This window comes from Zosterops lateralis (genome assembly GCF_965231275.1).
Source record: "Zosterops lateralis genome assembly, chromosome: 16".
NCBI lineage: Eukaryota > Metazoa > Chordata > Aves > Passeriformes > Zosteropidae > Zosterops > Zosterops lateralis.
Genome location: NC_139776.1, coordinates 2,932,138 through 3,004,226, shown reverse-complemented (window position 1 = coordinate 3,004,226; position 72,089 = coordinate 2,932,138). Strand labels below are relative to the sequence as shown.

The window sequence follows — 72,089 nt, the reverse complement described above, 5'->3', positions numbered from 1 at the left end:
CTGTGGGCCGTATAAATGACGGGTGGGGCAGTTGATTAACATTCTACTTCATTTTTGGAAGTCTAGATTAAAATCAACCTTATGTCATCCTTTAAAATGCATTTGGTGATTTTAATTAAGCTACTAATGTAAATTGGTCCACACTACAAAAATGCCAGTGGCACTGTGTTGTAATTCTGGATAAATGGCAACCTTTGCTTTTGAGGGTCTTAAACCTCAGTAAAAAGTATATCAAATAAAAAAAAAATGTATAGCATGGATTTCTTATCTTGGTTTTACTTTGTTTCTTTTTTTTTTTTTTTTTTTTTTTTTTTTTTTTTTTTTTTTTTTTCCTGTTAGAGGAGAGAAAAACCATGATTCAAATATAAACATGAATAGAGCCTAAAACATGTCTTACCGAGCTGTTGCACAAGCAGTTCTGGATGCAGTGGTATTGCTGGTCAGCCTTCATTGAAGGCTCTGTGCTGCTTTTTCAGGATACAATTTCAGCCCATCTGAACCTTTTTCAAAGTCTTTCTGCACAGACCACTCTTTTGTCTGCTCTCAGAGCAAACTCAGCTGGATGTCACTGCTGTGACCATCCCCTGTACTTGGGCATGGAGGAAGGGGTGACATTTTGCCTTGTTTTGCTTTATCCCACTGTTGCTGGCCAGGACAGTGGTTTGGTTTGATGGATCTCCTTCCAGGCAGCTTCCTGCCTGCTGTTTTAGGGATCTAGAAGGTACTGGAACAGAAGAATCACCCCGATGTCCCACGGCCAAAGGTGTGTACAGCTAACAGCCACACAAAGGTGTTAATGAAATGTCTGTGTAATAAAACTCTGGAGTCTGTGCACATAAATACACACTCCTATAATATAAAATTCTCCCTGACTGATCTCATGTATTGTTCCCAAAGGGAGTTCAGTGCAGAATTTGGGCCTTAAAGAATTGAAGGGAATAAATTTATATTATTCTCTAAAGAGAAAAATCTTCTGGCAGAAACAGGAGTTTGGAGCTGTTGACTAAGGACTTTTTGACACTGGAAAGTGGACTGGAATTGCTATTGCAGGATCAGCTATTCTAGAATGACTTATTTGACCCATGACTTTTCCAGACTAGAATATCCACACAGGGAGCTGTTATGGATAGTTTATTCAGAAATAACTATTTTGGTCACTTTTCCCCACACAGAGAAATGCACAGTGACCATGCATAGCTGTAATAAGCTTGGTGCATTTTTTATAGACAAATACTTCTTTTCTGATACATAACATATGGCAAAATGGGAAAGTAGAAAGGGAATTTTGAAAAAGATCATGATGCAATTGATTAAGATCCTTTATTTAATTTACTAATATAAGATATATTATTATAATTTACTATGATTACTTACATACTAAGAACATCTTTACATCTGCAAGGTTGTGTCCGTTACAGGATGTTGCATCAGTTTAACCAAATCATTAAAAAACTCCTCATTTCTAATTAAGTCAGTGCAAAAATATTAACAAAATTACTTGCTGTAGTCTCTGCTGGATCTCACATCTCAATCATCAGCATTGTGGTAACATCATACACATTGTTAGAAAGAAATATACAACAGTTCTGCACTTCTGCAAAATCCAGGCTTTTTTGGTGTTAGCACATTCATTTTAATAAACAATAAAAGAACAAGAAATAGTCATTTGCTGCTGCTTATTTGCCAGGTTCAGAATTCCTGTTTGTGCCTTAGGAACAGATGAATGACAAGTGGGTCTAGCACTCATTAAGAGAATTCCTTTCTAAAAATCTGATGTAGTGTTAATTTATTACTGCAACATTTTTCTGCATGTCCCCTACTCTGTAATGTTACAAGGTCTCTCATGCATTGTACTGGAATGCGTCCATGTTTGGATCCACTCAGGAGGAGTTTTGAGTGCCAGGAATGCAAGATTGGGACTCTGACATGTCAAAAAGAATTTAAAAAGATATAGAAATGACATTGCTGAATATACCATCCGTTAGTCCTAAGAAAGGAATATCTGAAGCTTTCTTTATAAATTAAACTGAATTTTATCTTTCAGCCCTTTAGTGAGGTTTGATACCTCATCAGAGGGAAAATTAACATGCTCATCAACCAGTCCAGATTCTTAGGTGGTGTGGAGGGCTGGATGAGATCATATCCTCAGCAAAATTATGGAATGCTAGGAAGCAAATCAGGAGAGCCAATTCCTAACTCTCATTGTAACGATGGGGTGCCTCATGTTAGTCATGAAGTGTAAGCAAATAATAGGTGTTGCTGAACAGCTGCTCTTACACTATATTGGCTCTTCCCTCTGAAGGATTCAAGCAGGAGAGAACCATTCCTTTAAGTTTTAAATACATTGGTTTTCTACATATTTCAGCTGTTTTGTGATGGCCAATACATCAACATCTTAATTTCTGAATGTATTTTGAAGAGCAAGGGCATAGCCTTCAAATTCAGAGACTGGAGAAGGATGACTGACTGGATTTTTGTAACACTCTGCACCTTCATATTTCACCTACTCCCCTTGTGCAGAGAGGAAAACAACACAAAACAAACCAGACGTCACTGTCCTCCTATAAGGGGCATTAGTCACTGATAATTGTAGAACAAATTTTTTAAAATTATGCAAAAACCAATATTTATGGAGATTCAAACTGATTTCCATTCCTAGTGGAAAACATTTCTTTTCATAACCTCTATAGTGTCTGCTTTATGAGAAATATTCTTGCAGAATATCTAGTCATTATCCTCATTCATGTTAATTTTCTGCTTTATTGTTGGGTAACAACAAGTCTTGATTCTTTTTTCTGTGTTGCAGATGATTCAATTTTCTGTTTGAGAGCTAAACTGAAAGTGAACTTTTACTCTGAAATTACACACTTCAGTGTTGTATATGACACACTTGTAATAAACATATTAAATTATATACTGTGATGCTGAAACACTGTAATAAAAGTACTTGCTGCTGAGTGCTTGAGAAATAATGAAACAATTGTTTTCGAGTTTTCATAACTGTAAAATCCCCAAATGGACTTGATGTTTGGGAGACATTTCTGTGCAGCACAAATGCATAATTTTCAAAAGAAAAAACCTGTAAGTTTTGCCAACTGACCTCCTAGGTAGAGTCTTGCCCATAAATGTGGTGAGGCAGATTGGTGCTAACGATATGTAAAGTTCATCTTTGTACTCCATTCATTCTCACTTCATTACTGGCAAGATTAGTAATAGCCAATTTGCATTGATTTATACCAGCTATTTACAGTCCCCAGGGCACAGAAGTTATTCATCCATGGAAAAACCTGTCATACTCTCCTTTTTTCTATTCACGCTTCTATCTATGGGATAATAGAGGGATGGAGTTTCTGCCTCTGGTATGTCCTGCACAGAAGCCAAGGTCTCCAAAGCCAAGTAAAACAGAAAAATATGGCTTTGCTAATAGCTGGGATGGTGACCTAAAGATTACAATGAGAAACAGGCCGAAGTTCTCAAACCCTCTTTATACTGATCTGAACAGGCACAAGCAGCTCCCTGACCTCTTTGTACCAATCTGGCAAGGAAAAAGGCAGTGATGGGGCAGAGCAGGGACCTGGCAGCGAAGCTGGACAGACTCAGATAGGTGGGGCTGGTTATGCTGTGCCCAGTTTTGGCTCCCCCAGTCCAAGAGCAGTGCAGAGAATCCACAGGAGGTTCAGTGGAAGCTGCTGGGATACTCTGGGTCAAGAGCTCAGGATGGAAATGGAGGGGCTGAAGGTGCTGGGCTTCCTTGTCCTGGCAAACAGAGGCCAGGGACTGGTCTCTGCCTGCACAGCAGTTACAAAGATGACAGCCAAGTTCAGGGTAGGTAATGTCATAACACAGAACAAGGAGCAATGGCCATAAATCACAGCGTGGGAGGTTCAGATGAAAATTGGGAAAAAATGTTACTCATTTTTCAGGCATTCTTTGAAAAGCAAAAACAAAGCCCCCCGAAAAACTATGAAAACAACACCCAGTTGTGAGTACAGCTGAAAAACCCAATAGAAAACAAAAAATTGCCATCCTCTGGTTTCTTGTTGTTTCAGATACCTCCTACATTTAATATTACACAAATTACAGTATTACACACCTTTAATCATACAGGCATGTTACACACGTATGTTACCTGGTTTTGTTTAAAATTCTTTGTATGCAATTAGTAGTTGACAGAATGCCATTTTTTTGTTGAGGAATGAATTCTTTTTCTCCAAGGAAACCTTAATAGTGCTTAATTTGCACTGTAATATTGACTACCATCTCTGAATCAAAAATTAGTTCTCCACGATGAATTCTTTCAATTGTTTGAGCACTATTGCATCACAGTGTCCAATTGGATTAAAAAGAAAAGTTGGAAAAAAACTCAGCTGAAAGGAAACTGCAGAACTCCATTGGCCCAAAAACCATAAGCATGCTAATTAACTAGAAGCAGTTACTTGAATAATCAAGACAGGTTTTTTCTTGTATTTATTACCTGCACTTTCAGGTATTTGTTACATCAGCTGTGATATTTATCTAAGCATTGGTTTAGAACACCATACGTGTGTGAGAGTAAAGGGGTTAATTTTGATCCCTCAAACTGCAGATATTCCATTTAAGGCACTTTGTGACACCAGCAAGTTTCCACCTTTCCCTAAGGATTTTAAATCCACTAGCACTTTTCAGATGGCTTATAGCAATTTTAGTGCTTCCCAAACACAGTTCCAGCCATTCAGCTGTTCGGTACCCACTGAGAAAATTGGTTTCCTTTCCTTTGCAACTTTTCAGTTTCCACAGACCAGTGGTTAATATTTTCAATACAGACTCTCTATTCAAGAAACACAAAATGTTTACACATGGATGACATAATTATCTCTACAGTGTAGTGTAAAATCTAAGACATGGATTTGCCTACAGGCAAACTAAGGCTTTCTCCACAGAAAATTTGTAATGGTAAAGATAATATCTGGAGATATAGAAATATAGATTTATACTTTATTACGTTGACTAGCGTTTGAAACTTTTTAAAATCCATTCCTGAGAGTTTACCCCTGTTGTACTGAGTCCATCAGCTTGGATCTGATTTAACAATGTCTCTGTGCTCCAACATACTGCTGCAAGGACTCATGAGCCCTCACATAAATTTTCTTGATGAGAGAAGCTTTTGTATGAACTTCTTAAAACAGTTGGCAACAAAATGTAAGAAACATCTACCACACTTCGCTGGATTGGATTAAGGGATGAAAAAGTAAGAGGAGAGCAAACACCACAACACTTTGTAGTCCTGTTTGACAACTAAGGGATAAATTGCATCCTGCCTTCTATTCTTAATAAAAAGCATAAGACCTATTATACTTCTTAATCCAAAGTCCACCTAGTCTAATATTCTCCTTCTGACAGCAAGAAATTCTGGACATCATGAGAAGAGTACAAAACCAGTTTTTAGTGATGTATTCCCAACATATTTATGATTTAAAACTCCTGTAATAACTGGTGGGACTTTGTATTCAAGGACTTCTGGTGTTGTCTTTCTATTAACCAGGGTTTTGGGGTTTTTTTAATGGATTTCATGTATATTTTTAACATAGCACCTCATGTGACAGGGAGTTCCAACTACTCATTGTCAAAGATGTATGTTCTTGAACCTGCCATCTCCTAATTAGTTATGATGTTCCTTACTTATGATGTTGAACAAGACAATCAATAATCAGACTTTTTCTACCTTTGCCATGCCACTAGGTTGAGGTTTTGGTGGGTTTTTTTTCAGAATTTTAACATATTTCCACACTGCTTCCCCTGACTCCTATTGCCATGGACTAGGGAAGGAAGAAAAAAAAAAAAAAAAAAAAAAAAAAAAAAAAAAAAAAAAAAGAGTGTGAAAATGGGAAAAAAGACAGAACCACTTAGGAGCCTGAAGCAAGATGGAGGGAATGCAGCACTCAGGATGTTTGCATCTCTGTCTGGGGCAGAGAGTGAGAGCAGGAAAATAGGCTGGGCCCAAACACAGAGGAAGAAGAATGGAAATCCCCAAATGGCAGGAACAGGTGACAACTTCAGGCAAAACCCTTTGTCTTATTTTGATGATACAGGTATTGAGATTCAGATGGAATTTTGGCCATCAGAACTTGGCTGGAAGCGGCAAGTTGTCTCTATTCCCTTCTTTCTTCCATATTTGTCAGGTCTGCAATCAAAAGAAAAAAATCCAGTTTTAAATTCCTTGACATCTGGGTGTACACAGGCAGGTTTTACCTCCTTTATATCCCTGCAGTCCCGCTTATATTTCAGCCCATGAGAACCTGAGATCATACTTTGGCTTCAAGGAAATTCAATGTACTGAAGCACACTGAAGAGGTACACCATCTTCTCTCATCACTGGAGGGAACATTTTTGCCCCAGCTTGACAAAGAACTTGGGTGTCATTAAGATAAAATAGATTATGGTGAATTTGATATACGTGTAAATGCTTCCAGATATTGAATCAATGGGGAAGCAGTGGAACAGGTTTAGGCAGCCTACAGGTTGATGACCTGTTCTGATAAAACCTGGCTGGACTATTGAAGTCATTCAATATCCATCCCTGCTGCAGTTTCTCATGGCCAGATACTTACATGGAGCACAGATTCCTCATTTTATTACCTTTTAACTTGCCACCCTCATATAGGTTGTTGGAATAGGATGTAAGAAATTAATCTGAAAGCAACATTGAAGTTTTACCTATCCAAAAACACCCCCAAAAAACATCAGCAATAAACAACTCCCCCAAAAATGCTCAAACCCCCCCCAACAACATAACCAAACTATTATATGTATCCAGATTGGGATGGAGAGGAGGAAACTGTAAGAAATATTGGCTATGAGTCCTACTATATGCATAGACATGAAATCTTGGCTGCCCACTATATGAGCTAAAAGGTTGGATAGTAACAGTGCTCTAGAAAAGATTGAACCCTGGGGCTTACTGCGAGGCAGTGATGGATTTAATGAGCTGGGTGTGTCTAGAGGGAACGAAGGAGATTCTTCTCAGGACGTGCCTGCACTTGAAACTGTGTGCATCTGTGTTAAATGATTTGAAAAAACTATTGTGTGTGACCAATGACACACACATACCTCCTCACAACACTGCCCTGCACACATGATATTCTTATTTCTGTCATTACAATTCCTCCTGCAATCACAACAGGCTTCTTAGGAGCTTAGTTCAATTTCTCATCTTGTTTAAACTCCTTTAGTGTTTTGTGTTATTTACCACATGTTCAGCTGTGAACCATTTCAGCCCTTTCCTGTTACAAATAGAAACCTGGCAGATTAGCATGCAACTGAAACAAAAATGCCCAGTGAAAAGGCTAATGCTATGGTTTTGCCTCTGAGCAGCAGGCTGCATTAAAAAGCACATTTCCATTTACGCAATAGAAGATTTTGTTAGTCAATAAATCCCTGCAATCTCAGAGGAAAGAATTAATCTTACATAATTGGAGTTTTGTTTCAGGAAATGAATTTATACTAAGAGATTCAATCTCTTAATTAAAAAGATTTAGTGTGTTTGTGTTCCACTTAGCAGTTTTATTTGTTCTTTAATTTGCAGGAGTCCATACTGGGAAATAATTGAATGAAAACGCCAAGAGGAAAGGGATGTGCATACCAGGTCTGTGTGCAGACAAGAACCAGGATCTCTTGAGCTCTGCTACTAGTTTTGACTCTTAAAAACCTCAGAAAATCTCTGCACATGTCAGTTCTGTCTGTAAAATGAAATTCAGCAGTGGGTTATCTCACAGGGCTGCTGTTAGTGCTGGAATCCAAAGAAGGAGCAGCTGGTAAATGCACTACTGGTATTACCAATGTAACAAAATCAAAGAGAGCAGGATAAGATTTCATGGATGGGAAGCACTGCCTTAACAAGAGCCTTTTTCAAATGTCTTCCTCTCCTGACAAAAGATGAGGAAATTACATGTAAATGCATTAAAATGTATTATATGAAGAGAAAAAAAAACCCAAGCTGCCACCTTTAGATTCTGCCAGGAGGAGAAAACCAGCATCGAGCTGTACTAGGTACAAAACTGTTTGTATATTGAGAGTGATCCTGTGTCGAATTTGTGTCCCATTGTGGGAACTTTGGTTGCAAAAGAGCTGCTGGGATTGTTCAGCAAAGAACATCCAAGCCTCCGGACCCCCCTGCCCTTCCCAGGAACTCTGGCTGCTTGGCTTACTCTTTGTGGCTGGGAAGTCTGAAAAGAGTTCACAGAGGAGCAACAGGATCAGAATTCCCCTCTCACCTTTTGTTGCAGAAAAAGAAAAGGGTTTGATCCTCTAAAAACTGAACTGAACCATAAACGAACCCGTTACACTTACAAAATGTTGCCTTCCCAACTACCGGAACAAAAACTTTTAAACTCGCTGTCTTCATCCAAATATAGTCAAATATCTTTTAGACCTAATCAAAAACTACTCTGGAACTATCATTTGCTATGACTTAAGTAAGTATTCCATAGGTCTGACTTTGGCTTCCATTGAAAAATGATGTAAGAAACCCTCACCCACGGACAGAGGCACATATTTCATCCAACCCACCACTACCAGTTCCAGGTCATGCTGATTAATGCTTTTCACATAAACACACTTCTTATTTCAAATGTTAATGCCTTCTTAGTGCAAGGTGAAAGTCTATCCAACATAGAATCCCTTAAGAGTGTTAATTAAACAGGACAATAATAATCCACTGGTGATTTATAGTGAGGTGGATTACTAGAGCATAGTGGTTGGTCTGATAGGCATTTATTGCCTACTTAACCATTTAAGTATAACAAAAAAAAAATCATTGTGGGACAAAAGGTGATGAATGTTTCTGCTAAAACAGTCCATTAAGATGATTCATTAACATTACAAAGAGGTCTGCAGCCTGTGTGCCACTTGGAGCCTTTAAAAGTCTGGGAAAGTGAGAGGCATTACCATAGGAAATGCTTTATGCTAAATGTGCGCTGATAGAATCTAAAGTCCACTTTTCTGTAGATAACATCACTTTTTACATTTTGCACTACAAGGTCTGAGGATGCTTTGTACTTCTCAATTCCTCGAGAATGGAGAATGTATCTTCCTAACAGAGGAGAGGAGCAATAAAAGTCCCAATGCTCTGGCATATATTTGAGTCCCTCACAATTCTCTTTGAACTGATGGGCCTGGAATGCTGAATCGCTGGTTGCACCACTGCGGAATGACATGGGAGCCATGAGTTATAGTCACAACAGCTACAGCTTTATTAAATGCACACCAAATAAAGCTCCTATAATGATCTTTTCAGGTCAAATAACAGCAGATGCCTGCTGTGTAACAGCAAGGCGGTGTAGCAGCCCCGACTGCTGCAGGAATTGTAGGAGGGTTAAATCAGCGTGTAAGCGTATCCAAAACAGCAAAATAAAGTCTTTAGTATTTTCCTAACAAATTATTGCCTGAAAGTGGAGCTAATGAAGCTCGGTTCTTCATGGTTTCTTCTATGTTGCAGCCCTTGCATCTCCCTCTTGCAATAACCACAGTTATCCTCCACCATATCCCACTCATGTCTCCCCCGCAAGAACATTTGCAGGCTCCTTTATTCCCTGGGGAATATCATAGCATACCTTGGCATCTTCTCCCAGCCATTCCTTGACTTTTATTTTTGATTTGGTAACTGAGCGAAGCAGTGTTTTCACCAAGGAATATCAGAGCAATATGCAAATCAGTCGAGAGTCTTGCTGCTGTCAAACACAATGAACAATTGCTGAACTCTCCCTTTTCCCTCAGTGGGAGAATTAATAAGGATTCCTACCTCTCCTTAGATGCTAATTCCTGCAAAACTGGTAAGGACAACTGGTAAGTGTCTCCAAATCATCTACATAACCTGTGACAAATGTGTCAACATCTTGGAAACTGGGTCAGACAAATAATTAGATTGTGTAAGTGATTTCCCTAGGGAACCAGACTAAGAGGTGTGATAGGATCTGCACTGACCAGAAGTCAGTAGAATCTTGTTTATGGTGTGTGCAGCACCTGTCCAGACTATTTGCATGGTCTCAAAAACAAGCTGGACCAGGTTCTAGGAGCATAACAAGACACTTGCAACAGACCTAATAAATTCTGCTTCTCAGTAGATAATTACCCGGGTTTATTTCCCAGTCAGCAAATTAGCACAGCTACACCAAATCCTGGGCTGGAGATGACTGAGATAGATTTGTTGTCCCTGCATGACATGAATTTTCACTTCTAGATGCTTCAGTTAAAAGTGAAACTCTATAGATACTGAATCTGAACAAGGGAATGGAGTGGAGGGACACAGGTGACATCAAACACATCAAACACAGCTCTCCCCAGTACTGTTCAATATCTCCTAACTGCTTGGGGAGCTGGATGAGCAACATTTAATGTCTGGTGCCAAATATATTTCCCCTTGATTCTTCTAGGAAACAAGGCACTGACTGCACTCATCATCTGTGACCAGGCTTTATTACAAAGTGCCCTGAACTGCACCAACCTCAGCTACAGAAACGGGATAACTGTTTCCAAGCAGGGCCATCAACCCAGTAACCCAAAAATCAGTCTCAGATGTGGCAAACATCTTTCAGATGAGCTCTGCTGATAAATAGATGGAGAGTGCTGAGGGGTGGAGCTGTGTCTGGTGAAACACGGGCTCCCCACCTCTGCAAACGCCTTTAGACCCCCCTGGGACACTTGCAAGTCTCAGTTCTTAGTCAATAATGCCCAAGGGTGCCCAGCGCTGGGGAAGTGCCTTTGTGGGAGGATCAGGCCTGGGTGTCAGACAGACGCAGGAAGGAAGGAATACAAAATAGTGGGAGGCTGGCAGGAGCACAGGCTAAACCAGAAAGAGAAGCTGAACATGTGTGTCCAGCGGCTTGATGAGATTCAGAGTGGGAACAAGGATGAAAGGATTGGGTTGAAAGATCCCTGTTTGCAAAGCAAAGGGGAAGGGTTGAAATTTCAGCCTTTCAACACGTTTTCTGAATTTCCCCCCTCCACATACTGAATTTAACCTAATTTCAGTAATAGCTGAGAGACAATCGTCAACATCTTTTTGTATTTTACTCTTGACATTCCTTACCAAGTTCCCACAAGTTTACCCACCAGATTTTGTCATCCCACCCCACATTTCACTTATGGTCTCTTCTTCAACCTACAAAAATAGTGAGGGTAAATACCTCACATTAGTAGAACACAGAGATAGATTTCGCCTCAGAAAACTGGTTGAGAATTTTTGGACAAAGTGCTTTTTTCCATCAGAAAATGCTGACTTGCAAAAGAAAAAAATAATTAAAATATGCTGATTGCCATGGAAATACAATTAGGTAGGTTCAGGTATTTCTATAGAAAAAATTGTTCTGAATGAGAATGGAGTAGAAACATGGAGTAGAAATAACTTTATTAGACTCCCAAAGTCAAAATCCCCAAATAGATGCTAGAACCCAAACAAACACAACTGAATAACTGTCTATTCTCCATGCAGCTGTTTTATTTTATTTTTTAAAAAGTAAAATAAAATTCTCCAGGCTGAAGAGAAACTGCCTGATGAAACGGCTGGTGACTAAGTCTCACCTATGAAGCGCAGAACTCCAAGGGAGCTCTTTTTCAACCCACTACAGAGCCCAAATTTCAGCCTGACAAAAATAATGTTGAAAACATTATGTCAAATGTCTGCTCCAAATCCCATAAAGCACTCCTTGGAAAAGGCCCAAGTAAATACCCTAGCCACTGGATGTTGGCTATTCTGAGATGTCTCATTCTTTCTATTCATGTTTTGTTTTTTAAATCATTCTGTGACAAATCTAAAACAAATGTCAAAACCGTTAATTTTTTTTATACACTAAATTTTTTTTCTGTTTCTGGACAACTCTAATTCTCAGTGCACCACCCTTAACTCTTTAATTCATTTCTTCTTTTAGAATATGGTCCAACTTTCTGGCTTTTAGAAGAGTGAGAGACACTTAGCTCCTGCACAGGGAAAATTAATTTGATTTGTGCACTTTGTATTGTCCTATATAATTGATTTTTAAATTTACTTCACAGGCCTTTGGGGCCCTTGAGCTGCTTTTACAGGGATCCAAAAAGGTAAATAAAACACATTGCTTTGGCATGACATAAAGAATTGGCTGCCACCAAAGGCTGCAAATTAGAAAACATTAAAAATCACTGCTTTATACAGTGTCCTACTGCTGTTAGTATAGGTTGAAAGCTTGCAATAAGCTTTTATTTGCACTGGGACAAAAAAACTATTAGCATTATTAAAACCTAAGTGAATCACAGCATTTTTTGGAAGAGAGTAAGGAGAATATTTTGGCTCAGGAGATGAATGTATAACAGATCCATCACTTTCAAGAGAAAGCAATTTTACAACAGTCAAAGTTAATATAAAGTTCACATTGTTACTTTTTTCTCAGGTAGCCATATGAAAACTGGAGAAAATTATCATTTAACACACTTGTTTTTCATGATTAAAAGTTACCACATCTCTAATGTGATCCCTAAGCATGAGAGTGGCTATTGAAAACACTTAATAAAATCTGGCTGCTTTACATGGCATTAAAAATTAAAAATCGATTTAATTTTTTTAATTCATTAATTAATTCCCATAAACTTATTTAGATAGATTAAAAAAACATGTTTTTTTCTTTTGTCTGTCCACTTTGACTCCTGTGAGGCAGCAAATTTTAGCCAGATACAATTAATATCTTATTCCTAGAAATTTTCAGTAAAAACTGTCTTCAAATGAGCATTTTTGACAAAATGAATACTGTACCTTCATGCTGTCACATTGCAGTTACCATATTTAATCTTGAAAATTAAACTAGAGCTACCACACTCTGGATCATACCTTCATGCCTATAAATAAGAAAAATAAAATCAGATTCATGGAAACACGGCCGGGCCGGTGCTCAAGGGTCTCGGCCGTGCTGCTGTGGAAAGAGAATTTTTACAAAAGGCAGAGTCAGATCTCAGCTGTCCTTTAACAGGAGCAGTTTCTCTACCCCCAGCACAACAATGCAGTGCAGAGACAATGAGGCTCTGCACTTTATGAGCTCCCTGGATGGCCAAAGTGTCCTTCCATACCTACCAAATATAGTGAACAGTCAATGCTCAGCTTCTTGTCCTCGCCTCAAGGCTTAGAAACAACTTGCAAATCCTCTCAATTCGCTTTGCGTCCCCATTCCTTCCATTAGACTTGCTAACAGTATCTTTCACAAAGATTCTTTTGTTTCTACTGAAAATCTCTTAGAGATTTCTTTGACATTTCTCTTTCTCTCAGTATCCTGTGACGGGGAGCTGGACCTTCATCCTGGGACTTACCCAAATCCTTCCTTTTTCCAAGACGCACTGAAACCTTCCATCCCACTCTTTAACAAAGGAAGAGTGTAGGCACAATCCCTAACCATGAAACAAAACCTTCGAGCTATGAAGTGCTGAACTCCTCCCAAAAACGGACCCCCATCACATGGTGGAATTTTTAAGATGTTCGGAATATTGGTACTTCTCTCCATGATTCAGCCTTTACTCAATTTGTGCTTCCTGTCTTAATGGATATTCTTCTCTCTCCTCCTTCCTCAATCTCTCCCTCTTTCCAAAAAAAAGCAGTAGCCTATGCTTTAATTTAGAAATACCCTTATTAAATCCGATATTAGAACACAAACCCCCGCTACTTTCAAAAATAAACCGGCATTTCTACTTGCAAATGTAGCCAATATAATTCCCAAATCGCCCAAATTAGGGACTTTTGCTGTCTGACTTGTCATCATTTCCCAGTTACAGACAGTAAGATGCTCCGTAAACAGGTTTTTGTTGAAGTGGAAGGTCTCCTGTGCTGCTCTCTTTGTGTATTCGGGACATGGAAATAGGGACAGGAATAATAAGGAAGTGATTCAAAATCTCCATAGTCCTCATCTGTGTGAGGACACACTCCCTGTGCTGCACGTACCCTGCAGTTACCCAGCTGGAAGAGCAGGAGTTTGGTCCTGTGTGGTTTCAGTTTATCATCATAACTTCAATTTCTGTAGACATTAAACAACTGAAACCATTCCTCTGTTCATGTTATTCACGAAGATGGTTTTACCCCTGCCCCAAAAAAATGTGAGTATCTTTCTGGAATATAAAAATCTTAACTTCTCTGGATTTTCATGAGCTTAACAGACAGCAATTTATCCCAAGGAAATAAGTTAAATCTTTATATGGAGCTCTAAATAGTCTATTTTATAGCTCCTTGATTTAAACAAACAAACAAACAAACATACAAACTGCTTCCTTCTGCTCTTTTGCCGACAATCCAAATATTTAGTACTCTTTATAGGATGCTAACTGTGGAAATCCATGCTTTTGAATTATGCTTTTTGGGTGCCTCGAACAACGAAAACAACAGATTCTCTCTTGCGGTCAGACCACCAGAGCGGAGTAAAGTGCAATAACTCTGAGAGTTTCTGCCCCATGTTCTGCTCTGCTTGTCCTTTTGAAAGGGGGCTCAATGAAGAGCCTTGTTGAGACCTCCGCTGGTGCCACTGTTTATAGAGGGGGTCATTAGGAACAGTTTAGTCAGAACAAAAGGGGTTTTGTTTCTATTGTCCCGCTTGCAGTTTGACGATGTCTTAACTGAAAAATTATCTTAATAGTCTAACAGTATATATTCGCCTATGGGGCTCAGACAACTGCAGAAAGGGCTTTGGATGAATGCTGAAAAGATGCACTTGACAAAGCCAACTCAGTGCACGCTGAGCACCATTTAGGAAGCCCATTTTTTTTTTCCCCCGACTGAAAACTTAGAAGTGCCAGTCTCGGAAAGATAAACTCCTCCAGCCCTGCATTTACAGCTAAAGCCCCTTCCACAAAAGGGGCAGCAGTGACACCGAGCACTCCTCACTCAGCCACAGGGAGCTCCTGGGTGAGTGCACCCACACACACACACCAGCTCTTCAGATTCTTTCAAAATCCTCCAGATTCACTATTTTGTGCTGGGAGATTGTTTCACTCAGCGACTTGTAATGTGCAAACCTCCTCCCTGGACCAGGAGCTGGAAGCTTCCCCCAGCCCCGGAGAACTGGGGCCAAGCCCTGCTCCGCTTGGGATGGGATTTTTGTGGCCAGGGCTTTAGACAGTCAAATGAATCTCCAGCTCCCATCTTCCTTCAGAAACGCTGCTATAAATCAAAGATATAAAAAAAAAGTTATTTTAGAGGCAGAAGCAGAGACAAAAAAAAAATAAATAAATAAAAATGCACATTGTGTCTCTGCAGCCCCACGCAGCTTGGAATTGGCAGCTCAAACCTTCCAATTGGAGCGGCTCTGATGTGTATTCAAAATAAACTGTGAAAATAATTGTTCCTATGGAAATGAAATATAAATAAAATTAGGGGCTGAGACCATATAAGATAATGTTGGACCAAATTCTGTTTCCTGCTTATTGAAATGCACAAGATAAGCCTCAACAGGAGAGAAGCTGCGGGGTGCAGCTGTTGTATATAATCCTGCTTCCTACAGACCTGTAAAACCAGCAGTCTCCAAAGATCTCTCTGCTCCAGCAACACGAGTTTTATGATTCAGGGGCATGGTACATATGGTTTAGCATACACACCCCAATTTTCCATGCAACCTCCCCTGTTAGGATTACTAATACTTGTGGCATGAGTAGTTTGTACAGCAGCTGTGCAAGGGTTATGCAAGCATTTATGTACACATTGGAATAAAGGCACAAAATAATGGTTCTTTTGAGGTATTACTCTGCACCTGCCTGGAGAGAAAAAGAAAAGCCATCCAAATTCATCCCATTGCAGTTACAGGGCAGGATCAGTTGTTTTGTTCCCTTAGAAAAAAAAAAAAAAAAAAATGTTTTATATGCTTTTTGTTCAGTGTAAAAATAACAAACATCTCTGCCTTTGGTGAATGCAAACAGCAGAGAACTGAAAAAGTCATAAATATATGTTAATAAGAAAGATCCTGAATGTATTTATTGTAAGAAAATGTGACAACTAAGCAGATTTTCAGAGGCACATTTCCAAGGTGCTGCAGCACAACTCAAATCCGCTCCCACCAGTGACGTCCGAGCTCGTGCCCAGCAGAGCTTTTCACAAATATAAGCCTGAGATCTCAGATGTTCAGATTACAACCTTACCAACGAAGGAAATACCTGGGCTTGTGCCAAAAAGCGTCAACCAAATCAAATGTGCACACAATAATTTCATACTATAAAATTAAATTCAGTTTTCTTTGAGCTGCTTTGGCAATATTGGAGTCCAGGTTAAGCAATACTCCCATGCCTGTATCTATGCTGCAGAAATATATTAGTTACATAAAGTTTGAAGAGATTATTGAAGTACACTGGTGTATGTATGCATGCCCATAACAATATAGAAACTTATATAGAAAATACAGCATGGGCCCATATTCCAGTTGTATAGAAATGTACTATAAATGTAACACTGCAAAAGTTGCAGTGACATGAACTCATTTCTAATGTTCTCTGAAGTCAACAGCAATAAAAGGATCCCTGTGGCAATCCAGTTTTATGAAGTGAAGGACTGAACCCTGAAGGACTGAACCCTGTTCACCTTCCTCAGCTGACGAACATTAAATTCAGTGCCATAGCCCCATTTCATAAATCCTAAAATTCTATTTTAGCTTTCGCTGGCATCCTCAGAAGTAATAATGCCTTTTTCACACATCAAAACACAGATTTAATTTCTGACTCTCCTCTGAAGAGTAGGACTGAGAATCAACACTTAATTTTTATAACATGGTCAGTATTGTCCAACAGAGCACAGCTCAACCCAGATCTGTTCAAATTCCTGGATTAGAGCTAATATAAGGGCTTCATCCATAATGTGATTAACTTCATGTTGCTGAATATGTTCTCAGTAATAATGCTGGAGAAATCTTTGATAAGAATGATCCAATACAGTATAAAAAAATACGTGAGCTAATTATCCATTCTTACACAAATAATAATGTTATTATTTTTGCTGTATAAATGTTTTTTAATGCAAAGGGCATAGACAAACTGTTCAAAATCCTCCCAAAAAATGCTTTTCAGTGGCACTATTTGGAAGGAGAAAAAAGTTTGCTATTACTTAGGACTTGCACTTTGTTCTAGACAAATGAGAGAAGATGCAAAACAGAATGGAAAAGAACCATGGTTAAAGTTAAAAAGAGGACATCAAAGTAGGAAGACAAGGAGCTTGAAACTGAATCAGCAGAAAAGAGGACAAAATGCTTTGTGTCTAATTTTTGAAAAGTCATTAAATGAGTTTCTGAGCAGAACTCACACTTTTTACTCCCCATTTGGTAAAACTGAATGCAAATGGCCAAATTCTGCCCCTGGCATATGCCTCAGATGGATCCATGAGGATGACAAATTCACCAAGCACAAACCTGCGCATTTTTGTGTATTTCATGTTTTTAATTCAGCCCCTTTATTTACCTCCTAAATACATAATTCCAAATACACTGACTTCCACACAAACAAAAAACCCCCAGTAGTAGTTGGTACTAAATTTGGGTAAGAACATACACACAAAGCTCACAGAGATCAAAATGTTACCCAGTTGATAATGTGGCTTGTGCAGAACCCCTGAAACCTTGGGAGTTTGTTTTTATAGAAATTATCTGAAGCAGCAAACAGGGATTACTTCATCACAAGCATTTGGTTTTCCTTCTCAAGAAGAGGAGGACACACAAAAGAAGTAGAGAAGACTAAGAGGAAAAACTGGTTTCTTAATTGATCCAGGAAGGAGGAGGAAAAAGACAGTGACATGAAGGTGCCAATATTTCAGCAGCCTGTGTGGAACTGATCCTACAGGAAGCGGGATAGAGTTTACACAGCAGGCAGGAAAGGAGGGAAGAGAAAGACATTGTCCATGAGAAAAGGTACAAACTGGATTGCCTTTCTGTTTGAAAGGTATTTGAAATTCAAGCCCAGATCTGAGGGCTGTACCACTGCAGTTTGAGCTACATCATCCTTTATTATATCAGCAGAATAAATGCTGCCCTTTGTCGTGTCCCAAAGCAACATGAAGGCAAGAGCTGAGGATTTCACATCAAAAAATTATTCTTTAAAAAATTCACTTTCTCATCCCATGCTGCTGGCGTGGTTTGTTATGCTGGTTTTAATACCCCCTTGCAAACTATTGTGCATTTATTAAAAGGTGTACAAGTGCAGCAGGATCATAGAAAATATTGTATAGAAGAAAAAACTTTCCCAACTGTTCCTATAAAAGCACAGGATCCACTTGCAGCGTTGCTCCTCTTTTAAGAGTTTATCCTGCATTAAATCAGAATGTAGCTAAATGTGGCCTAACCCAGACCACTTAGACAAAACAAGGAAGAAATAATTTCAAGCATCACTTTTTCAAGAAATTTGTCAAATCAAGGGTTTCAAGGCTTAGCTTTTGTCCTCTGCTCTTTCTCCAGTGACACCTACAGCCCCAAGAGCAGTTACCTAAGGTGTAAATGAGTGAGCAGAGAAACCTCCCACACTTTTTCTTTTCTTTCTCTCGGAGCGGGTGTCCATTCCAGAACAGAACACTGACCTGAAATTTAGTCAGTTTTTTAAAGGAGACCCACAAGCAATTCAAGTACAAGTAATTTAGGCAGCAGAGACACCTGCTCTCCAGCCCACTGCTCCATCCTTGCAGACTTTTTAATCTCATATCCATGCCAAAGGCAAGGCTCCTTCTCCTACTGCTGCTTAATGAAACGCCAACACTCACAACTCTGGAAAAACAGTCTACAAGGGACAAAAAAAGAAGAGAAATCAAGTTGTCTGCAGCTGAAAGGGAGAGCAGAGAGATCCCAAATCATCTGTCTGCCCTCCCTACAGCAGCCCAGCCCAGACACCCTGTCCTTGCCCCCAGCTGTGCATTCCTGTGGCCTCCCTGTTCCACCACAACAGGGAGTTGGTCAGAACAAGGAGCTGATCCAGCAGAAAATTATTTCAGCAAAAACGAATACATGAATGGTTTAAAAAAAAAAAAAAATTAAAACCAGAATCAGCTTCCTGACCTGTGTGTAAGTGTTGGTACCGGCACTGGAAAGGGGTGGGGTCGCACAGATGAAGGTCCAGGCTGGAGCAGGATGAGAAAACAAAGATGTTTCTCAGGGGGAGTCTGGCTTTAAATCAGCTTAAATTGATCTAGAAACCACACCCTCGGCAAGGAAGAAATTTAGGCAAATATATGTGTGGTGAGGAGCAGGTTAGTGCTGCTCCTCAGGAAGAACAAAAGATGCTGAAGAGTTTGATCTTAACTGGGCAGCCAAAATTCAGCTGCCCTGGTGTTTCCATCAATGGGGAGCACTGGGAAAGCAGCTAAAGGGGGGATTTTTGAGCAGCCCCATTAACCCCAGTGAGTGCAGCAAGTGCTCTCATGTTACCTATGGTGGATGCAGCTCCACAGCTTCTCTGCCCACTCCATCCTTCCCGAGTCTGAGCCATTCCTAAACATGTGTTAGGTCTGAGCTGAGGGTTTAATGCAGGTTCCAGCACTATTTCAGTAGTGCTGTGAGTCATTTCTATGTGATGCCTCAGTTTCCCTGTTATTAAGAGGTGCACATACATGCACACAAACACATTGAATCATTCATCACGGTTCCCATGCAGTTTTTTGACTGGCTACCTGCTGTTCACGCCAAGATTTGAAACATAAAAACTAAAAGCAGTGCTAAATATTAGTTTCCAAAAGAGTTGCGGGATCTGGTGGCAGATACTATCTGATCCTTCTAGTCAGAAAATGTTAGATGAACAATCTATCAAAAAACACCCCCCAAAAATGCTGACCTCCTTTATCCTCCACCCTCTTCTTCCCTCTTTGCCCAAGGAATGAATCTTAACGTCAGCACAAACTTAATGTACGTATGTATGTATGGTTCCTGAGGTTACCTCAGGCTTGGTTCAGTGACCCAAACAGACCATCCTTCTTTCCATGTAAGATTTGGGAATCGTTAGTTTACATTTGTTGTCTGATATTATTATTATTATTATTACTGATGTAGCAGACATCTACCCAGGCTAATTGGGACTCCATTACTGTAGGTATTGCACCACTGAGTTAAAAAAGTTGACAAGCAATTTCAAGGCAATACCCCAAAAGTGGCATGTACCAGGAGCAGGAGGAGATGGGAAGGGTCCAGGGTAATGGAATGGCATTAACCACCCGTGTGCACAGGTTGATGGTTTCATTCCAAGTAAACGTTCCTGGTTTTACCATTTTCAGAGAATATCTTCCCCTTCGGATTTCTAACGCTTCTCCATTAACTCTCCCCACTGCCAGCTGGAAAAAGTGACCCGGGGCTCTGTGCACAGAGATATATACACTCGTCTACCAACGTGAATATATAATCATCATGTTTTAAATTATTTAATAGTGTTGGTTTTGTCACGGACAGTCTCTTCTAATCTGTACTTAACAAAAAAAAAAAAAAAAAAAAAAAAAAAAAAAAAAAAAAAGTGTAGGCAAGGGGGAAAAAGCGTGTACGGTGCTTGTGCAGACAGCCCAAGTCTGTGGGAGTTTGGGCCCCTTCCTTACCCACAAACCGCCCTCCCTCCCGGGGTGTCTTCTCCTTAATGACGTTCTCGGTAATTGAGGCGCTGGGGACCGGCTCAGCCTCTCGCCGAGCCCGCAGCCTCCACAAACATCCTGAAAAGCAACCTGAGCAGCCGTCCCTCCTCGAGGCAGTCCCGGGGATTTTTTCCTCTCCCGAGCGCTTTGGAGCGGGGCGAGCCGAGAGAGAGAGAGAGAGAGAGAGAGAGAGAGAGGGAGAGAGCGCTTGGGTTTTTTCGCTGCCTGCTCCTCCCACCGGAGAGACACCCTCCCGCCGCTCCCCGCCGCTCACACGGCTCCTCCGCGGCGTGCGGGACGCGGGCGCAGCGCTCCGCTCCCGCTGCCGCCACCACCACCGCACGGGGCAACTCCTCGGGCCGCCGCCGTCCCGTCCATGGGCTGGTCCCGCTGATCATCCATCCCCCGCCGCCGCCTCCTCGGGCCATGAGCGGGCTGCGGCGCCTCCGCGGGGGCTGAGCGCGGGGCCGCGCCGTCCGTTCCGCGCCCCCCCGCGCATGCCGGTGGCGGGGCGCGTCCCGCGGCGGGGCAGCCCCGCGCCCCCCGCGCCGCCCCGCAGCCCCCGCCGCCGCTGCCGCTCCGCGATGCCGGTGGCGGGGCGCGGGCAGCCCGCCTCCTGGCTGCTGGTGCTGGGCGCCGCCGCGCCCGCCCTCTGGCTGCGCTGCGTGCTGGCCGACTTCACGGTGGACAACGAGGTGCACTCCAGCTTCATCCACCGGCGGCTGCGCGGCCCCGAGCGCCGAGAGATGCAGCGGGAGATCCTCTCCATCCTCGGCCTGCCGCACCGCCCGCGGCCGCACCTCCACGGCAAGCACAACTCGGCCCCCATGTTCATGCTGGACCTTTACAATGCCATGTCCGTGGAGGAGGGGGCGGCGGGGGCGGCCGCCGAGGACGGCGAGGGTTTCTCTTACCCCTACAAGCCCATCTTCAGCACGCAGGGGCCGCCCCTGGCCAGCCTGCAGGACAGCAACTTCCTCACCGAGGCTGACATGGTCATGAGCTTCGTCAACTTGGGTGAGTGCCGGGCTCGTTCCTGCGGGGCAGGGAACAGAACCGGGGGAGGCTGGAGCGGGGACCTGCCGCCGACGGCAGGACGGGGGTTGGTGGCGCAGGTGGCCCCGGCTGGGAGCTGTCCCCAGCGGGTCAGGTAGGTGACAGCCCACCTGGGCAAGGAAGGGCACCTGGGGAGGGTGGCTGCTTTGCCAGGCGGTAACTGAGCGGCATCCACGGGGAGAGGGCTCTGACTTTGCCATCGCAGCGTTTGGACGGCCACGAGCTCTCCCCACTCTCCCCGCTGAGCTCTTTGCCGCCTTCTTTCTCCCTTTGATAGTCGCTGCACGTCAGAAATGGGATTTGCAGGTAGGAGTTAAACGGGACCATTAGCCGGTCTGCTCCGCATCCTGCACGAAGGAAACCACCAAACCCGGGCTGGGGCACGGCACAGAGCCCGCACAGCTCCCGGTGCCCGTGCGGGATGCGGAGCTGCGGGGATGGATGGCTGGGATGGTTCCCTGCGGCATCAGAGCTGCTCGCACATGTTTTCCCAATGTCTCGGGACGGATCGCACAGTAAATCCTTATTTACTCCTGCAGCTTTTCCTGTTGACCCCGGTTTATGCCGCTGACTCGCCTCTTTTCACAAGCACATGTGGATGGGTTTATGCAAACGATACGAGAGTTGGCACGCTTTGTGTGCGCCTCTCTAGGCCTCTCTAATTGGATGCCACGGCCCAATCTCATTTCTATTTGCTCGCTGTAGATTGCACACCCGTGTGGACTGACTGACTTGGCCGGATTTGAGTAAAACATTGTCAGGGTGCGTATTCTATTTTGAATGGATAATTACAGACCTGCCTGGCTCTGTCCGTTTTTAGACCTCATCATGTGCGGCTCTGAAACCACACACGTACAGATTGGGTGCTGCAAGTTCAGGGCAGAAGCTGAATTGTGTTTCCAAAACAAGATCAGCTCAGACTTTGTCCCAAACAAAGGGAAACGTGAAGTGCAAGAGGAGCACACCTCTGGCACATAACCTGCCAGGAATCACAGACCCCTCCATCTCCAATAAATCCATTAACACCTTTATGGATGTCACTGTTCTGGACACTTCCACTGTCTGGAACTTCAGAGGCAGCAAAGATTAAAATCACCACCTAAACCACCACCTCTCTAATCCCAGCCCTTTAACCAACTTGAAAAGATCAGCAGCTGTTAAAGGCTCTGTGACACACACGTTAATAATTATTAGACACAGTAGCCATGCCGGGCACAATTCTTGCATGATAAGGAGCCACAGGACGCTGTGGGAGAGCTCCAGTTTGCATGAGCTGCGCCTCCTTATTAACTGCCATAAGCTTCACAGTGGGAAACTCGGAATTCCATCTGTGCTCTATCAGGGCTGGTGCTTTCCATTTGGAATTACACTGTTTGTCTAGTCACTGCTGGATGCTTAAGCCGATGAGCAATGATACATTTTAAAATCAAATATTTGAGCAGTCAAAAGTAGCAATGGCAGTCAAATATTTGACTTTAAAGATAAGGGTGACCTCGCTAACATTGTTCTCTGTGGTTTTTGGGTCCTTACACCGAGTGCAAGGAGAGCCCTGAGCAGAAGACAAAAGATGTTGAAATAACAATAGCGAAATTTGTGCTTTGCTTTCCATTTCAGTGGAGAGAATCTTATGAAACATGTAAGTACAAAATGGGAGGGAGTTTAGCTCTGCTCCTCAGGTGTAGTAATTTACTGAATCATCAGTGAAACTGCACTGCTCCTGTCCCACATTTCCGATGTAAGGAACTCTCCCTGTCAGCTCATGTAAGAGTTATAAGAATTAATGTTCAGGCCATCGACTATTTTGAATACAAGGGAGTGGGATCGATCCATAAATGTGAAATAAAAGTTACATTTTGGATATGTCTGTGTCTGTGTAAGAACTTTGTATGGAGCAGTTTCACCTGTATGAGCCATAACCCCGATAATCAACATCCCGATGCAGTTTGATGACTGCAGTAAATATATTCATCCACTCCAACCTGCCAGGGTTTGTTGTCAGCTTAGAAATCCTACAGCGTTCTTTATGCAAAATCCTAAATGATTATTTTATTTAATTGCTGTCAGCATGGTCAGGGAGTAGTAAGAGCACAAGCTGTAAAACCCAATAGTTTTAAGGACAGGTGGAATTACTACGAGCAAGGCACATTTTGGAGGTTTATCTGTGCTGTTTTGTTCCCTTGTCAACAGTGCATGCCAGGACGAGTTTAAAAAGGACACAGATCTATAAGAGCTTTCTTCATCACCGTGCACACCTTTCATCCCATTATAGTCATTGCTCTTTCATCTCTATAGGACAAAGGCAGGCTTGTTTATGGAGGTTTTAATGAATTAGAGCAGCCACTCACTCCGTATATAATCAAACACAACACCTGCTTTGAGACATACAGTTTTCTATGACATTCAGGGAAAATTAGAAGATCTATTGTAGAACTGAATTTTTTGGAAGAGTTTTTACAATGATCCCTTTTAAAGCAGAGCTGAATTCCTAAATGCAGACTGTAGTAAACTGTGTCCTACTTTTGTAAGAGATACCCTGCGAGCATTGCATTTCACAGGTAGGCTTTTATTACTATACCAGAACCATCACAATGAGGAAGTGTCACACCATAATAAAGTTTCATTTTAGCATGGAGGAAGTAAAAGCGAGTAAAGAAATAATACTTCAAAATTTCAGTCAATAAAAAACATTAATTACAGGCTAATGCTAATCTACAAAAGCACTTTTTTTTTGCCTTACTCGTATTCTTCATCCATCTAGGTGTACAGCTTTAGAGGGAATGATATTTTTTAAAAAACTACATTGCAGGATTTACTGGGCTATATAGTAAAACCCCCAACAACAAACCCCACGCACATTGATTTCTATGGAGATACTGTGTATGTGTAATCCAGAGAATTTATGCTGGGTATTGGTAGGGAGGAACGAGAATACAGGTGCTCTGTTTTGGGGAGCTTTGTACCAAGCAAAGTTTTACTTACTGTAAAATCCTGACAACTAATTAGATTTAGATTTATAACCAGTTAATTCACTGGCTACATTTTGTCTTAGCCTACACCTGTGCTAAGATGAATGGGGGATGGAGTTGTGTCAAGAATGAAGTTATATGTAAATTAAAAGAGAATTTAGCCACAGTGGTCTGACTAAGTTAGCCAGTTAATTACTGGCTAATTTTCTAAAATTTATTACTGTTATTTTAGCATTTGGAATTTAATTTCAGTTCCTGTCCAATGCAGTTTACAAACTGATCCATTTTAGGAACTGAAAAAACGCAAAGCATTTTCTACACAAGTTTAACTCCAAGTTTATAAACAGCAGCTAAGGAGTAAACATCCTCTAGATGACTCGGACCTTCTCTTCTAAAAATAATTGAGTTGTCCTTATGCCGGTAAACTTGCCTTGGTAAACAGACTTGCTTAAAATATTTTTAAAAGAGTCAGCACAAGTGATACGCAATTTGTTAATTTGTCTCGTGGTTGATTATAAAATGAACAACATTGTTTAATCCTGGCAAAAAAGAAGGGGGGGGGTGAATTAGTCATTCTTGGAAGGAGCACTTGAAAGTGGCTTTTGTTAATATAAATCAAGAAGCTGAAGAGCCCCCAAGTTTCCTTTTATTTCATACCATCTGGCTATCCTTTTTGTTGACAAGTGTTTGGCGTAGAGAACCATCTCTTTGCCCTTTAATAACAGGCTTTAACACTGTAGGGTATTAGAAAAAGATTCTATAACAGTTAAAAAATTTCCTTCGGGGAATACTTTATAAAGTGAGCACGGGCTGCAGGCATTTGCAGCTGTAACCTGGCTTGTGTTAAAATTTGGAAGGGGCTGCCTTGCATTCCAGCTCACTACAGGCCTTCATTGGTGTACAGCCAAAGGTTAATATAGATGTCACACAGTTTTTCTTTGGAGAGCCTCAGATATAAGAGTGCGCGTACAGCTGTGTTTTTAGTAACCCTTTCATAATCACTTCTTTTAAACCTCATTTTCCTGCTTATATAAATCAAAGATTTTTCAAGGATATTTGACCTGGATTTGAACTTATTTGATCTTCGCATATTTCCCACTTGAAACAAAGCAGATTAAAAGTTAGCCCTGGATGCCTGGTCCCCATCACATGGTTTGTCCATACATTAGGCCGAGCCCTCGGAATTTTTTTTTTCCTTCTCTTTCACCTAAGGCTGTTAAAAGCTCTCAAGCCTGAACAGGTACATCCCATAATTGTTTTGGGCAGTGTGGATATGTGCAGCATTTAGTGGTGTAACACTGGCTAAAGCAGAAAGCTCCCAGCCAAGTAAAGGTATGAAGGACACTGACTGTGCAGCAAGTGACAAACAGGTATTCTTTGAATGTACAGACCCATCCCAGAGAGAATTCAATTAATTTTCTAATTTCCAGGTGTAAAATGACGGAGCAGGACAGGAGCTATTTACCTCTGCCATGTGGGTGTGCTGGTAGCAGAGAAAGGAGTAGCCAAGGACAGATGTCCTTACGCAAGGAGAGAGGACCTGGAAATTGTCCCCATCCTCTGGCACACAGCAGATTTATCCCAGAGCAGGGGCTTTCCTCTGTTCCCACACAGGCTGTCCTGGGGAGGGGTGAATCCCCCTCTGTGAGCTGCAGTTTAGAAGCCAAAACACAACAGCTCTTAAAGGGCTTTGAAGGAGACAAGCCTTGATGGCCACGTCTTGTGATGCCGGTAACAGGAGCTGGGCACCAGTGAAGCGTGCAGGACCCACTCCCAGTGCCCCCAGCTGTGCCATGCCTGTGTCCCTGTGTCCCTGTGTGTGTGTGTGTCCCAGCACTCCCCCTGCAAAGGAGCTTTAATGGCCCCTGGACAGGCAGCACAAAACCAGGCACTACATTCCCTGGAAATAAGCCTGAAACACATTTTCGGGTCGGCGGGGAGAGAGACGTGTGAGAGGAGGTTACACAAGTGGTTGGAAACATTAATTAAAAAAAAGATTATAACTATTAAAGCCCAGTCAGAGCCGTTGACAGGCTCCTTTTAAATGGGACACTGTGATGTTTTAGTTTAATACATTCTGGCAGTGTCACCGGGGTTAAGGCTAATACTGGGATGTGTGGATCCTGTCATGTTATTGTCAGGAGGAATGCAGGGATTAGGCTGGAGAGTGGCGGTGGGTGAGTGCTGCAGCTGTGTACACTTATTATAAAAGATTTAAGTCCCACTGGTAAAATCAATATATTAAATTGCAACAGCCCCTGTTTTTAATTAGTTTAAATCAAATATACGATTAGTGCCATTAGGGCTGCTATCTTTGAACCAAGTGAGGAAATGCTAATATTTATATGGAAACTGTTAATTTGTGGTTAAAATGATAACACATTCAGTTTTGTGCTTCTAAATTCATCCTAACTGGATGAATAGCAGTGAGAAGTTGCAATGATGGATGAAGTCATCTGAGCAAGAGCACAAGTAAGCAAATTTTGATAGCATGCCAGATAAAGAGACTACCTGTTGATATACAGCATTAAGAGACCATGATATTTTAAACCCTTTCCAGTCCTCCTCTCTGGGGCCTACATCAAAGTACTTTTATGAATTAACTACATATATATATCAAAAATACATACCATTACTATATACAAATAAAATATGCTATTTTATATACATATATTTCTTCTCTAAATGGAAGAAACTTCTAAAGAAATGAAAGAGCTGTTTAAATTAGTTTCAGGATGAAGATTTTCCTTCACAACTGTTTGAAATAAATGAGACTACACACGAGGACTAATCACATGGATAAAGTTCTGCTCATGCTTAAGTTTGGAAAAAATGGAAACCCAAGAGAAAATTCTTGGCTAGGTCTCCATTGGTGTAAATTGTCAAATTTCTACTGAAGCTGGCCCTGTGGTCTCATTTATACAACTCTACGTCCAAAATAATTCCCATAAACTCCCTCTTGATTTACACGAGCACCACTGAGAGCAGAATTGGGCCAAAGAAGTGCCCCTGTGTTGAAATAATGAACATGCAGTAGTTTCTGCTAGAGCTTCACAGAGTTTTCTCTCCTAATCTTGAAATTGTTTCTGAGGGAAGTTTCCTTTGCTGCAAACAATCAAAACATGAACCAGCTCCTATTAGTCACTGCTTATCATTATTAGCCCAATCCGTGTTGTTGAACTACAGCTGAATTCCCATCCCTGCAACAAACAGAACTGAGCAAATAATGTTTGACAAAAATGTGAAACCGATATTTCTTAATACAAGACATATTTCATATGGAGAAACTTCAGTGCTGAAAGATTCCTGGTATCAAAATATCTGAATCATAGTACAAATAAACAGCGCCTTGTAAAGGCTGCGGGGCCAAATTCCGTGCTGGAGTAATTCCACTGAAGTTAGTGGAACTGTGCCAGGAGATAAACTGCCATCTAGATTATTTTGGTGTTGAAGATTTTGTCAGTGAAAGATCTTTGCTACAAAAAATAAAAAGGTTGCAGGTAGCAAATTCTAAATTAAAAAAGCCCTTTTGGAAATCCTTGTTTTATTGATGAGGACCACGATGTTTACTGAGCCCCCTCTTTACTTGGATATATGTTCTAAAATTCCATTATTTATACATAAATATTCCTGATTTACAGCAGGTAACAGGGAAACCAGCATGGCTGTAATCCCCACCACACTGTGTCTTACCCCTTCTTTTATATATTTGTGTCACCTACATCTCAGAGTCAGTAAAAATCCTTCAGTGATCCAGAATGAGTGGATCGAATTAATGGCAACTTTGAGACTACGAGTTTTAGTGTAATTGCTTTATTGTTTTGGAACCAAGATGCTTACAATCCAGTTCCTGTGCAAACATGTTTAACGTGTGTTAATGTGTTTCAAAACCAGACCCTCTCCGCAAAATTCTGCTTCTCATTAATTGACATCAGTAGCATGGTACAGTATTTCAAAGCACTGGCCAAATATAAACTGTGTTTCTAATTTCCTTACTTCCCTGTGTTTGGAATGCCAACGTTAATTTGTTCCCATGGAAGAGTGAGAGCTGCCAACCACAGTTTTATATAAATGGCTTTACAGTGCAGGGCTGCCAACATTAAATGATACTTAGGAATTTTCATGACATTTTGTATTTAGTGCTGTGTGTGTGTGAGAGAGGGGAATTGAGGGAGATGTATGGCATGTTGAACAGCACAAGCTCTGATGATCAAGGCAAATGTTTGAAGAAATTTATCCTTTGAGGAACTGTTACTTCATGTTTCTTCTTATTTAGGATTTTTTAATAATGTCAGATATTCCATAACATATTCCTCGTGCCTAGAAAAAAGCTGTTTTGCGGGGAACTTTGTTGTTAACGATCCAAACAATTCCCCCCCCCCAACCCCCAATAATTTTAGTTATTTATTAATAGATGAGCAGATGGACTTTAGTTTATGCTGTTCCTCTGATCATTCTGAACTAGATTGTAAGAATGTGATATTACTCACCATGAGAAAATGCAAAAGCAGAAAAAGCTGCCACAGCTAAGGAATGGGGGAATTAACTGATTTTGGCTAAACTGCCAGCAGGTAATTTTCTTTGGAAGAATAGGAGCAGCTAGATAAAATCATCTGCCTTTCTTAAAGAAAATCAAGCATTATCATAGTTTCTTTAGTGGTATGTCTGCCTTTGTACATAAACCAAGTATGAAGTTCCCTTTAAACAAAGTTTATTTTAAACTACTAATGGTAAAAACAAAGTTTGTTTATGTATTTCTCCCCTTTATCCCTGGAAGATATTCAAAATACAAATTGGTCATGTTTCAGTAGATTCCCCTTAATGAGTGCTATGGTTTATCTCTCAATTTCCCCGGTTTATTGGAACAGGTGCAGTGTCTGCCATCTGTGCCAGCCCTCTGCTATACCAACAAACAAAGTGTTGTTTTGGTTCACTGGATTTAAAAGTCTCCTGAGAGTAAAGAAATGAAAGAGAAAGAATTTAGAAAGTGCCTAGCGAAGGAAAGGCACTTCGAGTAATGTGCTTTGTCACTCAAGTTTTCCCGTAAATTACCTTAAACTATTTCTAAACTGTTTGAAAAATGTTATCCGGGGAGGATTAAGTTTCTGTTGCATCTCAGATGTTCCACAATATTCTTTATCATCTTTATCCTATCACAGTAGCTTCCAAGTTAGAGTATTTTGTTGTCAGGTTGAATTAAATTTTACAGGAATAAATTATTTTTTTTTTACTTCTGTTAAAGTGTAAGAACTGTGAATTTTCTTTTTCTTTTTTTTTTTTTTTTTTTCTTTTCAGTGCTTCTGCTTCCACCTCATTTAAGAGATACTGCAAATAGCCATCCAAGTTTAAACAAGATTATGTTGTAATTAGACAGACAAACTCATAATTATTTAAGGGCTAAACCAACAACAACAACCCTTTCAGGTTCATTTTGACAGTGTTTATCCAGTGTATCTGGAAAGGCTTACAATTAAAGTGCCTGAAGGGTGGGGATGAGATTTTTCAGCATGCAGTCAGTGCTATCGGGTCCACCTGGCCTGGGAAACTATGCAGGCTTTGTAGCTGAAAAAAATCCCTTAACTTAGATCTTCATGGCAAGCTCTTAAAAGCTACCTTCCTTAAAAAAAACCCCAAAAAACAACAAGGAAAAGGAGGGGAGAGAGAAGGCAGCTTCCCCCTAAGCAATAATTAAAGCAAGAGCTCTCTCAGTGGAGAGGGAGCACTGAGTGCTGGTGAGCCAGATAATCAGAGCATCATCACTCTGTAAGGTTTTCCTTTCAAATGAGCACCAAGTTTCCTCTGGTTCTGAGTGATGCTGGGCTGAATCACCCCTGAGCACAGCCCCACTGATGTCACCTCAGTGTCACCCCCGGCTGATGTCACCCCGAGTGTCCTCAGCTGCAGCAGCCTGGCCCCAGGCCACCCCTGACACCATCCCAGGAGGTGGCACAGGTCCTGTGCACAGCCTGGGGGCTGGAAATGAGACTGTGCCCAGCCTGGGGGCTGGAAATCAGCCTGTGCCCAGCCTGAGAGGCTGGAAATCAGCCTGTGCACAGCCTGGGGGGCTGGAAATGAGACTGTGCCCAGCCTGAGGGGCTGGAAATCAGCCTGTGCCCAGCTTGGGGGGCTGGAAATTGGTCTGTGCCCAATCTGGGAGCCTGGAAATCAGCCTGGGCACAGCCTGGGAGGATGGAAATCAGCCTGTGTCCAGTCTGGGGGGATGAAAATCAGCCTGGGCACAGCCTGGAGGGATGGAAATTGTAAATCAGCCTGTCCTGTGCCCAGTTTGGGGGCTGGAAATTATAAATCACCCTGAGCTTTGACTCTGGCACTGGAGCCCCTGGGCCAAATCCTGCCTTTGGCCACTGCCTTGGCATTGGTGGGGCAGCCTTGGCTTTACCAATTGTTCTTCCCGATGCTCAGTGGCTGTAAAACTTTTAAAAAGACATCAAAAGAGCTCTGGGAGAAGTGCTAAAGAATGGTCATAAAATGATACAGTATCTGTAGTTGGGAGTTTTAATTCTGATGGAGGGAGATGAGAGTTTTTCCTACATGAGGACTGGGGATGGGCTGCTGGTATTTCTCTGTGTCAGTACCTGGAATATTCATTGACTGTAGTGAGTCCTTTTAGCACCACAAGGGAAAGCAAGTTCAGCTCTGTCATTTAAATGGAAGATTAAAAATTGCTGTAATTTAGAAATTCTGAATTCTGGTGCTTGCATTTGAGTACTGTTCTTTTGTGTCTATATTTTAACAATTTATTTACATTAGACAATTATCTGTAATGCCATGAATGATAATCAGTCATCACTAAGAAGAATCCATTCCTAATTGTATTTACAATTAGGCCACAAGCTGCTCTTCCCTTGCTTCTCAAGGTTAAAAGTTATTGCTCCTTCCACCACTAAAAATATTCTGAACAATTCAATCTTGCTACTTTTATTTGTTTATTACTCTGCAGTCATTATAATCCCACAGGGACTTTTTAGATGTTAATAAAGAGGACTGCACATCACTTTTCCTGAAGCTTGTGTGGCACTATAAACATCATGCTGAGTTTAAGTTCCCCTTTCTGACCATATCCTTAAAAAATCCAGCATTTTTTAAGAGAATGGAGAGGATTTTTTTTTTTTTTTAATTTTCTTTTTAACAAAAAGAAATAAAAGGGTGGGGGGTGAAAGAAGTAACTTTAGCCTCAATCTGCTAGCTACATAAAACAGTAAATGTTCAGTTGAGGCAGGGAAAAACCAGAACTGCTAGAGACTGGTTGTTTCCTTTTGGAGGAAACAATAAATGTGCCCACTTGTATTTTAACAACATTACTACTGGGCCCCCTAATTACACAAATATACTTGTAATAAACTGCAGGAGAGAAGAACTGAAAAAGAATTGTTCATCACAGATCTTTCTCCTCAGCTCAAAAAAGAAACTTTTGGGTAACCACTCTTAAATCTTGGCCCAAATCAGGAGATGAAGATATTTCAGCACTGCGTGATGAATCATTTGTCTCCCGAGACAGGTGAAAAGGAGAAGCAAATCACACATGTGGTGTAAAACTTCTCTCATTGGTGTGGACACAACTTTGACCTGGGAATACAATAGTTCCTGCAATCCATGGCATGCACTGTAATCAAATTACCGGAATATTGGAGTCCATATCCAGGGAAATCTCCGAGTGTTCTGCTGCATTAAAGCCTGACATGGAGAATACAGAAACACAGGAAAGAATCCAGAACCATGCAAACACACAGTCAAGCAAACCCCAAATATTTCCTCAGCAAACAGTAACTGTCATTTTGCTCATTAGTGCACAGCTGTGAGATGAGAGCTGCTCCACTGGAACTCCTGCAGAGGAGGGAGGTAAATTTAAGCCAGGGTGTCTGATACACTGAGAGTCTTTCCCCCCTGGGCTGGCAGCTGTGAGTGAGCAGTGCCTGGCAGGCAGGACACCGAGCTGGAGAAGAGTGCCCTGTGCTCCTGCTCCTTCAGAGATGCTTTCACACACCCCACACACTCATTTCTGTGCTCTTTTTGCCAGTTGCACAAAACAGGACGTGAGCAGTGCTCTCTCCATTCATACCAGACCCGTGCGAGGACACCAGGGTGTATTTCAACAGCTGATCTTTTACCCCAATTGCAAAACTGCGTTTGAAGACACACAAAAACCAAAACAAAACAGAAAATGCTGTTGTTAGGGGCTGACTCAGGAGGCCTGGATGGCCCAGCCCTAGCAGAGAGGCTCAGGAATCCAGCAGGGCTATGGTATGCAGGGCTAGGTGCTGCTGATGTCACTGATGGGCTTATCTTGTACCAAAAGAAAATTCCTCTTGTATAATAGGGATCGTGGGTGGGAATTAAAGTGCAAATAAATCTTTGCCTCACCTTCAGATGCCGTTATGCCTGGGGCATGGGCCACCAACGTTTACAGTGTAAAGGGGACATGCTCTGTATGTGAATTTATCATGTTTATCTTCCTGAGGACATTCCTGAAATAACAGTTTAAACTTGCCATCACCCTGCGACACTAACATTTTACATCTGCAAACAGGAGTCTATGTGGATGTCAGCTACTCACAGGTCTTTAATATTCCCAGCTCTCAGGGTTGTGTAGAGTTAATAAAGAACAAACAGCTGCCTGCCTATTTCTCAATAAAATAAATGTGTTGCACAGCAAATATTCCTAGAAAGCAAAAATGCTCTTATGCATAAGCCATGAATCCCATCACAGGCTAGAGGACGTGAGAGGAGGATGTGTGGTGCTGGCAGGGAGGGTCATTCCAGGCAGTGACCTCCTCTCCAGGTCCTGTGTCCCCAACCCAGTGCCCCACCTGAGCTCGCCTCTCTTGGCAGCACAGAGGAAACATGATGATCTCAAAGAAAAATGTGAACTAGGTCACAAAGTCACACTTGCATCAGGAAGGGCACTCCACAGTGTCTTTGTAAGCAGCAGCTGAAGTTTCTAATGGTTATTTTCCAAAACATCCCTCCAAATATTTCATTTCTGTCTAATAATTGTAAACTGGGTTAATACCACTGGACCTCCCACACACAGAACACCTGAGAAAGAGGCAATGGCTGTAAGAGCCTGGGTGCAAGGAGAGCACTCACTGCTCTGGCAGGGATTTCCCCTCTGGGCCAGCAGGACCTTTCCCCTCAATAGTTTGTTGTCCCCTAATCTCCCACTCTCTCCTGGCCCAGAGCTGCAGATGTTTCTCAGTGCACAGACAAGCTCAAAAAGCCCAGCTGGTCTTGGGGCACAGCTCAGTGTGTACATTCCAAGCTGAGATTTTTGCTGATCACAATCGAAGGCTGAGATCTTTATCTGATGGCCTCGTGCCTGATATCGGCTGCTTATTTTGTAACATCTCACAAGCTGCTTCTCTCAACAACACCAGGATCTGGGATTTCAGCTGAGAAATCCAGCAAGTCCCAGACTTCAAACCTGGGAAACTGGTTTTTAATTATTTTCCTTTCATGCCAGTAAACCACAAGAAAGGCTGGATTCCCTGAGAGTCCTGGGGAGCCTGTGCAGGTGTAGGCCCACACTCCTGCACTCTTTGGGGGGATGCTGGAACTGTTGTGGCAATACAATATTAAAGGAGGATTAATTAGATTTATGCTATTTATTTGGGCAGCTGTTCAGTAGATGAAAGGAAGTGTAATGTAAATGAAATGAATAAGCCTGAAGAGGCCAATGTCCAGTCACTTCTCCACTCGTGTCCCCCAACACAGCTGGTGCAGAAATGGGCACATTCCTTTGGCAAAAATGAGGCATTTGAAGATTCCATCAGCTGAGATTTTCCTTTCAAGTGCTGCCAGTAGATGCACAATATATACATGTGCTTTTAAAAGACTTTTATTTTGAACTCAAGATGTGAATCTATGGCATTAAGAAAAGCAGAACAATCCTTTATTTAGCTGCACCTGCACCTTAATGCCTAATGAGTTTAGTCTGATGGAATCCAGACCTCAGGAAGGATTATAAATTCTCATTTGATTTCATTTACTTCTAAAATACCTTAAACCAGCTGTACCAGTCCAGAATCCAGTCCTTCTTTCTCTATCAGTTTCCCAAGTGTTGAATCTTTTGCTGTCTTAAGTAACTTTATGATACATAATGATACTGCAATAGCAATAAAAAATAGCAGCTTGAAAAAAAGTAGAAGATAATTAGCATATAAGCTTAAAAGCATCAGATTATGAGCACAACTTTCATAAAGTTCTTTTGGTCCTGGAGAGAAGATTTGGAACTCGCTCTCCAGACACCAGAGGCACCTTTAGCCATTTCTGTCTGTTTTACATGAACACATCAGAGATGTTCAGGCACTGACCTTCCCAAAATCACTGACTCGGGCTGTTTATTATGAATAGTATCTAATTTATCAAATACATTTAAAGACTTATTACTTTGCCCCAGTGCAGGTACTGGAACCCAAGGGAAAATTTTGATCCCATTACATCTCTGCATGATGGAATCATTGCATTGAAGAGTTGGTATAACACAATTTGATTTTAATTTCCATGTCCTTTGCACATGCCTGCTGCAGATGGAGGTGCCTGTGCTCCCAGCAGGCTCCCATCTTCCTGCAAGTCCTTCCCCTGTGGGCTTTTCTCCCCATTTGAAGTTTGCCTGTAGCAGTGTCTCACACTGCCTCTTATCTCCCCTGGCTGAATACACTTTATTTCTGACCAGGTCTGCTCAGCCACTTGTCTCTCCTTCCCTGGGCCTGGGGATGTTTCCATTTGCTCAGTGCTGTGTGAACAAGCAGCCAGGGCAGGCTGCTGGTTTTTGCATCAGTGACATTTTGAGAGCTGCTCAGTCTCAGAGCAGGTTGCAGGAAGCACCTTGGGCCCCATTTGTCGAGTGTCTGGACTGGGGGATTATTTTTCTCAATAAACCTTATTGCCACTTAACTTCTCTCCCTCTTTGTGCTCTGAAACCTCTTCCCCCTTGAGACACCCATCACCCTCCTGCTTTCTCTTCCTCCAGACCTGCCTTTTTCTGTGCTGTGGCTGCCACCTCAGCCTGATCCTCATTGTGATTCCTCCCCTGGCTGCCACTATCTCCGTGACCCTTGGATGCACTGGCAAAATGTGTGACTTGCAATTCACACCTACCAAAGCTGGCACAGCTTTCCTGGGAAGTTGGCCTGGCCAGATACAGCTCCCAGATTCCACAGCAGCAGGGCAGCAGCCTGGCTGTCCCCTGAATTACAAAGGGCAGTGAGCAGTGTGGTGTAGCCAATCTCTGCTCAAAAGGGGGAAGAGAAAAATGCACTCCTGCATCTTCACATACCTCCCACAGCTGCACCCAGAGGATTTAGGGGATGTGTTGGACAGCAGCGTGCCTCTGCTCTCAGGCTGTGTTATTCCACACTGTGCAGACAGAGAAAGGAAAGCAGGAGCAATGATGAGATGTCATCTTGCTCACTGCTGAGTTTGGCTGCAGGGACATTTCTAGAGCAGAACTGAGGCTGCCTTGGGGTGCTGTGCACTCACCTCAGCCTGCCCTGTGCAGGGAGCTACAGGAGCCCCTGGCTTGGAATTGCTCTCCAAGTCCATCCCATCTTTCAGGTACACAGAGACACAACAGCCCTGGTGTGTCAGGGGTGAACACCAGCCTCAGTTAACCCTGCTCCCAGTGGCTACACGAGAGCTTGGGACATCTGTGGTGGCCACAGCACTGGCCAGCTGGGAGAACACAGGAGGAGCCACGATTTGCAGCATCACCACAGTCCCCAGCTTGCCTCTCAGCCACTCACAAGGTTTTGGGAATGGGAGAGCTGGTGGGGCAAAGCCCCAGGTCAGCACTGTCCTGGGTTCCCCCTTTGCTGTGAAAGGAGGAAGAGAAACAAGATCTGAGAGGCTGGAGAGGGAGGCCCTGCAGGAGATTTCCTTATGGTGTATTCTGGGAAGATGAAGGTAGAAATAGACGGAATCCCAAAAGGAACCACTTCATGAACTCCCATTTTTTTTCTTTTCCCTGTCACCCCTCACCAAATTCTCCATTCCCTCACACCATTCAAATCCCAGAGCAATCCTCAGTGTTCCAGCAGCTGCAGATGGATTGCTGCTCCATGTGCTGCTGTGCCTCACGTAACAGGGCTGTGAATGAGGTATTCTGCAGAAACACAACTCTTCCCTGCTTATTTAACTTTGCTTTCCCCAGATACACACGCAGACACAGCAAACAGCACCAGGAGTCACACCACCATCAGTCTGTTTACTATTAGAAGAGTTTTGTGCTCGCAGAGCAGTCCCAGGTGTAAATTTTTCACAATACCTTTCATCTCGTCTGGCTCCGCTTTCAGCAGAGAAACCACAGCCTGAGCGGGTGCCCATCAGGGTAAGAAAATGGATTACCTGTGCATAACCTGCCCAGATACTTCATGGATGTTCTTTAAAAAGAAATGGTTTTACCATCCAGCATTGCCTCAAAGTGTCTGCAGAGAAATCCCAGCAGGGGGTGTCTCTGATTTCAGACAGCAGCACGCACGATTCCCTCTGTCCTTTCCTCCCCAGTGACTGCTTCCCCCTTTGCCATCTACCACACTTGGGAATTTGAACTTAAAAGCCTCCTGAGTGAGAGGATGTGGTGACTCACAGCATCCTCTGGTCCCCACACCACATTCCATGGTGACATGTGTCTCCTGGGGGAGCAGGTGGCTGCCTGACATGGGCACAGCACTAACTCCAACACTGGAACAACACCAACTTAGGAACACCAGGAGGGGAGAAACACCAATTTCTGTCCTGAGCAGCCCTTGCTAGCCCAAGTTTGACTTAGTCAGGAAGAACTTGCTGCTGTTTGGGAGATAATTAAACCCATCTTCCCTCGCCCGGCTGTTTGCACACGCACAATGATACCATTGTTCAGAGTCATGCAACACATATGCTGACATTAAAGTGTTTAATCTTGTAGTACAGTATTCCATTATTTTTTGGACATCTGTACATGATAGAAAGGCTACGTATTAGGGGATTTGTTGACAAAGAAATGGCTAATGCTGATCCATGTGTGGACTGAAAGGATCTTTCCAAGTTGTGTTCTGCAGTAGGGAGGCTGCTGCTTCCCAGGCCTGAAGCCTGGCACAGATGTGATATGCACTGCTGCTATTACCACTTCTCAATTTATAACAAGGAGTCAGTGTTTAGAGGAATTTTGGAAGCTCCCTGCTGGGTTTGCGGCTAGGTGGTCTTGCTGGCAATACCAGCTCCATGCTGAAAGCTGAAAAAATGAAGTGATGGCTAAAGGGAGAATATTAACTCCAGAGGGTTTTTTTTTTTTCCCTTTCGAAGCAAAAATGCTTACCCCAGATCACTTTGCAGAGTGAGCACTAAAGAATTTCCAACTTCTGGGTTTGGGGAACGGGATTTATGGAGCCTGGTTTTCATCTTCTTTGAAATTAGTGCATTAGTCCCTCTCTCCACCCATGGATGGGGCAGGACTTTGCCCTTGCACACACTGAATTTACCATGCAAGAAAACAGTTTATCACCTTCTCCTCCCTCTACCTGGCTGTAAAATGGGCCCGTGAGCAGGGAGCAGCTGGGTGCAGTTCCCTTCTGCTGAGCTCTGCCTTGGCTCAGAGCAGCAAAGGGCACACGGGGACAAGGCATCAGGGCAGGGCTTGGGCAGATGAGCCCAGAGCCCCCCAAATATCTGAGGGTGCTGAGCCTGTGGCTCAAGGACAGGCTGTGTTTTTAGAAGTGGCAGGATGGCAGCAATCCCCAGTGATGGGATGCGTTAATGAGTGATAGAAAAACCACAAGCTATTTTTCTAGTCAGTTTATCTCACAGATCAAAATCTAGGCTGTATTTGTTTTTCCTTAGGTTTCTCCAAAAACCTGCACTAGCTTCTAGATGACTTGGAGAGCTGTAACTATTCTGTGTAAAAGGCCCTCCAAATATTGTTTTTATCACTCTTTTTTAAAAATTAAAAAATATATCCCATCACACACCCCAGGACATTTGCTCTACTCCATTTATAGAACTCCCAATTTATATTCCTCAACTATTTCTTCAAATATTTCCGTAACTGCTGCTTCAGCTGCCTGGTGTCAGCATGTAAATCACAAAGCCGAGAGAATGAAACAAATGAAAACCAATCACAGGAACTTTGCATTCCCAAATTCTGACCATTATAAATTTCCTGCCACTGCCCCTGTAACTCTTGCTGTCAAGCACAACAAGGAGGGAAACATGTGCTGTGGCCTGGCATGACATTATTGCAATAATCTTTATTATAGTCCCCCTTTTCCTCGGAAAAATATAAGGACTGACCTCGCATTTCTTGCTCAATCGGGCGTCCTGCTGAGCCCAGTGGGCTCTTTCAGCTGCAGAGACCACTGGATCCTCCCCCTAATTCCTCTCCTTCTTCTTGAACCTCAGCAACATAAGGAGAAAAAGGCCTATATTTCATAAGCACCACGGCTTTATCCACCAATTTAGAGACAAAGAAGTGCAATTTATAGAGGGGAACATTTAATGCCTGTTAATTAGGAGCCCATCAAGAGGTCTCGGATTTGACGTGTCAAAAATTTATGGCTCAATTTCACAACCACCACGAGCCCCCAGCACAAAGGGTGGCCCTGGCCTCTCTCCTGCCATGCTGGGAGGTCCCTGGTCCTGCTGCCACTCCGCTCTGGGGAGCTGGGAGAGGACAGCATCCTCCCAAAAAAGTCATCTGGGCAAGGGAACATTTTTTTCCAGTTGAAGACATTTCCCTCTTGCCATGCTGGGAGGTCCCTGGTCCTCCTGCCACTCTGCTCTGGGGAGCTGGGAGAGGACAGCATCCTTCCAAAAAAATCATCTGGGCAAGGGAACACTTTTTTCCAGTTGGATGCACTTCCCAAGGGAGTCAGGAGGGCGAGGCAGGAGATACAGGGGATACTCTCTTCCCTTTGGGACACAAGGCTGGAAAGGGTGGCTCAGGTGGAGCTGGTCCCAGGGCAATTGGTGTCTGGGAATCTTTCATTTCAGCTCTGCCCTGAAATGGTGCAGCAGCAGAGTTTGTGAAGATTTGGTTTCGATCTCAGGGGGTGACGATGGAGGGAAATACAGGTAAATTTTGTTGGAAAATTCAAATGAGGCTTTGCACTGCTGGATGCAGATGTGTCAGAGTTTAGTTTGCTCTTTTATGGAAACACCAAGGTTGGGATCAATCCACTGGATCTCAGGACAATCCAGGCAGCCCTTGGCCACCTCTGAAGAAACAGTGCCCATTTTCTGTTGGGGGCAAAGCAGATAAAGACTTTCTTACCCTCTAAACTCACCACACAGGTAGACTCTGAAAACCTGTTAATGCCAAAATGTGGCAGATTTTTTTTTTGGCATCCAAATCTCTGAGGGGTTTCTCAGGCAACTTCTGATGGCTGAGCAGCAGCCTGGCTGAGAGGCTGAGGAGAGGAGGGTGTTGTCTTTTGGAATCTATTTTCCTTTGACTTATCTTTCAGTCTCAGGAATTCGGGACCTTTAATCTATTTGAGATTAAAGTCCTTTACAAATCCCTTCTGGCCTTTTTCGGGAGTGAAGAAGTTACAGACACCCTACTGCACATTCCTTCTGGTGCCTTTTTCCATTGTAAATGAGAAACAAGTAGCTCTAATTGTTGTAAGCACTACAATAAATGAGACAACTGCTCTCAAAGTGCCTCATAAAAACAATTAACATATTATCAGGTGAAAGCGTTAACAAGAAAATTTAAGTTTTTACTTGTTTATATATTCAAAGTATATCCTAAGTGCATCACCCAAATGTGCCAGGGAAGAAGAGGTGTGGAATTACCAAAGCATTCCCAGTTTGGCATCCTGAGATTGGAGTCTATTCATCTGATGTTGAGTTTCTTTCTGAAAAGCAGGTTTTTGCATCTTCAGAAAACAAGAGAGTAAAAATACCTAAGCAGGGAGATTGGCCTCTCATGAAATCCATTGAAATTAGTGAAAAATATTTCTGTTGACTTCCCTGGCATTTAGATAAGCTCTTTAATCCTACAGTAATAGTTATTTTTTAACACTTGGTCATTCTTGGGAAAAAAAAAAAAAAATCTTGCTGTGAAAAGATTCACTGGCCCTTTGCTCAACACATGGGGCTGGTGATTGACATTGTGCTGCTGTGCTGGTCCCAGGGCTGAGCTGGGGCTTGTGGGGAGAAATAACAACACTGCAAGCTGTGCCTCACCACGGTCCTTGCTGTCACCAACAACCCCTGACACAAACCCAGGGGTCCAGCCAGTGTTTGCAGAATTAGCTCAGGTTGGCTTTGCACTTGCCAGCAGAGATTTACAAAAGAGCTGCAAACAGCTGGGCTGCTTATTGCTAATGTCAATTATTCTAATGTCAATGTGCTTTGCTGTGAAAATGACCAAACTTGGGATCAGTTTGAGTTTCCAGCTTTGTGCTGATGTGTCATTTGCTTTGTAAGTTTGGGCACCTGCGGTGCTAAATCAGGACCACGAGGTTTTCTGTCCAACATTAATTTTTTTGGTGCTGGCTTTAACTGTATCGCTCCAAGTTCTGAATATCAACAGCTACACACCTTTTCATCCCTGCATGCTGATGTTTTTAAGTTCTGTATCTTCAGCACAGGTCAGAACAAGCACCCAGTATTTGTTGACATTTTATCTCCAGCTTTCCCATATTTTTGGATCTGATGCCTGGCTACTTCACACCTGAGCACATGTATCCATCCTGTTTTCTTTTAACCATCCCTGTCAGTTGCACAACTCTGTCCTGCCCCCTCTTGCATCACCACCAGGCCACAACAGAGGCTTGGAGAGACAAAGGACTTCAGAGAGCTGGGAGCCCTCTCAGTATCAGATAGAGCAGCAGTCAGATCCTGCTCAGATAGGCAAGGCCAGACTTGGAAAGGTGCAGATCTGACTTGCATATTTGTGACAGGTGTGGCCAGGTTACTGATAACCACCAGCCTGAGATATTCCTTGTTTTGGCTGCATCAGCTTAATTGTCCCCCCCACCATTTTTGGTGTCCTGCTTATTTTCTCATGCATCTGATGTCCTCCTCCATCCCACAGCTCTGAATTCCCATCATCTCCACCTTTCCCAAGGACTGTGCCAGAGGGAGTGTCTGATGTTCCCCATCCACCCGAGCTCCAACTCACCATGCCAAAGGTTATTTTATGCCAGCAAATGTTGAGCCTTGTGCTAAATTAGGTCAGAATTTTCCTGCAGTGGTTGTGCCTCCAAAATGCAATTCAGCTCCTGTGTTTACACATGCATCACCTGTGAGTGACTTTGGATTGTTTTCTAAGGGGAGGAAATGCACTCTTTTCCCACAGTCAGGGCACACAGTCTGTTTCATAGCAGGATTATTTTTCAAGGGTGTTCTTCCTTTTCCTATTTTACAACCTTTGATTGCACATCCAGAACTTTGGCTTCCTCTCCAAGCAGCTGCCTTGCCAAGGCATTTGAATTGTGAGCTGGAATTTCCAATGTTTGAAATTAGCATCTGGGCTAAAACCATTCACCAAAGCCTTTGGGTAGTAGATTTGTGAGAACTACGAGCCTGGGACAAAGATGAGTTGAAGTTCGGTGGGCAGAAGGGCTATGAAGCATATCCAGCAAATACTCAAAATGCTTGATGTCTTTTAAGGGAGAATTTAACATTAATTTAGCATTAATGGCTGACAAACAGCTGAGACTAAGCCCTTCAGGAATGGCCAAAAGGTTCTTCTTATGGTCATTGTGTCAATAGGGATAGTGGATTTTACAGATTTAATGGAGAAACTACAGTCACATCCACAGAGCTGTTTCAGTGAACACTTAAAATACCACTATTCCCCCCTGCCTTTTTTTTTTTAAGCTCTCCCCCCCACTCTCCCCCTTCCAGCTCCTCAGGTAATTAACTGGAAATGACCCAGTTGCAGCATTGTCAAAGGTCTAACACCCATCAAACCCAGGAAACTCAGGCTCCTTGAATGCTCCCCTGCTTACCCCGTGCTGTTGTGCTTAAGGTATTACAGGGGTCTGCAAAAAGTGCTTGATCAGATATACTGTACCATATGTTCCCAAATACCAACACACAGCAGCATGACTTAGGGATAGGATTTCAGCCTTCATAATGAAGAGTCTTGCTTTTATGAGTTCGAGTCAGACCCTTAACGTTATTTTAACATAGATTTTGGGTGTTTAATTATGTAATAAGATTTACTGCAGTCATCTAACAGATGTTGATTCAGGGTCAGTGTTTCTCATAAATTAGTTCTGAAAGGATTTGTTACTTCTGGGTCAGCAGATAGGTCCAGAGTGCAAAGAAAAAGGGGAAAAACAATAAACACTGAGTTGAAGGGTTTCTTGGGATTCTTTCTTCAGTTACATATCCACATATTTTCATGATCTTAATGACTATAGCCACAGGAATGTTTGCTTTAACACTAAAGATGGCTCAGGCCAAAACCCTATATCCAAACATCTGCAAAGCATGGGAAAGTTCAAACTTTGGGGGCTCTTTATTTTATGACCCTGGCCGTTAATTTTTCATACTAACACAACACGTTTTTTCTAGGGCTCAGCAGTGGGAATTGCTGTGAACTTTAGCAGCGCCCCAAAAAGTTTCATCTTCATGTGCTTGTTGTCAGGCCTTGTGTATAAAGTGCAGCTAAAGGCCAGTGTTGGTTGATGTAGTTGTTATCACACACACATTGAAAAATTTCACCCACCTTCCTCTGGAAATTCAGCATTCCCATGTCTTTGGAAGCAAATTGTGCTCCTACATCCTACTGCTAACAGCTGCAACTAAACCCACACAGCATTATACTCATTCTTCTGCATTTGTGGTTAAAGGAGTGAGTCCATATTAAAGTATTTTTCCATTCCCTTTTAATTTAGCTGCAGATAAATTCCTTTGAAACTGAAATTACACTCTTTATATCTTATTCTATTAGGAGTACTTTGGAGGAAAGGGATTGAGGCACGATTAATAGTGCTGCTAGCACGTCCAGGGCAGTTGTGGCCTGCCAAGTCTTTTACAAACACTGGTGAATATTCACAATATTCCCCCACATCAGGGTACGACCCACTAAATGTTGTCCCTGAGATGTTTTAGTAGAGGTGCAGCAGAGAGTGCTCAACGTATAAAACTATTGGCTAAACTTAATCACCTTTGTCTTGGAAAGTTTAGAGGTTTCATACCTAAAAAACTCCTCTAAGATGAATCCCAGCTATGAGTAAGAGCTCTGAAGCATTTCCCTGAGCAGCAATCACACAGTGGCAAACTGGACTCCTCACAGAAGGGATGTGAGAGAGGAGGAAGAGTCCATGGCCAACAGCTGAGCCTGGGCCAGCAGAGCAGAGCTGAACCTGCTCCATGCTTGGACACAGTTCCCAGAGCCTCCCCACGCTCTGTCCCTGCCATGGGGACACCCTGCCCAGGGCTGCTCTGTGTTTGCACCACACAGAGCTGTAAATTCAAACAGCACTTTCCAGACCCTGGGCTTGAAACTCCTCTTTTTCAGGAGTAATTCCCTTTAAGTCAATGGATTTACACAATGGATTTGCTGCTGCCAGAAGAAAATCAGGCCTGTAGAAAGAGACACATTCTTTGCCAAGGAAATCTCAGAGCTAACTACTTGAATTGTGCAGTCAAGCTGCAGAGAGGTCAAGTGGACAGACGACAGGACTGGGACATATAGGAAGTCCCTGGTTCAAACCTCAGCTCTTAAAATGTCATGCGTTGTGACCTTGGGCGAGTCAGTTCATCCCCTCATACCTCCATTTCCCCCTTTCCCTTTGTCTGACTTGTCTGTTTAATTTGGAATTTGTTCCAAGAAGGGTTCCTTGCCTCCTGTGTTGGGCTGGGGCACTGACACCTCTCCTCCCCCTTGATCAGGGTCTGGTTGAAGTCTTTGTTTCCTCCCAGCACTGACCCACAGTCAGGGTTACACGGGACCACCAGCTGTCCATCAGGGGACAGGCAGACCTGTCACCCCATGGGACAACACACATCCCAGCACTGGCCTGGGAGGATCTAGCACTTGTTATTTCACAGTCAGGGTTGGGAGGAGGAAGAAAGCCCTCACTTTGAACAGTTGCTTTGCAGCCCTGATCACTAAAGTGCCTTTAAAACGAAATCTTTGACCCTACGGAGCAGAGCCACGAGCTTGTGATGAGTTCAGCTGGCACCAAATGTGGATCACTGGCATGAAAAGCCTCAAGGGCTGGAATTTGTGTCTATAGCGTGTGGGTATGTGTGTGATTGTCAGAAGCAGAGCCAGGCCAAGAACCAGCTCTCCTGAAAAGCCCCATCTGTTTGTCTCAGCTCCTTCCCACAGCAGCTCGGCCGTTATCGGTGGCAAATGTCCAGAGTCACTTGTCAGGCACAAAGCTGCCAAAAATCATTAAAACACAATGGCCCCCTGTACCAGCCAACTGTAAAACTGTTCCAAAGGGAGCCTGATAAACACATATATGCCCATAATAGACCCAGATAGGGGCAGGTATTTCCTATGTGCTTTAATGATCCGAGCAGCCCGTGAGATGCTGCAATCAGATATTCCTGCCCTGTTGTGGCAACCCTGGAGCGCGTTTGATGGAGAGGGGAAGGGGAACAAAGCAGGTGGCTAATGGGCTGTTTTCTGTTCCAGTGGAGCATGACAGAGAGTTCCACCACCAGCGCTGCCACTACCGAGAGTTCAGGTTTGATCTCTCGCGGATCCCCGAGGGGGAGGCGGTGACGGCGGCCGAGTTCAGGATTTACAAGGATTTCATCCGTGAGCGCTTCGACAACGAGACCTTCCAGATCAGCGTCTACCAGGTCCTGCAGGAGCACCCGGGAAGGTGAGGGATGGCAGCACCAGGGAGTTACACCCAGAGCTCCTGGTGCCATCAGCAGGAGTTTGACAGCAAACCCAGGGGGTCTCAGCCCACGCTGCTGCAGCAGGAGTGCAGCTCCTGTGTGTTGTGATATAGGGACAGGTGCCCTGTGAGCCTCCCCATGCCCCAGGGAGCATCCCCAGCACTCCTGCTCTGCCCTCTGGGAGCACTCAATAGCCTGGCCCTGTGCTAGTGCAGGAAAATTATCATAAACCAGGAATATTTCAAGATTTCTGGTATTACTCCCCGCCTTCCTCCTGCCTCTGATGGATCCTGAGGTGGCAAACCCAAATGTTTCCCTTGGAATTGTAGCTTAATTACGAGCCCTTATTATCAAAGGCATTTGAGCTCCCTAATTAACAAAGACAGATGACACCATGCTTTTTTATATTGACTGATTGTTTTGCATGTGCAAAACTACAAGATGAGCTATTAAACCCGTTCCAAGCAATTATTAATGTATGCCAAGCTCCCTGACAAATCCTCCAGGGAACTTGAATAAGAACATATGTTCAATTTTCTCATCTGGTTTTAGTTCCAATTAATCAGCAATCCCAAACCACTTATCAAAGGCACTTAGTTTCATTTGCACATAGTTCTTTCACATACAAATCCTACCAAAAGTGAGATTGCATTTATTTATGTGAAAAATATTTACAATCACATTCTAGTCAGAAGTTATTCTTTAGGACTGCTGAATATGGGCTAATAATACTATAGTCCTAATTTAGGTTTATGAAAAGAGAAACACTAGGGATTTAAAAAGTGAACAGTCCAAAAGGGTAAGAAAAAAAGTATAATCAGGACTCTGGCTTTATAGTTTTATAAGAGCTAATAAAAATGCAGAAAAAATTGAAATATGTCAGGAAACCTTGTCAACTTTTTTTTTAATGGTGAGAATTTCTACTGGCTTTGCTGGATGGTAAAAATATTTAACCACTGGTGTGTTTTCTTCCACATGTGAAATTCTGATTTTATAGCTTAAAACTCACAGTTCTCCTGGCAATTATTTGCAGTCTTTGGGGACTGTGCTAAAATGAATCTATTTTTATCAAAGAGTGGTAATTCAAACTCCTTAAAGGAGAAGACAACAAGCCATAACTGTACACAGGACCCATCAGATGTCCTGTTTTTTCAGTTTATTCCCTCTTAGGCCATTCCAGAGGCAGCAGCCTCCCTTTGCTGTATTTCTCGAGTAGATTATTTCAGTCCAAGCCTGCAGGGATGACTTTCCAGTCTTGGGAAGAGCAGAAACTGTAGATGTGTTGGCAGAGGAGGAGGCACCAACCCGTGTGCCAGAGCTTTGGGGAATTGCCAAGAACCTGTTCTTGACTAAATGACCTCCCTCATCAGATGCCAGGGAAGTTCTCCCTCAGGTCCTGATGAGTGAGCTGCCCACGAGGAATCTTACTGACAGAGTCAGAACGAGATCTGATATCTTAATTTTACAAAAAGTTTGTTCCAGCTTTGTTTAGGGAGCATGGGGAAGGTACTACTGGGGATAGTTGTGTGTGGAGCAGCAAACACTTCTGCAAACTCCTCCAATAATTCCTACTCCTAAAGGAAAAAATTCAAAGGGAGGGAATATACATCAAGCACTGTCTGGAAGAGGTGAGGAATCTTGCTAATTATACAGATGTTCCAGCCACAAGATCAGATGCAATTTTACTGCATCACATTCACCACAGCAACACTATTTTTAATGAGTGTTCATGCATATTCCCCTTTTGCATACATTTTGGCACAGGCTATGGCGAGTTTCGAACAGTTTGTCCTGAAAAAATATTCCTGTTGGTTTGGATTGACCAAAGGTAAAAAATATTGTCACTACCATTTGTAAAAATATTTGCTCTTTTTTCTGCATTTTTCCACTGACATTTTCCACCCGGCTCTGTCACAGCCCAGTCATCCAAGTCAGTGTGTCATTGGGCAAGTGGAGAAAGAAAACAAACTCTCTCCAGTGTTGATCAAAAAACACCCATTCCCTTTGATGCTTCCTTGGCTGTTGTCTCATCCTGAGCCTCTGGAAAGTCAGCCCCATCTGACGTTGTTAGCAACAAGAGCAAAACAAAGCCAAACCCTCCACCCCACGCAGGCAGGGAAACCTCTGCTGCCTTTGGGTTTCCTTCTCTGCTGCTGACACAGGAGCACTGCTGGAATTGCCTTTGGAGACCTGAAAAAGCCAGGGATTCTCCTGTGCAGTGCCCCAGGCACACAGCAGCTCCTGCCAGGGGCAGCTCAGCATCATCTCACACACAGCAGAGGGCAGGACAACTCCCAGAGCCACACAGCAGCACAGGGCCAGCTTGGAAAGCTCAGGCTGAGGGTGATTGGGGAGATTTTCCTCTCTGAGATGTGCTGAAGGCAGGATTTTCAGTGAAACCACAGATGAGGCTCCACTTTGGAGGGTGTGATGGTGCCCTCAGCTCACATAAAGCAGAGGTATGAGCAGCTCAGCAGTTAATGACTTCACGAGTTCAGACAGGTTGGAGGTATCTAACCAGCAACATCTCTTGTGTGCACTTCATTGTCAGTCAAAAATCCAGGCTTAGGTGTTTCCAGAGCAACAGCTGCACCCTCAGCAGATTATTCCTGAAATCCTGCCCCTCAACAGCACAAATGTTTGCAGGGCAGAAGCTCTTCCCCATCCACCTGCTCAACCTGACAACCCTGGCAGTAAAAATGAGAGCTCAGCCCTGTCCTTTGCAGCAGATGAGATTCCACTTGACTTTGGACTACTAGAAATTACATCTCTGTCAGACTGAAGATATTTTTACAGGTGTTTGTAGGAAATCAGGCTAAAGGACCAAATATTCTTTCTGACCTCCCCAAGTCTTTCATGGCAAGGCAAGCCCTTCAAACTGGCAACATCTCCCTGCTAAAAAGGCATGCACGGCATTCTTTAGGCACATAGCATCAGTTATTCACTGCAGGCAAACAAGTACATTCATGAACAAAAATGTCCCAAATATCACAACCACTGATGATGCTTTAACTGGTATAACATGTCTCAAAGCTTTGGAGTGCATAGCTCAAAGTCCAGTGACTCATGTCCAACTTCTGTTTGGACGTCATGGCTTGCTCACCCAACAGCCTGGGGAGGTGTTTTACACAGCCAGGGACTGACCTGAGGAGGGTGAGAGCAGCAGGACATCAGCCCACGTTTGTGGTGATAAACCCTGCTCAGTGGGAGCTGGAGGTGGCCTCTGCAGAGCCAAGTGCTGCTCATGTCTCCTCCCTCCTGGAAAAGGAGGGAGAGCAAAGCACATCCCAGTGCTCAGTCAGGGCATCCCCCTCACTTCATTAACCTGGAGCTGCGGAAAAAATGCAGAGCTGCTCCAAAGCTCAGAGCTCCATCCTGCTTTTCTGTCTGCACCTTTTGAAGCTGAAATACCTCATCCCAGAGTTGCATCTCCTATTTCCTTAGGCCCAGCACTTGCACTGCAGAGTGAATCCCCATCCCTTTGAAGTCGATGGGAGTTTTGTTGCTGGAGAGAATAAAACCAGGTACTTGACCAGCCTTTGGTAATTGAAATGTAGTTGTTACATGTTCACTTTGTGGCCATTATGGATTTCACGGGCTTCAAAGGCAGTGATTTGAATGCTCATGTTACCAGCCCTACAGAAAAATCAGATCTTGCAGGATGCATTCCTGGGTTTGACTTGCAGCTGGAACGCTTTAGCTCGAGCTTCAAACTACACCACTGCTGCACCAGATCAAACCTGAGCCCCTCTCCAGACCCCTTTCTGCCATTCATTGGAGTCTGGTTCCATGTTGTGGGTTGAAACATGTAATTCTAGTACCTAAGAAAGGCTTGGGCCCACCCAGCCCATAAAGCAGATGTGCCTTCTTTTTTGGAGCTTTTTAAAGCACCAGTGTGATCGTTCTGAGCATGGCACAGCCCAGCACAGTTTGATTTAAAGATGTGCCCCAGCACCACGACAGTATTTACAAATACTGACAATAACTTTAATTATAGTTTTTTTGATTACTTATCTGCAACTCAATTGATAACTACATTTGTCTCTCAGCAACGGAACTTGAGCGCAGAGATCCTGCAGCTCTCCAAGAACAGAGTTTGGTCAGAGAAAACAGAGTTTTCTCCTTCAGACCATTCCTAAAAGCCACTGCAGCCTGCAAAACCTCTGAGAAACCTTGAACTTAGCAGGGCACAACCCTTCACAGGCACTTGAGGAGCTGCAGGAGGCACTTTGCATACCCCAGTGGGTCCTTGCTGGGTAAGTGATGCACTAATGAACAGCCCTTCAATGCTGAGCAGAAACATCTGCATAGAAAGTGTCAGAGATGTGTGTGTAACCTCATTTCTCTCAGCACTGTTTTTACAAGAGGCTTCATGTTTAGGAAACATGTTGCATCTCAGTAACAAACTCCCCATTTTTAATCAGCCTTTGAGATCTACATCTCACCCTTCTCCAACGCTGTGTAAGAAAGGCAACACAGCTACTAAGAAGCACACAAAGCAGAATTAAGGATCTGCTGCAATTTTAAAGTGACTTTAATTTTTCCCTGGATTCAGCAGAATTTACACAGATCTGTTTCACTACCAGTACAGCCAGTTTTCAGGCCAACCCTTGGAAAACACCTCTAGCAAACTGAATTCCTGCTGTGAACATCCCTTCACCTGGCAGAGCCCCGGGGCTGTGCTTGGCTGGTGGCTCCTGCCTGGGGGCATGGGGAGGGTTTTTATCAGAGGGGAGAGCTTTTATCAGTGGGGAGGGAGAAGGAAGGAAAAACAGGGGATCCCAGGCACAGGGAAGGTGTGGGAGGAGGGCTGCATCAGGTCTGTGTACAGAGGGTGTTGCAAACGTGCCAGGGAGAGGCCCAGGGAGATCCTGGGGCCCTCTCAAAGTAGGAAAGTCTGAAAAATATTTTCCTAAGCTTGTCTTTGGACAGCTGCAGCTGACTTTAAGCAATGACACCAAGCAAACTGGAATCTGGATATGGCAGGTTTTTAATCCAAACAGATGTCTTCTAACCCCACATCTCCTCTCACCCTCCCAGGGTGCCCTTTTTGCCTTCTCCTCCCTCCACCTGCTCAAACCTGGGTGTGAATAACCCCCTTCCCCCCCTGCCAGCTCTGTCCTTGGGCTGCCTGTGACCCAAAGAGCCCCTGTAGGGTTAGAGTGTGAGTCAAGAGGAGAGGACTGTGCTCCTGGCTTAGACACTGTGGTTTACATGCTGAATCAATAAGAATTCAACATATCCACGCCTCAAGTGTTTCCTACTTTAAAACAGAAGCAGGAGGGTTAACCCACATTTGTAAAGCCATTCGAAGGCTGTTGCAAGGTGCCACTGTATGGTCACTGTTTAAAACGCTGAGAGGTTTATAATTCCTGCAGGTAGCAGGGAGGGATCAGGGCAGCCCAGGTGCTCTTTGGGCTGAGGGATTCCCTGTCCCCAGTGCTGGCAGGGGACAGCAGGACCTGCTGCTGTCAGGACAGAGCCAGGTGGGCCAGGGCTCTGGGGCTGCTCCCAGCACTGAGTGCTGCCTGGTCACAGAAATCACCTTGCCTGCCAGTGCAATGGAAATTGCCAATAGTCACCTTCACTGCTGCTGTCTGTCCTTTTTCCCATTTATTTTTATCCCACTTGGAAGTGCTCATTAGTGTTTACTACCACTTGTCAACCAGCAGCTTGAAATAACAGGGCTGATGAGCGGGATGGGGACAGTGAGTGGAGAAAACAGACGTAAAAGCAGGGACTGTTTGGCAAGAGGACTGTCCTAAAATAGTGTAGACCTTACAGCATGGTAGTCTGTAAATGCAGAGTTTTATCTCCTGTTCACTTGCTGATGCAGAATTTCTGTCTCTCATGTTTTCATCCATGTTCTCCTCGTGCCCCAACTCACCAAGGCAGGTGACTGGGGCAGATGCAGCACTTCTCATTTTTGTATGTATTTCTAGTGTTTATGGCTTCAAACCAAACTGCATCCCAGGGACTGAAAAAGTACCCCAGCAAAAAGCAAAGAAGCCATACATATTATTTTCATGAAGATTCATGTTTGCTAGTAGTTTCTTTTATTTTTGCAACAATTTCCTTTATCCCACACATTCCTTTCCCTGCCTTTTCTGTACTTGTGCTCTCTCATTTCTGTGCTTATCCCCACAATCCTCACTTCTTCCAGCCCTTTTCTCCTCCACTAATTATTTGTGATCCTTTTCCTTACCACCACCAGCCCTTTGGCAGGTCAGCCCTTCCACCTCCAAAGCTCCAGCTGCTTCCCAGACACGATCTCACATGCATCCTGCCCAGCCACCCTCACGCTGCAGGACTCGTTACTCACCCCTGAGCCCAGAAAACAAGCTCACTAAGGAAGTTTCACAGACCACACAGCACTTACATGACCTGTAGAGAAATTTTTGCAGTGCTGCTTTCTAACGGGAGGTGACTCTCCTGTCTGGCATCCAGTGCCAGACACAACCAAAGACATCAGCAGGCAAATGCCAACCTCCTGTCCTCATCTCAGGCTCCACTGAGAGCCTGATGCTTGAGAAAAAAACTGAGCAGAAAGGCCCAAATTTTATCATTGCTAAAAGCTCTGACACTCCCGCTGATGTCAGTTCTTTGAACGCTGAGCCATTTTGATGTGGTCTCAACAGAACATACTTGTGGTCTGGATCCAGACTTTGTAATTTATGTAACTCTAATCTAGACATTAACGTTTCCATGTCCCAGCTTAATTTTTTTGTAAAAGGAGGATCATGTGCCTTTCCTATCTCCTGCTCTGGAAAAAGGCGTGGTGCAGTTTCTTGCATGCACTGAAATTCTGAAATGAAGGAACTGAATGCAGGGCCAAGGAACCAAAGGGGTTTTTTACCTCCTTGCTGCAGTGCCATCATTCCCATCACTCCAGGAATATCCTCAGTGAGTACAGAGTTGGCAGGTGAGGTACAGGAGTGAGATGTGTGCTAGAAACCTTTTCCCTTTGAGCTGAGATCTTTATCTCACAGCTAAAACCCAAAGCAGCCACATTAGTTAGAATTAACCAGCACCACCTTCTGTGACAGTCATTAGATGGGAGCCCTCAGAATAAATGTTGTTTAAGTCTCAGCAGAACAACATTTCTCTGCTGTGTTTACTGTGTCCTGTCCAACAAGGATATCTCAAGGGCTGGCTCCCTATTAGCTGGTGATTTAATGCTGTTTGCCTGTCTTTGGAGAGCAGGACATTCCACTTAAAGGAGGTTGTTCTTTTTGAAAAGAATGAGAGGTTTCTTTCCATCAGAACAGGAGCCACAATCTCAGGAGCCTCTGCTTGCAACACCAGTGAGGTTTTGCATCCCACCCCTGGCCACTGCTGGTGGGCCAGGGCGGAAAGAGCTAATCCAGGAGTGCTTGAACTCCTCCAAAGAGCATCTGACATGGGGCTTTTTTTGGGGTCCAAATGTTCCAAGTGTGTGTGGGAAGGACATTTCCCTTCAGTGGGTCCCTTTGATCTCTCTCACTTCGGGCTTCCCCTCCAGGCCCATTGTTTGCACATTGCTGTAACTACAGGAAAACAAACGCATTATACAATTTCCCAGACTGACTCACCCTGGTACTTGATGCCTCATGTTGTCTGCTTACCCCGATTGCATCATGTCAGCATGGGAAGCTTAAAGGCTGTTTTTTTCTGAGTAATAATTCTGCAGTTGAGCAGTAGCTAAAAACCAAAAAAAATTATCATGATGAACCTGCAAACTACAAGGGGAGAAAGCCAAGCAAGCCAAGTCCCTGTTAACTAAACCTTGTGTGAATCATGAGTTCCAGTCAGGGGCTATGCTTAAATATTGTGCTGTGTGAATATAAAAACTCTTTACTCCTGGAAACTTGGCCTCAGCCACTGGAATGGGCCAATCCATGCAACTCCCTCATCCCTGGCTCCTCTGGGATGTGTTTGGTTCAGTGTGTTGTAAACAGGGAAGGGTGGGAGGTGTCCTGTGCTGTGGGAACAACTCCACTGCTCCTGGGTGGGGAAGAAACCCCAGGAAATTTGTCCCCTGGTTAGAGTTCAAGCATCTTGCATTGCTGTGACTAATGTGAGGGGGGTCACCCATCCTGCTTCACTTCATTTATCCTGGGAGCTCTTGGCAAAGCTGACTGAGCTCCCAACACCTGCCCTGAGCCTCTGCATTGCTGCAGCACAGCCCCTTCCTGAGCCACCCATTCTGCCTCCCAAACATCCACTGCAATATTCCCACAGGATCCCCTCTGCCTCAGCAAGGAAGTGTTGCAGCAAGTCCTGCTCTGCTGCAGGGCTTCTCCCACAAACCAGAACTTAAAAGCAAGCACTGACTGCCCCCTCAGCCATGGGGTATCCAAATCTATCCTGCTTTAGGGAGGAAACACAGAATCCTCTTCTTGCACACCCTGGGCCATGTGCTTACATGCTCTGCAGGAATTCCCTTCAGAAATTTAATTTCATGTAAGCCCAGCACAGTCAGAGGTGAGTGGTGACATCCCTCAGCTCACAGAGGAAAACTCATCTCTTACACAGTCTGGCCCACTAAGGTTGAAAGGAAAACTAAATTGTAAAAGCATTGCAAAATCTTCTCCATTCCTGTTCTGTGTGGGACAAAAGCTTCTAATTTCTTGGTATGTCAAAGGGAAAAGAATCACTAAAAGCCAAAGTCAAAAGCCTTTATGCCAACAGCTCTCCTCAGATTCATTTCTGATCATTTGATGTCTCATGCAAACAGGAAGAATGGTGTAAACTAAACTAAACTAAATATATATATTTGCACTGACAAATCCATAGTGACAAAATTTATGAGGTCTTTTAAAGCTTTGAGGATGTGATTAAAGGGTTTTTCAAGGATAGTTCTTCATTCAAAAGGATATAATTACACTTGAACAAGTTATCATGTTTGTTCACTGTAGGTATAAAAGCAGCCCTTACAGGACTTGTCTAGACACTTCCACCATGTATCTTTGTTCTTCTTTTAAAGTAATTTTTTATAAAAGAACTGCAACAGCATCCATTTTTTAATCTGAATTTTATCTCCTTCTTTTCTTATAAGAGATGACTCCATCCTTTACAGTACCAATGTTTTCTCAAATTTTAATTTTTCAGAAATTTGCCAGGAAACATGTTGTAAATCTGAAATAATTTCACCTTTTCCAAAAGAGCAGAATCTCTCTATTTAGGATTTTTTTCATTTTCTGATATTATTTCTTCAGCCAGAGTAACCCAGCAGCAGCCTTTAAAAAAAACCCCAATCAATGAATTGAAAAAAGATTGTGACCCACAGTAGTGCAGACCTGTGACTGTGCAGAGTGCCTCAATCAGTTATCTGTAACCTCAGATGAGGTTACAAATTAAAGAAAACCTATTACACATGTTAATTATGCACACCAGTGTTCCAGCTGGCTTGCACCAAAGCTGCAGTTATGCATGAAAGTCAGGAAATTATGTGTGGAAAGGCTAATGAGCAGCATTGTCTGTCCAATTACCGGGTTTGCATATGCAAACAGTCATTCTGCAGATCTGTGCCTGGCAAGTGTTTTTTTGGTTTTTTTTTTGAAGTTGCATCAGGGGTTAAAGGTTAAATGTAAGAGCAAAGTAACCCCAAACCACCCCAGCTCTGCTTCTACCCATGCTTTTCTCTTTTTTGAAGAGAAGAGAAGCTTCCTCTGGGGGTGATTAGAGGGGAACACACACCAGCCCAGCTCTGCTGAAATCCCAACCCCTGTCCTGCCTGAAGGATGATTGTGGAGACCCCAGTGGGAGCTCTGGCTAACTGGGAACTCTTGTTTCCTTTGCTCCAGGGATTCAGATTTGTTCCTGCTCGACTCCAGGACGATCTGGGCTGCAGAGGAAGGGTGGCTGGTGTTTGACATCACCGCCACCAGCAACCACTGGGTGGTGAACCCCCAGCACAACCTCGGGCTGCAGCTCTCCGTGGAGGGCATTGATGGTGAGTGTCACACATCAGCAGAATCCAGGGACTCTCTGCTTCAGGGAAATGATTCCCAGCCAGGGGAAGCACTGAGCATTCACCAGTCCTGCTGTGCTGTGAACACAGCGGGATTTTGATGCAACATTTTTATGCTTGGGCAATCCTCGAGGGTTTAAGTGAAGTAAAAAACCAAAATAAATCAATCTCCAACCCTTCTTTGTATCTGCTGTTACATGATCTGTAATCATGAGGCAAATACAGTCTATTTTTTAAAAAAATCATACAAAATAAGTGAACTGAGAGCTGTTTTCCCACTCTCCCTGGCCAGGCTGCCTTGCAGGGCTTCTCCAGGAAAGTGTCAGCTGTCCTTTGGCACATTTTGATTTGTGGCTGACAAGGCCCAGCTCTGTCCTTAGCAAAAGGATCACAAAATCATTACCATTACTTGGATTTAGCAGCAGCACTCAGTAGCTTGGGACAGAATAATCCTGGATATCACTTCTGCATTTTGCAGCAGCAGATCCAGACATCCCTCAACAGCAACAGGGAGAAACATTACATTTCTCACTGCCATCATCTCCTTGCCTTTTTTGTAAATAATTGATTTAATTCTACAGAGAAACCTACTAATAGTCTTTTAACAAAAAACCAAATTATTCTAAAGCCCAAGATGAAGGACACGTGGATGATAATCAAAGTTTTGTACAAAGTTATCAGGTATGGTGGGGGGCAAGATGCAGCAATAAGCAAAATGTCTCTAAACATTTGTTTCTCTCAGCTAAGGTATATCTGGAACTCTGTCAGCATTTCATGCAAGGCATTTTTATTTTAAGCTAATAACCTTCCAGTGGGAATTTAGTGTTCCTATGGGCTGAGTTTTACGGCTCCTTTTATAGGATCACTTCAAATTATAGGTTGGTGAACTTGAAGAAACCCCTCTAAAGAATGCAGGAAAAGCTAATGCTAAGCGGATTTGGGGTAAAATAATTATACATAGGACTATTTAATGTAACTTTTACACACAGATATAAAATGAAGTTAGCTGTGCTGAGCTGCTCTTGTCAGAAGAGAATAAAATCCATTAAGTCCAGAGAGAATTGGAGAGAGTTTGGAGAGTTGATGCCACACCCAGGAGCGACCCTGAGCAGGCAGCAGCTCTGCCCTGTGTTATCCTGCCTGCTGGCACACAGGATAACCCCAGCCTGTCGTTTTTGCAGGACAAAGCATCAACCCCAAGCTGGCTGGGCTCATAGGCAGGCACGGCCCCCAGAACAAGCAGCCCTTCACCGTCGCCTTCTTCAAAGCCACCGAGGTGCACCTGCGCAGCATCCGCTCCACGGGGGGCAAGCAGAGGAGCCAGAACAGGTCCAAAACACCAAAGAACCAGGAAGCTTTCAGGGTGTCCAACATTGCAGGTACAGCACAGGGGGCTCTGTGTTTCTGGGCTCATGTGAGGTTTTTATCTTCTTTTCTTCTTGGTGTTCGAGCTGGGATTAACACGCGGGAGTCACTCGGTGTTTATTAATTCTTATGTCGTGAGCTCTAACTAACAAGGTAGGAAATGGAGGTAAAATGGAGCACCTCTCTATCTCTAGAAGGTCTTTTCAAGGACAATCTGTCCAGCTGTGAAATGCCACATAAATTATTATTACTTTAAACCACATAACTAACTTTGAAGCCTGCAATGCGGACTTTACTAACCAGTTACAGAGAACCACCCAAACCCATGAAGAAGAAGGACTTAGACAACACCCCAAATCCTCCATATCACTTCACACATACTATTATATACTAAAACCTTAGATCTAAGTTTTTCACCCTGTGAGATCACACAATACTGTTCAAACTACACACCCACAACCCCAATGCCATCACTCAATTTCAGCAGCCTGTTCCATGGCCCCAAGTCAAATGTGGTGCCTGTCTGAGGGTCAATGCCCCTCAACACAGAAAACCTGAAATTTTCAGCCTGCAGAGTTCCAACAGGCATGGGGTGATGTGGGAATGGTTTCTTCCACATTATCTGTTTGTTGTTCCTTTTGTCCACCACTGGTTGGAAACTGTATGGGGTTAGGATTGTTCCAAAAATGTCAGGAATCTTTGAAGCAATGTTAAACGGAGGGATTTTTTGATCCAAATTTAAGAAATATCCCAAGCACCTAAGCAGAAAAACTCCTTTTCTCCCACATGAAATAAATTCTCATTTTGAAATGGAAGATAATTACATTAAAGCAATGAGCAAGCGATCAGTGGATCTGAATCCAAATGCTGTTCATTTTCAGAGCTTGTGATTTTAAGTTTAGCCCCTAAAAAGCATAGTAGTCCCAGAATTCTTGCACAGAAGAGGAAAATCCATTCATTCTCAGGACAATCATGGATATTCTGAGGGGAGCTGTGCTTCCTAATTTGGAAGAAAACTCCCATCAGGCATTTGAAATAAAAATGTGGCTTAAATATGTGATACCTCAGAGTAACAGGCCCTTGATGATGGTCCCAGCAGGAGCCACAGCTCAGGGCTGGCTCTGCTGAGGCAGCAGGAAATTCCAGCTGCTTCTGGGAGCTCCTCACTCTGTGGAAGGAGAGGTTGTGAGATTTTTTTATAGAATCATTAAGGTTGGCAAAGATCTCCAAGATCATCAAATCCAACCTTTGACCAGTTCCCACCTTGTGAACCAGCCCAGAGCACTGAGTGTCACATCCAGTCCCTTGAGCACCTCCGGAGATGGGGACACCACTGCCTTCCTGGCAGCTCCTTCCAGTGCCTGACCAGCCTTTCAGTGAAGAAATTCCTCCTGAGCTGTTCTTTCTACTTTGCTCTTCAGCTCAGGCTAAATGTCCAGGATGGACAAAACTTTAAAACTGCACTGATTCTCCTTTTAGTCTAGGCAATAATCAGAGTGGTCTGTGTGATCTATTAGGAGGTCAGAGGAAGTCCAGAAAAAAAAAAAAAAAAAAGATAAAAAAACTACTTTCCCAGGTGCTTTTTTTTCTTTGCACAAAAAAGCCAGAAGTGCTTTTGATATATATTGAACTCAGCCATTATTATATGACTAAAATAAAAAAGCCAGAAGTGCAGCAGAGGAGCAGCAATGCCTCGTTCCCTGCTGAGGGCTGTGGGAGCCCAACCTCATGGCCAAACCCATTTTCCCCTGACAGAGAACAGCAGCAGTGACCAGAGACAGGCCTGCAAGAAACACGAGCTCTACGTCAGCTTCAGGGACCTGGGGTGGCAGGTAAGGGCTGCCTTGGCACATCATTTATCAGGGCAGCACTGGGATCCAGCCACTGGATTTTTTTATTTTAAATCTTGAGGGGAGAGATACCCTATGCTGCCTTTAGCATGCTGAAGTGCTTCTGCTCAGTTGGGAATATGAATATTTAGTGTGAGGCTGGATGGAAGCTCAACACACTCAGGTGTTTTTGAGGAGTTGTGGCCCTGCAGGTTCTCTGGCAGTGCTGAAGGCACACACTGCTCTCCATTGTCATCTCCCTGGTTGAAGTTGTGGACAGCCAGGAGGACACTGCTGAATGGATAAACAACTGAACCCAGGTGTTCAGCTACTCTGTGGGCACATCTGCAATGTGGGATGTGTCCCTCCAGGAAGAACAGGCACTTTAGAGGCCTTTAACAGAGCTTTAGACAGGCCAGGGGGGCAGATTGTTATTGTGCAGGCCAGTGGATGTATGAATGTTTAGATTTATGTGCTGATTGGCTTTTTGTTTCACTGCATTTCTGTCTTTCTCCACAATCTTAACAACTTCAATTTAATCAAGGACTGGATCATCGCTCCGGAGGGCTACGCTGCCTATTACTGTGAAGGAGAATGTGCTTTCCCCTTGAATTCCTACATGAATGCTACAAACCATGCCATTGTACAGACACTGGTAGGTGCACCCTACCTCCTCACACAGCCTTACATCTGACAGGTGCTACTCAGAAATAAATTTATCCTCAAAAGGTGACAGGGGAAGGAAGATCTGCCTTGGCTCTCCAGGTGTCTGCAGCATCAGGCTCCACATCTGGCTGATGTGGTTTGAATTAGTATCTGAAATGACCCTGTCTTTGCTGCAGGCACTGACAGGCTCTCTCTGGTTTGGAAGGGCCCTGTGATAGACATTGCAATGGGGGTTTAGTCCCACTGCATGGGGAGGAAGGAGCAAGACCTGAGACCCACTGTCAGCAGCTCTTGGGAAAACTCTGTAAGGTTTTACTCCCAAAAGTGGGTTTGGGGTCAGGCTGAGGAAAGGGCTCAGTGAATCCCAAAATTATACAGCTCAGCTACTGTCTGAGTGAGGATATGGGACAGGCAGAAGGTTGCCCAAGGAGAGAAAAATAAGGGGGAGGAGAGGGGAAAAGTAAATCTTAACATTCCTCTCTTTTCGTTCCCCAGGTTCACTTTATAAACCCAGAGACTGTGCCGAAACCCTGCTGTGCTCCTACACAACTCAATGCCATCTCAGTGCTCTATTTTGATGACAGCTCCAATGTTATCTTAAAAAAATACAGGAACATGGTGGTACGAGCGTGTGGCTGCCACTAGAGTTGTAGGGAAGAGAAAGAAGAAAGAAAAAAGAAGTTATTTGTAAAGACTGGGTTTGTGTGGCTCTCTGGGGGAGGGGGAAAGGTTGGTGCTCCAGCCATGGGTTTAAAAAAGTCCCAAACCATTTTAGGACCAGGCCTCTGAAAGTTCAGACAATGGAACAGTTTCTGGATCTAAAGAGGCATTTGAACACATTTTGTTTTAGTTTATTACAGACAATGAGCTTGTAAACTGAAACAAGCCAGAGAAACAGTTTAAAACCAAATCTGCTTACAAAATTGGCTCCTACAGTACATACTTCTGCAAATGAGTCTTTCTGGAGATTGCAAACTCACCAGAGTGTTGATTGTGAGTAAAACAGTAATAATCTATCCAAGGTGAGACTGTGCTGTGACTAATAAGTGTGTGTAGTTCCTGTAACACGGTTTGCAATAAAATAAGTGAACAAAATATACCTGGAGTGAACAGGTATTTTGTTAGAGAATTATTGCTTCCATCCCTCTGCTTCAATTTCATAAGCAAAGCCAAGGATGACTTACATGCAACTTCCAGTATTAAACTACAGTAGCAAAAGCTGGATGTGGATTGACACAAATTCAGAGGACAGATTGGGCTAAGAAAAAAATTAAATTCAATTGGCAGGCAAAAGAATTGAAGAAAAGCGTTTCAAAGAATGAAAATTTTGGGGTGTGTTTTTTTTCTAGCAACGAGGAAGGAAATTTCCTCTTGCAGCCAGAAAGTATTTCAATTTGCTATGAACTTGAAACAGGAAAGCTGCAAAATGCTGAGACAGAGGGATCAAACTGGGGTGTGCTAAGCAGTACAGAGCTGTAAGTAAAGATCCTGCTGCTGTGTGGAAAATGTCCATTGACTTCCCTGAGGGAACAAGTGCCAGCACTTTTCCAAGAGCGTGGAGACCCAAAGCAGAAGGTGCTGTGAGTTGGGATTTACACCCAGCACCACAGACTGGGAACAAGCTGGGAAACCTTCCTTCCTGGGGCCAGTGCTTCTGATAAACCCCCTGCTCTCTTCTTGGCTTCACCTCAAAAAAACCCAAAACAATCCCCTTCAAGGGCCACCAAGAAGCTGGAACCAGAAGCAAGAAAATGTCCCCTCAAGGCTTTTCTTTTTCCTTCTTTTAAAGTCACAGGTTACACAAACATCACACTTCAGTAATTAAGGCTCAATTAAAGTTGTTGCAGAGAAGAATACAGAGTTGCAGCAACCAATCACAAACCAATCCCCCACTTTGGCACCCACCAAATTAGGGTTGGCATAAATTTCACCAGGGAGATAAAAAGAAAATTATGCCCAATAAAACACCACGTCCAGCACACCCAGCTCTAAATCTCCAAACTTCCAAAAGCTAAACGTCCAACAGATGGGTCCAGGACATCATGAATCCCATGGATGTCTCCTCAGTGAGCAGATGGGGCCATGCAGCCACAGTGGGGACTTGGCTCCACATCTTGCCTTAGAGGACAGTTAGAGAAAGAAGATAAATGAAATTCTGAACTTCACTCACTGCTCTTCTCCCTTAAAGTCACAGATGAAATCCAGACCAGATGCCTCACTTTAAAAAGAATGAGCAAAGGAAGAAAAAAACCCTACTGTCTACAAAATAAATTGGAAACTTGTTTCTGATGGCCTAATTCTCATCTCACTTAAGTCAATTGGTGTTTTCCCAGCAGTTTTCTCAGTAGCCGGATTAGGCTGATGGGAAAGGGGAAATCCATCCATGACATTGGTAGGTTTTGAATGGGGGCCTTGGTGAGCAGCTGGATGTTGCCAGATGTGCCTGGCATCCCAGCCAGGCCCCTCCAACACCTGCAGGAGCAGCCTGGCTGCAGCAGGCACACTCCACAGGCAGGACTCCAGCAAACATCCCCACGGGGAGACTTTGGGCAGACACAGCCAACCCCAGGGCAGGACAACAGCTGAAGCCAAGAGCCCACCTCTCCTGGAGCCTGCAGACAGCACCATCCACCCTCAGCATCCAAAACTGCCCTCAGGCCACCCCTGGTTTAGGGTGAGGGATTGAAATCACACAGGTTTCGATGTCACAGGAAGCATCTTTTGACATTGTACACATTTATCCACCAGTGCTTCTGTAAACCTCCTGAAGGAAGTGAAGGTGCTGCCTAGAGAGTTAAAAGCTGATCATGCCTGAACTTCCACTATTTAGTAGTCAAGGATTAGTTTTCTCTTGTGGGTGTTTCAGTGTTGGTGGTCACTGCGTTGGTGTATTGCATTTTTAACTTGGACCATGGTATCTTGCTGTATAGGATTCATATATTAAATATTATGTGGGGATTGTTTCTGTTTTGGTTTTTTTGTTGTTGTTTTTAAGCATAATAACAGGACTTCTGTTGCTAGGCTCAACATCAGCTTCGCTGTTTGTACATTTTTATGTAAATAGTTGTCACAAGCGGAAGAAGAATTATTTATTTCCATCTCTGAATTCCTTTTCAATCACATGCAGGAAAAATGATTCCGGGTTCCTAAACACATTTGTTTCCTTATTTAAGAAGATATTTATTAACAGTTGGCAAAAATGCAAACACATTTCTGGTTCTTTTCATAGAGCAGTTGTCAGAAGCCTTTTTTGTACAAACTAGTAAAATAAATCATTGCAACTTTACAAAAGATATCCCGACGACATTGTGTATCTGTGTGGTTATTCTCCTTTTGTTCAAAGAACCTTTTTGGCTGGGCACTGTTTCATCTTGAGCCTCTGTTTTCACGCAGCTCAAGTCTCTATGTACGGGCAAAACTGTCAGATGTCATTATTTGGTGCAGCTCCTTTGGTCCAAATACAACAGGGAGGGAAGAATAGCAAAAATATGGATGTGTTTTGCAGTCTGTGCTGCAAAGATCCGTGATTGAATTATAGTGCAGCTGTCAGCAGCTGTTTCAAAGAAGCAGGGGGTAAATTAGTTCTGTTTACTGCTAACATAGTTCAGAGATTTAGTCATCCCAATAAAATTATAGAGGCACAAGAAAGGAAGAAAGAAACTCCAAAGAAACATCAGCCAAGAAGCTGACATTTTCTAATTTAGATTGTTTTAGCATATTTGAGAGATGCTGCTGGCATGAGGTTTCCTACTGTGGATACCACACTGCATTGCTATGGGGGCAGCTGAAAAAAAAAAAAAAAAAATGGTCTAAATCCCTCTATTAACTGAGCATTATATCTTTGGGGCACAACAGCAATTTTGGGGTTCTTGTTTACTTTGAACTTGAGCAGAGTTGTGCCAGTTTATGTAGATATATTTGCTGGGCCAGAGGATTAAATCATCAACATTTGGGAGTTAATCTGCCATCTTCCATGAGCAATTAAAAATTCATAAGTAAATTTGCTTTGTGCACTGCTCAGAGTCCAGTAAAGTATCAATGGAAAGACCTTTATTGATGCAAAACAAGACCTACTCAGCTTCTGTAGGCCTGGACTAATTTTAGAAGGAGAATCCTCTGGTATTTCTCCTTTTGGTCCCAATTCTCTCCATTTAGGTGTAAGGCAGGTGGTGGTGCCAGCAAGGGGAGAAAGAATAAAATAATTATTTTTGCTTTGCAGGGCTGGTCCTGCAGCCAACAGCAGCTTTACCACTGACTTCAACACTCCCAGCCTTATATCATGAAATATCTGCTGGTTCCCAGCTCTGCCACAAATACACACAAACTTGCTGGATGTGCTTTGGAGCAGCTTTCCCAGCCTGGGAGCCAAAAACTCCATTCCCAAGCTGGTTGCAGCCTCCCCTTGGTCTGCAGCACTCCTGTGGCTTTGTCTCCTCATCTACTGTTCTGGAAGAGGAATTCTTGACATGAACACATCCACTGCCATAAACTGGCAGGGCCATAAACCCCTGGTGAACGAGCTTCCAAACAAGCCAGATTTATCTGAGTAATGACTTTTTAAAGCACATTTAAAGCATTTTATAGAACAGTTATTTTAACTTCCTTTCAGGCCAAACTTTGAGGATGTTATGTTTGCTTAATTGAGCTGTTTCAGATCTGTTCCAGTACTGACAATGAGATCCTTTTGTCCCTATGCAGGAAACTGCATCCGTTGCTGCCAGTGTTCGTATAATAAAAAATAATGATTTAAATAAGCCTTAGTGCAATTTTAGGATTCCTGATTGTTATGGAAGCGTCAGTGTAAAGCCTAAAGCCAGAGAGGGACAGCAGAGCTTGCACAAGCACAGCTCAGGGCAAGGCAGGATTCCTTGTGCTGCTGGATTCAGTCCCTCAGCTCTGCCTGCAATGGGAACAGACTCTTCTGGATAAAAATCCCCAAAGACTCATCTTTGGAGTTCAGAATTCACATCCTCTCTATGCTTCCATCCAAATAGCCTGCTTGCTGACTTCCACTGCTGCCACAACACACATTATTCTCTGTATTCAACCTTCCTTCAGAGAGAAATTCTGCCCAATTAAGCTAAAAGGAGCCAGTTTGAAGTTTTTATTTATCAGGTAATGATTGACAAGACCTCGAGGCAAAAACTGGGAGCACTTCATACTACAGTCATTCATTACCAGAGTACAAAAGCAACACAAATGGGTTATTATGGCCACTTTGAGTTACTCTGTTTTAAATAAAAAATATCTATTCCCTTTTCCTCCTTAATGCTGTGGAATTTGTATCCTTAAATCAGCAGCTGAGAAAAACCAGAAGTTTAGAATAACAGGTTTAACACACTGATTTGTTTCCTAGCTGGTTTTCCAAGGGTCCATTTACCAGACAGTAGAAACAGACTTTTTAATTTTAATATTTGGAAAGTTGTTTCTTGGTATTGTGAGGTTTACCACTTCGGGATAAATCTGCTGTTTTCACCAACAGAATCCTCATGTATAAATTAATTCCATAAATGAAGACAGCACGATCTTAAAACAGCTTAAGTTGGGCTTAGTATTTAAAAAGAAAACAGGAGAAGCCATAGACAGATTCATCAGCTCCACAATTTTTTCCCCCAGTGAAAGGTACTGGGAAATGTTGGGGGAGAAAAAAAGGAGGCTCAGCCTCAGCCCCACAAACCCTTAGAAAGACAATTTTGCACTTGACCAGTTTTTGCAGGCCTGGTTAGGCATTTAACCTAAAGCTCTACATGGGGCTGCCTGAATTAGCCTCACCCTCAAAGAGCTGCCTTGCTTGTCTGCAATAAAACCCAATCCCAGGCCAGGCAGCAGTCATTTGGGGGATGGAGTGTCTGGGACTGGAAAGGAGGGGGTGAGTTTATCCACTGAACAAACCTCAGTGTATAATTAAAACCACGCTCAGACCCTTCCCCAGGAGCTGAAGTGACTCCTGAGTGAGCACCTCTGTGCTGCTGATAACTTGGGCCTAATGGGCTTATTTTAAGAAGCTCTTAAGAAGAAAGGAAGAGATGCCAGGAGCTCAGTGGATCTGTTGTTCTTTAGTGTGTCAGCACCTGGGGCTCCAGCCTGGGATGTTGGGGTTGTGCTGAATTTCCAGAGCAGGTTTGGGATGTCACTGTGGTTGTGGAGTGCAAAAAGGGCCACAGAGGCTTTTTTGACCAGGCTCCCCATCTTCCCTTCCATTGCAGGATCTCTCCACTAAGGCCCAGAGTGGACAGTAGCCCCAGCAGTGGCCAGGCACTGATGGTGACACCAGCAGGGTGACCTTTGGCTTGGCTAACGAAGGAGAACTGCTGCAGGCTGCTGGATTTATCCCCATTTATTCCTATTTGTTGCTGCTGTGTCAGGTGCTCCATATAAAATATGTGGAAGCAGAGACATTGAGTGTCTGGATTCGGTTATGAAGGGTCAGAGCTCAAAGATATCATTTCTCAGGTCCCAACAATTTAAGCCATTTTGTTCAGCAGTTAGAATAAGCTGTAGACAAGAGCAGAGCAGGCAGTGACTCTACATCTCTTCCCCTCAGGCAGAAGCACTACTCAGACTCTTTAAAAAGAGAGATTTGGACAATTGCTTAATGAGAATAAATTCATCATTTTAGCTTCTATCTTAGGAAAGGAGAACAAACCAACATATCACCTAATCCAAAGCTGATGTGTGAGGAGTTCTGCTTCCCATTTGTTTATACACTTCTCACAGTGATCTGCTGCTGACCTGTTTTTGGCTCCTGAAGTGAGAAATCAGCTCCTGAATCCACTGAAATGGGTTGTTCTTCTTTAACAGGGATGACCTGGTTGAACTGCCAGTTTTAGGGGTTGATTAATTACTCCAAAGATGAATTTCATGACACCTCAGGGCTCAGCTTTAGAGGAGGCCAGGCCTCCTCTAAAGTAGAGGTAGGGCCAGGCCTTTGTGAGAAGAAAGAATGCACCTACTGCCTTTGCAATTGTACAACCAAGTTCTGAAATCCATCTTGCAGGGCTCCCCTGCAAACCCAGCCAGTGGTTTTGGGGAGAAGGAAGACGATGCTCACAGAGGCTGGACCACCATCAACTTGGAGCAGCTTTAATCAGGAGACCTTTTTCCCTAACACCAAGACAGACTTTTTTTTTCCTTCTAAATCAGAAAAATGCACAAGTGATTCCAAGTTCAGCCCATCAGTTGTTTTGGTTTCACATGACTACTGAGAAATCAACTGTAAAAGCTGGTGCAGTTATACACACACACATACCATGCACAGAATGTGAACTGTAAATACTGGCAGGGAGTCTGCTTTAAGAAGCTGCAGTTGATGTTGTGTCAGAAGAGCCCTTGGAACCCCCATTTCCAGAGACTTATAGAGCAGGGGGGGTGGGGAGGGAATAAATCCGATTTTGCTGGAGCTTTGCCTACAACTTCTCAGCCATAAAGCCTTTATTTATGGCTGTTACACAGCATGAAGGATTCAATTTGTCCTTTGTTATGAATTTCAGTGGATCATGTAACTGTTTATTTCCAGATATTTAAAAAAAAAGTTGGCATTTTTGGTTTGCAGGAAAAAAAAAACCCAAAAAAACAACAAAGCTCCTCATAATCTACATTAGTGAGGACATTCTTAGACCACACTGGATAGAGACAGGGGGTCCCAAAGCTCTGAAATTTTTTTCAGGGAATTGCAGCCCCCTCCCAGAGCTGCTGGAGGCACTTCTTCATGGGAGTAGGTGGAAAAGCACAACCAATTCAAAGCACAAACTGGATCAGCTCTTCACAGCTTTGAGAGATTTCCTGCTTCTGGTAGCAGCTGAGAACAAGATGCTCAATAAAGAGAAATCACAGCCAGAGAGGGCCGTGTGTCTCCAGTGACTCAGTGCACTCTGCAGTGGCAATGTGGACTCACAATGACAGTCCTATCAATTAACACTTGCTGAGCATTTTCCCTCTTCAAAGAGTTCCTATTGATGTCAGTTAAAAAGGAAGATGCTTGTATTTTGAATTAGTTTATTTCTTCATCTGGCTGAAGAAGAAGCCTTGAGAAACTTGGGGTTTTTTTGGACAAGAGGTAACAGCTTCAAGTTAAAAAGAGATGGAGGCTCCTTCCTGGGAGTTGTGGAGGATTGACAGCAAATTAAGCCCACGGGTCAAGTGTGTTCTCCAGATGGGAGTGACAGTCTTTGAGGAAGCAGATCTGGTTTTCTGCTGCAGCACCTCTCAGAAAATGAAAAGAAAAAACATCTCCGCTGGCACTGCAGGATACTGGAGTGGCTTTTGCCTCATTTCCAGACCATGTGTCACACACACCCTGGTGTCTCCTCAAGTGTCCTCCTTCCCTTTATCAGCAGAGGTAGAAGACCAGGGATGCATCAGGTCTGTGATCAGCTGCCTCCTCTTGAAATATTCTCAGCAAATGGAGAGGTGGGACAGATCACAAGGACTGTCACCATCTAGGTCAGACCCTGGCACACCAGAGACTGCATTTACTGCTCCTAGATGTTAAAAACCAAATTATTTGTGGTGATTTATGGCCAGTATGAGAATAGTGACCTCGGGGGCTGGTTCTAGGCTCAGGATTCCCCAGTTTTGCCAGCCTCTGGTAGAAAATACACAGGTTAATTGGACAGAGACATGGCAAACCCTCCCCAGCTCCATTCCCTGCCTCTGAAGGGAGTGTAAATGAACAGCATGCCAGAGGTCACACACACATTCCCAGAGAAGTTTACATTTCATCAAAATCTGTCCCTCCCACCCGGCACTTATGAGAATCTTCTGGGAAAAAATAACAGTTAATCAATTCACAAAAATATTGAGCTACAGCTCTTCCCTCCCCAGTCAAATTAAAGACCTTTCCTGTGCAGCTGATAAACACTGTGCCCTGTACTTTAGGTGCTCATTGCTGGTGTCTACCTTAATTGCTGCTTCCCATTTGCTTTGGCCCCTTCTCAAAGGAGGCAGCACATCTAATTGCACACGGAGGGAGATGTCTGCCTCTGATCTGTCTGAGCAGTTTCTCCCTCAAGTAATTTAGAAGCGTCTCTGTTACTCTGAACCAGTAAATGAGAGCAGCTTTGGGATTCAGCCATCTTCCCCAAACTAAAGGATTTCCCCTGTTCAGTAGGATGTTGTCACATCTGGCTGCCAAAACTGCTTATTGTGCTGTGAGTTGTCAGCCAGAGTGAAGCTCCACTGCTGCCTGAAGTTGCATTTGTTGAGGCCTCCTCATCTTTGAGAGGAAACTGCCATATCCCCCCCTTCCCACTCCATTTTCTTCTGTCATTTACTCAATTGCATCAACAGCAGTATCAGAAAGTTTGTGGTGATGGGGCTGGAATTCCTCAGTGGAGTTTTGTTTTAACACATCTAGAATACCAGATATCTACTGAGCTATATATAGAGATAGGGCTGCATCTCTGAAGAATTAAAAAATAAAAAAAGGCCTCTACTTCCGAAAGCCACAAGGCCACAAAGATAGATTATGTGAATTACTGTCATTACCAAAATTGCTGGTTAAAGAAGGACTTCTAAGCACCCTGCATTGCTCTAGCAGCTCGACTATAGGAACCACAGTAATTACAAAGTATTTTAAATCATGCCAGTACAAACACGATCTGGAAATGGAAAACACCGTGCTAGTCATTGCATCTGGAAATTAATGGCTGGCATGGAAGTGCATGGAACTGGTTACTCATGCTGAGCAGTGGGCACAGTGAAGTCATGTCCACCACCACTCCTGACTACCTTTGACTGCAGGCAAAGGTTATTTCCAGTCTCACCCACACTTCTGGCAGCCCCCAGATCCAAGGGCTGCTGCTCACAGAGAGCTGGAATCGCTGATAGGGGACTGAGCTGTCAGCTCACAACATCCCCAAGTGTCAGGAACGTTGTGACACACAAAGGCCAAAGGGCCACACAAGCCACATCACCCTCTCCCACAAGATCAAATCAGCATTTAAGTCAAATAATGCACAAAGGAGCATTTTAGTGAGTCTATTTGGAATAATAAATGTTAGGAACTTCTTACTAAAAACCTGTGAGAGAGGAGTTTGTAACCACACAATTTCCACTAGAGAGGGGGAAAACCCAACCAACCAAAAAAAAAAAATCTTTATAGCAACTTCCAGATTCATCTCATTTGTTTTACTGGCAAGAACAGCTTTTCCCCCCATCCTCTGCACAAGGAGGGAGGTGTGGGGGGACAGCAGAGAAGGACAAAGCAGAAGCTCATCCTTTTCCATCACACCTGAGCCCTGGTACACAGCAGACAGGTCCCTTCCCCAACACGCTGTCCCAGCTGCAGGTGAGACCTCGCCTGTTGCACAACATCCTGGGGACTAATCTCCAACACCATCAGCCTGGAGAGTGCCTGTCCTTATCTACTGCAGAGCAGCTGTTGTGGGCTCCTGTCTGCCAGATCAAAGGAGAGCTTATTCCAACGAGCCAGGGTTACTCAGAGAGCTGGAATCAGCCTGCTCTGGGATGGAGCTGGCCCAGCCTGGGGTGCAGAGCAGCAGGATCACTCCAGCCACAGCTGCAAGCTGAATTCTGCTGTCCTGAGGGCAAGAGCAAACCAGCTTTCAAAGGCAGAGCCTCTCTTCATTCTTTGTTTCTGCACCCCTGGTTCCAAGCAATGCTTTTGGTCCTCTGCAAGGATAGAGCGACACCCACTCTTCCCTACAGATCAAGCTACAGCAGCAAAAGTCACAATTTCAGGATTATTTTGTCTGCAGAGTGTGAAGAACTCACAGGAACTGCCCCCAGCTCAGTCCTGCACTCCCCCCTGTCAGTGAGTGGAGCAGAGTGGGTCCAGCAGAACAAGGCCCAACACACAGAGCCAGCAGACAAACTTTGCCAGCTACAACAAGTGAGGCCACTGCCTAAATTGCTCGTGTCACAATCAGACCCAGCCCTGCTCAGGACCAAAAAGAAGGTGAAGCCAGAGCAAGTAAATCATTGGAATGATAATTAAAATAACATTGCTCTAAAAACATGACACAGAATCCCCTCCACCAGGATTCATGCACTATCTCAAGCTGCAGCCTGGTCAGTGATCAGTCCAAGCACCTGTTTCTCAGACACTGCAAACTACTGCAGCATTGTGTATAGGACTGCAAAAGATAAATCTTACCTCTCCAGTGTCAGAGGTCCCCTTTTTCATTTCCTCCATGCACTCCTCTCAAGAGAAGTAGGCTGTGACATCGAGGTAGCACCAGCATTTTGTCCTTCCAGGGAAAAGAGCATTTGTACCTTTCTGAAGTCACCAAAATATCAGAGGCCACAAGATCTTTCCCCTCCTTAGGACTAACTCTGGCCTGTCTAACCAAGCTCCCAGCTCAGCTTCTCAGTGACTGCTTCAAAATCCTACAACTCAATCCTTTTTGGGAACTTCTGATTTTCACCTCATTTGGTGATAATTTACCCATCCGTTTGTTCAATCAGCGGTCACCATTGTCTCTCCCCAATGTGGTGTGGCTTAAGCATGGAGAGGTCTCTCTCTGCCCTTCCCCCAGGCTCCAACCCCAAAGACCTCATTAATTAGGCAATCACCCACTCTGGTGATCACCTTCACCTCATGGATTGTGTTCTCTGTGTCCTCTGCTGGCCACATGAAGCCACCCACACACCTGGCCCGTCTGCAAGGGGATCTTCTACCCCACATCACTGTGGGGACTGGGAAGAACCTGCCTCAGTCTTGTCTCCCTTTCCCTGGGCTCCCACAGCCAGGCTGACCCAGAGAATCAGGATGTCCAAGATTGTTTTTGGGCTGGTTTACACGTCCAGCTGGGCAGTGAGGAGGCGTTCCTGGTGAAATCACTGGTTCCCTGGAAAGCCTGGTGTAACAAAGGTACGTATTTCACATCTCATAGCTCATTTTAGCAAAGATTGCTCCCAAAACAGTTCTCTCCCAAGCTGGTCTAGAAGGTCCCTCCACATCTGCAGAGGGTTGGGGGCCTGCCCATGTTTGTGGGTGTACAGGCATGTCTCAGATGCCCAAGGTTACACACAAGGAGCTTTGGTGGAGGCACAGAAACCTTTTCCCCCATCATTTGTGCCTTGCCAAAGCCATTGCTGGCTGTGCTGTCTGTGCCCAGCCCTGTGTCAGCCTCCCAAGGACTTCTGCATCTTCCTCAGAGCCACAGCACGGGTGATCAGCACCACTTTAATGTGGTCTTTGTTCTTTCTGCATCTGGGTCCCACATTGAGGAATCCAGCACTTTGCAGTGCAGCAGGGATTGAGTGACACTTAACTGGTTGTTTTCCAATCCCATTCTCTGCAAAGATCTTCCTCCAAGAAAATCACCTCCAAGATGTGCACCTCCCACACCTGCACAGGGCTGTGTTTTGACAGGGGGTTTGTGAGTCTGAGGATTCAACAAATGTCTCAACACAGCCCTTACTAGAACTTAAGTGATTTAGACATCAGAGAGTTCCAGAGCCTACTCTGGCAAAAGTTCCTGTATTGAATATTGATAATTTCCACTCTCATTTCTGTCCTTCAACAAGACATAACTCAAGATGATGTGGAAGGAGCTGGAGCCTTGATTTCTGTTTCACATCATCCTAACTCTGTGCAAGAGGCCTCACCCACCAGTGCCACAGTTTCCCCATCTGTAAAATGAATTTTTGTTTTGAATTTTAGGACTAGAAAATTGAGAAATTTAGAAAAATTTAGACTTGAGGAAGGAATGGCTGTGGTGGGATGGGCTGTAAAGGACACAAAGCACTCCATGCAGGGGGTTGTGGTGAGGAGTCTGGAGTGACCACAGTGAGCAGATAGGAATGAGGACAAGCACAGAGTGGCCACAGGTCCTGCCCAGCCCAGCTGACCCAATAACCAGACTGGCTGGAAGGGGTCACTTCCAAAGCAGAAACTGGGAAATCACACAGCAAGTCAAAAAAACGGGAAAGTG

The 72,089-nt window shown here is 43.7% G+C and overlaps 1 protein-coding gene across 1 annotated transcript; it reads left to right on the top strand.

Annotated features, from left to right (window-relative positions):
- Positions 1 to 21,042: 21,042 nt before the first annotated feature.
- On the top strand, positions 21,043 to 62,480 carry BMP7 (bone morphogenetic protein 7; the record flags this gene model as incomplete). Its single annotated transcript, XM_083873233.1, has 7 exons — positions 21,043 to 21,562; positions 45,167 to 45,359; positions 55,164 to 55,312; positions 56,512 to 56,709; positions 58,451 to 58,527; positions 59,069 to 59,179; positions 59,686 to 62,480. The coding sequence occupies 7 exons, from the start codon at positions 21,043 to 21,045 to the stop codon at positions 59,833 to 59,835; spliced, it is 1,398 nt and encodes a 465-aa protein (XP_083729359.1). The 3' UTR covers positions 59,836 to 62,480.
- Between the last annotated feature and the right edge of the window lie 9,609 nt (positions 62,481 to 72,089).